The sequence below is a fragment of the Mytilus californianus genome, unplaced genomic scaffold, assembly GCF_021869535.1.
Source record: "Mytilus californianus isolate M0D057914Y unplaced genomic scaffold, xbMytCali1.0.p SCAF_19, whole genome shotgun sequence".
Lineage (NCBI taxonomy): Eukaryota > Metazoa > Mollusca > Bivalvia > Mytilida > Mytilidae > Mytilus > Mytilus californianus.
The window spans coordinates 4252115-4313062 of record NW_026262667.1 but is presented as its reverse complement, the minus strand read 5'-3'; the positions used below and the strand labels follow the sequence as shown (position 1 = coordinate 4313062).

Sequence of the window (60948 nt, the reverse complement as noted above, 5' to 3'; positions counted from 1 at the left end):
ATGAAACGTAACACTTAAAATCTGTATGTTTTTCACCATTTGTTTTGCATTAAAAGTTGCATGTATGTATATGTATATATTATATTATTATATTTTGAGTTATTCAGAGGGCATCAGGGGAGAATAATACTAAAATTGTATTATATGTCTCTGATTTAACCCTCTTTAAATACAGTATTTATTTATTATTATTATTATAAATAAGAATGTTGATGGCAACCCCCAGCTGTATGATATTTTTGGTAATGACCCCTCCCCCTAATATGTACCGAAGCCCTCAGCTGATAAAGAATGATTATATAAAGTACTTTTATTCGCATCCGTATTGCTAAGTTTTTAAAAATTCCCGCGTTAATTTTTCGTTACATCTCTAGAATTATTCATCAAGGCGTTTCCTCTCGGGTGTGATCCTGGTACCGGAAGCTGAAGTCCGGCGTGCTCCTAGTTTGTAACTCTGGGACCTTCATCTCACCTGAAACTGTCTGCTGTAGGTAAATTGACGAAAGCTCATGAGTAGTATCTCAAACGTTTAAATTAACATTATCATAAAAGAGTTAAGTTCTTCTGTTGTGAATTAGACTACACTAACGTTAGATACGCTGCACGGTATCCAAAATAAACAAAATGAAAATGATAAAAATAGGTTAAGCCTACATTGTAAACAGTTCATAATTTAAAACAGTGTATTAGTAATCAAAACATTCATTAAGGTACGTTATCTCATCGGCAGTCATACCAGATCTCCTTGTTTTAAAATGACAAAGCAAGAATGAACAAACAATGCATAAGTCTGAAATAAGAGAAAAGATACAACAATGAATATCTAAATACTTTGGTTAAAATTGTGTTGTGAAAAATGCCTGTACCAACATGACCAAGCGAGGATTATATTTATAAAGTTTTAACATTTTATTTTGTCAGTTTTCATGGGCTTCCTCTTTTTGAATTTACCTTGTAGTCATGGTAGTTCTGTATTTTTGTTGAAACTTTTTTGTATAAAATAGTTCTGATAAGTCTTATTCAGCTATATTAATAAAAAAGCACAAGAACAGATAGTACAGGGATTGCACCTTTAAAAAAGGACGGTATACTAATCACTGAAACAGAAGAAACAGCAAACATCCTAAACCATCAATTTCAATCGGTCTTCGCAAATGAATCTAACACAAATATCCCAGACAAAGGTACTAGCCCACATCTTGAAATGCCACAAATATCTATTAGCAAAATAGGAGTCAAAAAGTTACAATCAAATCTTAACCCACACAAAGCATGTGGACCTGACAATATAAACGGTAGAGTACTAAAAGAATTAAAAGAGCAAGTGTCACCAATACTTACATTAATATTCAGTAAGTCATTAGAGTCAGGTGAAACACCAAAAGATTGGAAGCATGCCAACATTGCTCCCGCATTTAAAAAAGGGGACAAATATAAACATACATATAATCCTTTGTTAATTTATATACAATGTATCATTGTCATTTTGCTTAGTTTCTTCTGTTACCTATTCTGAAGTCAGACTCAAGACTTCTTTTAAGCTGTCAGTTTTACTGTAGGTATTGCCGTGTGTTTTTGTATTCTACATTGGCCAGAGGTATAGGGGGAGGGTTGAGATCTCACAAAACATGTTTAACCCCGCCTCATTTTTGCGCCTGCCCCAAGTCAGGAGCCTCTTGGCCTTTGTTAGTCTTGTATGTTTTTTCAATTTTAGTTCATTTATATGTTTCGGAGTTTAGTGTGAGGTCCATTTTCACTGAACTAGTACACATTTTTGTTTAGGGATCAGCTGAAGCCTGCCTCCGGGTGTGGGATTTTCTCGCTGTGTTGAAGACCTATTGGTGGCCTTGGGCTGTTTTCTGCTTGGAAGTGGAGGGTTAGATGAATGTTTGAATTATCTTTTTAGATTGTAAATTTATGTATTAACATGATATACATGTATATCTTAGTCTTGTATGAATAAATACATATTATTGTTATATCATGGAAGTATTATATTGACATGAAATACTACGACCCGACTTCAAACATTTTATTTGCGATGCCGCGCGCAATTTAATGACATGTTAATTAATTTGAAACATGGTACGTTATTTACACATCAGCATGTGGCACCCTACAATATTCTCATTCTTGGTTGCTTTCGTGATTACAGAAATAAACAAAGAAATCAAAAGTTGTCATAAATTCTAAGGAAACAGCAATCGGCAAACCTCCGTTACCCTACATCTGCCTATGTGTGCTGATTGATATGTGCAAGACATTATTAAAAATTCTTGAAAAAACGCATTGACGATGGAAACTTGTACCATATTAATTGAATAATTAAAACCATGTTTATTGATTTTTTTTTTCTGTAGAAATTACACTATGTATATATCGCAAGTTGTGATTAGTTACTGTTTGTTTAACGTCCAGTGGCATACATTTCATGCATATTTTAAGACAATTGAAAACTGATTGTTCTGATTACAATAAACAAAATATCATAGAGATTTCAAATATGTTAGAATTATAAGGCTTCGCTTTACATCCAGGGTAAGATCATAATTCATTGGTTGGTATAAGAATGTTTCCGCTGAGCCCCAGTGTGTTGAATTATGGTAATATTTACTAGTATCATTTGGACAGAAAGTGATAAAGTATTTTATAAGATAGAGATAGTTTAGCCATTCCATAACATTTTATATGTCTTCGTTTTTTCTCAAATTGATAAATAAAGGTCAAATCACAAGTAATGATTGGCATATTCATAAATGTACAAATAGAAATACTGACCCCGGCTGTATATTATCGGACAAAATTATTTCATATACGAATATTTTAGCTGTTTTGAATCAAATGTCAAAAAATTAAAAAGCACATATATATAAATAACGAGGTGCGTCATTTTTTACTATATTTGTTATATATAAATCCTATGTTTTTCAGCCCTTGTTTGATTAATTTTCGCATATAAAACTGAAAATTTCTACTTTCCAGGCTAATCCAGGCTCTTTACTATATATATATTAATCGATTTGTCACAGTGTATATTTATATCAGGATCATTTTCGTGACATGGCAGAAACCGGAACATGCATTATGACGGTTTTAACTTAACCCTGAAGAAATAAAATAATGTCACTTACTGCTTTAAAAGGTTGTAGTATAAATAATTCTGGGCCGATTTTCATATTTTATGCATCAGTCGATTTGTTTAAATAATTTGTTTATGATTAAAGATCAAACGTCGTGATTGAAATAAGCAAAGGTGTTTTCTGACAGGTATTGGTGTTAACGTTTCTGGATAAAAACCAAGTGATTGATAAGAAGTATCTCTGGTCAATTTATGACAGTGGCATCGCAGATAGTCACAAAAGGAAATTAATGATAGCGTACTAATTAGACAGTTTCCATATCTTTTCTACAGCACTCCCCGGGTTATAAATAAGTGCTAATAAATCATTGTAGTTCCTGTCAATATAATACTTCCATGGTTATATGTAGGATTCCTCAAAATGAAGCAGTTATATACATGTAGTTTGGTATTTTTTTGTGAATGCATTTTTTATGACACTTTTTCTTTTTGGTCTAATCAGACAGTTCATCATTTAAAGGAGATCGTTTTGTTTCATAAGAATATAAAAAAAAGTCCTCTAAAAGATTCTAGTACAACAAAGTAAACTAATGGCATTTAAACAAATCCCTATGGATACTTTAATTGACAAGTTGAACAATTAAAGGGGAATTGAAAGATATGTAGATTTTCAAAATTGAGGAGAAGGTTATCAACAGGGTTAGGTGTGATCGTCATTACAATAGCCACATTTTTGTACTGTAAAGAACAACATGAACAAGGAAGATTTAACAATATAAAAGACTAAGAAAAAAGTAGAACATGGGATTCCACCAGACTTCCCCCTCCTTGGGTAGGAGAGGACAATTCCTTACCACCAGAATTCGTACACGTAAACATTGAATCTATATACAATAACTGACCAGTGTGAAATTTGTGAAATTTGAACTTTTGTACATCCTTAAATTTGTAATAACCTAATACATTATTATTATCAAAGACTTCGTTTCAAAGCCTGTCAACTCTAGGGTTGTGAATTCAAACCCCATTCCATCTTCCTCCACCAATAGAAGCTGACTGCCAGGATATAGCCAATATGACTAAAAGTTGTGTTAAACACCAACAACCATTAAACCAATCAAATCAGTTAAAAAATCCATTGAACATGTTCAAAAAAGAACAAGATCTTTTATTGAATCATGCAATTACTTGACATGTCAACAAAGACATAAATCTTTCCACAAGTAGACATGTCAACAAAGACATAAGCTTTTCAACAAATAAACATGTAAACAAAGACATAAGCTTTTCCACAAATAAACATATCAGCAAAGACATAAACCTTTCCACAATTAGACATGTCAGCAAAGACATGAACCATTCCACAAATAGACATGTCAACAAAGACATAAACCTTTTCACAAATAGACTTGTCAGCAAAGACATAAACCATTCCACAAATTAACTTGTCAGCAAAGACATAAACATTTCCACAAATAGACTTGTCAGCAAAGACATGAACATTTCCACAAATAGACTTGTCAGCAAAGACATAAACCTTTTCACAAATAGACTTGTCAGCAAAGACATAAACCATTCCACAAATTAACTTGTCAGCAAAGACATAAACATTTCCACAAATAGACTTGTCAGCAAAGACATGAACATTTCCACAAATAGACTTGTCAGCAAAGACATAAACCTTTCCACAAATAGACTTGTCAGCAAAGACATAAACCTTTCCACAAATTGACTTGTCAGCAAAGACATAAACCTTTCCACAAATAGACTTGTCAGCAAAGACATGAACATTTCCACAAATTGACTTGTCAGCAAAGACATAAACCTTTCCACGAATAGACTTGTCAGCAAAGACATAAACCTTTCCACAAATTGACTTGTCAGCAAAGACATAAACCTTTCCACAAATAGACTTGTCATCAAAGACATAAACCTTTCCACAAATTGACTTGTCAGCAAAGACATAAACCTTTCCACAAATAGACTTGTCAGCAAAGACATAAACCTTTCCACAAATAGACTTGTCAGCAAAGACATGAACCATTCCACAAATTAACTTGTCAGCAAAGACATAAACCTTTCCACAAATAGACTTGTCAGCAAAGACATAAACATGATAAATCTTTCCACAAATAGAATTTTAAGCACTGACTTGTTAAACCTGACTGCACTTTACACAGACTTATTACCGTCTCCTTGGAGACGGTCTTAAGAGTAGAACGATGCACAGTCTGCGGGCTAAATGCTTCTTACTATCTGATTGGAAGATAATTACTGACTCTAACATAGTGAAGTTCGTTGATTGGTTGGGACAATCATAACCTAGTAAATGTCTGTTAATCCCATAGAGTTTCAGATTTTAACTCTTTATTTTAGCAATTAGATTTTGTCTGGTTACCAGTCATGCATATCGGTACACAGGTAACACTTATCTATAAATAGCCGATTCTCCTAAAATTTTGTAAACACGCACGTGATTATTTCACATTCAATCCAGTCGCTCACTGCCAAGTTACAAACATTTTATACATGAAAACATAGGAAAACACCGTGCATGCTTTTTTTTTTAAGTTATAGATATTAATTCTTAGTAAGATAATCAAAAGGCAGAAAAAACATAGAAATGGAATCTTTATATCTCATCTAAGGGGGCTGCGGCACTTCGACCTTTTTAACGGTAGGGGTGACTAGCTGAGACATCCAATACCCCGCCCTTTTCATATATCTTGAATAACAAAAGAACATACCCTAGCTATCATATTTTTTTACAATAATTATACCTACATATAGCTATCATTGTTACGCTATTTCAACGGGAGATGAATAGTTTTTGCAAGTGTCTTAAGCATTTTACGACAGGAATTTTAATTGCATCTGTAAAAAAATATCGACATCTGATTAGTTTCAGATTCACAATCATCAACCTTGTTATATATTTCACCTAAATTTCCCGACCAGCAGCTCATCCCTTCCACATACCCATTATAATAAGTGCCCTCCTCCCTTTCGACATACCCCAAAATCTTTAGGGGATTGGGTGTGGGTTGGGTTGGACATTGTCCTTCTCTCCCTAGCTCTTTCTATCAAGATAGCAGACGTTGAAAAACAGAAGACAAAAAAAAATTCCAAAGGGAAATATAAGAAGAATAAAAAAAAACTACTCTCAGACAATAAAGCAATTTATACATGTATGCTAGCATATTTTAAGCAATATTTGATATTTATGCATGATTTAAAAGGAGATGTGAAGTATACATAATGTATTTAGAAAGCAACCCAATTAAACATCAAACAAAACAATTTACTTCTAAAGTTCAATATATACGGTCTTCAGGGGCGGATCCTGGATTTTAGGTTAGGGTGGGCGCAATCATAAATTTTTCGCCAAGCAGAGCAAGTCATAATTTTTTTTGAAGAAAAATTATCGAAATATTCTTTATTAAGCTGAGGACAACCCATGCTTTGCAAATTTTAGGGTATGTCATTACAATATTTTAAGTTCTTTATCCTCCCAAGTCAAGCTATAATATATAGCATAGTTGTGAATACATGTACAAAAATATCTTAATAACAAAAAAAATCATAAGGGGTTCTGCAGAACCCTGTGTCTCGCCTGCAATTGCTGCTATCAGTGTAAAGGTGTAATGTTGACGTAAAAAATGAGTCCATTTATGAGTATAAAGAATTTAAAAAAAAATTCAAATGTTTTCTTTAGATGCTTTTTCCTGGTCTTGAAGATTAGCTTATGTCCAAGTTTCATAACAATCCATGAAGGTTTAAAAATTTCAAAAAAGTTTAATACCAGACTGTCTGTAAATGTTAACTGTAAAAAACTAAGTCCATCTATCAGAAAAAACTGAAAATAAAAAAAAAATATTTTCAAAAGTTTGGTTCAAACGCAGATGATTAAGACATTACCCCTCCGTTTCCAGTATTAATACATTCCCCCAAAAAAGATATTGGTAAATCTAAAAAAATGTATAAGCCTTTTATAAGTTTTGTATAATCCACTACAATTTATATACAAGGCTATTCTGAATGAATTAAACTACAAAGCGAAAAAAAATTCCACTTTCATCAGCTAAAGACGGCTAGCTTTTTAGGAAAGCTATTACTTGTAGGTATCTTAGATTTGGCTTTGAAGTTCTGGAACCTTACTAAAACTTCCCTGTGGTTTTCTTGCATGGAAGGAATCATCTCAATTTTCTATAATTTAATCTTAATAAAGCTATGCCATACTTTTTTTTTTATAGGATTTAAGCACTGGAATACACTGATCTAGCATAGATTGAATTGTCCAAATACAAAGTGTTGTATCTAAGATGGCTCATTTATTGACAAGTGTACAGAATATGTATGGAGAGCTTATGTTGAAAGCAGGTAAGTTTTCAATGTTTTCAAAATTAAGTTTTCAACAATACTTCTCTTTGAACATGTGTAAGCCAAAGGGCCAAAATATTAGAAGTTTAAAACCATAAACTAGAAGCACAACCTGAAAGTGCTGGATTATGCTAGTACTATCTAAGTACCTCTTGCTAGTACTATCTAAGTACCTCTGCTAGTACTATCATACCTCTCCTTAGTACTATCTAAGTACCTCTCGCTAGTACTATCTAAGTACCTCTCGCTGGTACTATCTAAGTACCTCTCGCTAGTACTATCTTAGAATCTCTCGCTAGTACTATCTAAGTACCTCTCCCTAGTACTATCTAAGTAACTCTCGCTAGTACTATCTAAGTACCTCTCGCTAGAACTATCTACGTACCTCTCGCTAGTACTATCTAAGTACCTCTCGCTAGTACTATCTAAGTACCTTAAGTAATTAAGATTTTACACAAATTTCATGTAAGAAAATTAATATTATATGGTTAATTTGTATTAGTTAAATGAAACTGTTTCAGATCCTAGAGTAGATGGCTGGTTTATGATGTCAACACCATGGCCAAGCTTGGTTATATGTTTGTTATACCTGGCTATCGTAAAGCTGGGACCAACCATCATGGCCAATAGAAAACCAATAGATCTAAAGAAAGTTTTGTTAGTTTATAATCTTGGTATGGTGGGATTATCAACATATTGTTTTCTAGAGGTAAAGTTAATCTATTGTACACTGTAATGACTTGAATTCTTCCCCTGTGTATCTAGAGGTAAAGTTAATCTATTGGACACTGTAATGACTTGAATTCTTCCCCTGTGTATCTAGAGGTAAAGTTAATCTATTGTACACTGTAATGACTTGAATTCTTCCCCTGTGTATCTAGAGGTAAAGTTAATCTATTGTACACTGTAATGACTTGAATTCTTCCCCTGTGTATCTAGAGGTACAGTTAATCTATTGTACACTGTAATGACTTGAATTCTTCCCCTGTGTATCTAGAGGTAAAGTTAATCTATTGTACACTGTAATGACTTGAATTCTTCCCCTGTGTATCTAGAGCTAGAGGTAAAGTTAATCTATTGTACACTGTAATGACTTGAATTCTTCCCCTGTGTATCTAGAGGTAAAGTAAATCTATTGTACACTGTAATGACTTGAATTCTTCCCCTGTGTATCTAGAGGTAAAGTTAATCTATTGTACACTGTAATGACTTGAATTCTTCCCCTGTGTATCTAGAGGTAAAGTTAATCTATTGTACACTGTAATGACTTGAATTCTTCCCCTGTGTATCTAGAGGTAAAGTTAATCTATTGTACACTGTAATGACTTGAATTCTTCCCCTGTGTATCTAGAGGTAAAGTTAATCTATTGTACACTGTAATGACTTGAATTCTTCCCCTGTGTATCTAGAGGTAAAGTTAATCTATTGTACACTGTAATGACTTGAATTCTTCCCCTGTGTATCTAGAGGTAAAGTTAATCTATTGTACACTGTAATGACTTGAATTCTTCCCCTGTGTATCTAGAGCTAGAGGTAAAGTTACAAATGTAATCTATTGTACACTGTAATGACTTGAATTCCTCCCATGTGTATCTAGAGGTAAAGTTAATCTATTGTACACTGTAATGACTTGAATTCTTCCCCTGTGTATCTAGAGGTAAAGTTAATCTATTGTACACTGTAATGACTTGAATTCTTCCCCTGTGTATCTAGAGGTAAAGTTAATCTATTGTACACTGTAATGACTTGAATTCTTCCCCTGTGTATCTAGAGGTAAAGTTAATCTATTGTACACTTTAATGACTTGAATTCTTCCCCTGTGTATCTGACCTGAACCAACTTGTGAGAAATCAAGACCTCTTATTGTCTTTAATTGCTTATTAGATATTAGATTTAAAACTTCATCTTTTACACATATCAAGGCCATTCAATTATGTGTAAAATAACCAGTCCAACATTCAAGATGGATAACTACCCCCATTTCATGTACTAAATAGACAAATGTAAAATGATTATAATGCCATGTTGTCAACCTTGATGAGATCAGTGACATATTAAATTTGCATAGAAACAAAATATCACTTCTTTATAAAGAAAATAAAAACAGATTGATTAATAAGAAGACAAATTTATTGATCAAAATCTATTCACATATTCATGCTGAAGATAGATCAACACTGTCAAAAAGACTCCAATATGAGCATCAGTTAAAATAATAGCAGACACATAAGCATCCTATGATTTATAGTAAGTCTACATTATAGTATATTTACGGATTCAATGAGGTAGAATTATTTACTTGCAAGGGAATAATTCATCAGCAATGTTTCTTAGCTTATTTTGACCAATTTGAACCAAATTGGCTGTTAAAAGCGATTTATTATTTCACTATTTCACTTTAATTAAAGTCATATGAAACTAGTTTCTTGAAATTTGAATTTTGTCGAAATTATTGAACCAATGCATGCATATATACTAAACTAAGTCTTGCATGCACGTTTTTTATATTTATTACACATCTATAAAGTATTATCGACAAATAATATTTCATTCAGTGGTTGTTGATCGCAGGCTAATTTACTTTCGAGTTTGTTGCCAAAGTTTACCGGATCATTGATTTGATAATTAAAAAACAATAAAAACAGAGCACGTAGAAAACGTGACAGATAAGTTAATTGAAAGAGCTATGACATTTGTTTTTTTATATTTTCCATGCGTTCCCATTTGTTAATTAAACTATTCCTTAACAGTTGTTAAATGATTTTTTGTATTAGATTTGTTTGTTAAGAGTCTGCTATTACTATTTACCTTCAAGAGCACGTTTGTTTACATTCTTTCATCACGGTTTCCACCTCACGCTTGAGTTGTGCGGTGGCAGAAGTTATAACCAGAGGTCTCCTAGTAAGGTCAATGCATACGGGAAAATATCGGCAAATTAGTATCTTGGAAGTCAATAATTCAATATCTGTACATTTATGATGATTTTGATAATGTAAAGGATTTTTTTTTTTAAAGTTCACGTTTACGTCTTTTAGAGTAAAATGTAGCCATTCAAGTATATATAAACATAGTTAACTTTTATTTTAAATTTGAAGTTTCATATGATTTTAATGATTGAACCAAAAAAATCATATTTTTTTTTTTTTATATCTCGTAGCTAATGCCCCTTTATAATAAGGGTGGTTTGCCATCTTGGATCATAAATAAAAGCAAATTTAGAGTGCAAATCATTTGTTAGACTTTTCTTTAAAAATGAAGAAAATTATTCTAGTCTTATGATGGAAGATAACTCGGATAATAATTTTTTTTTTATAAAGGAATGTATAGTAATTTTTTCTTATTTTGTACTATAGCAACCAAAAAAGTATGGTGACCTTTTCTTTTAAGCATTATCTTCTCATATTTTATTTCAGACTTCTGTCATTAAGTTTTCATTTTATTCACATAGTAATGCTTTTTTTCTGTATAATCCTTTCAGAATGTTTAAAGTTTGCACCAGCAGTGAACAAGATCAGTGGCCTGAAATTTTTTTATTATATTTTTAGAAAATCACACAATACAAACTACGTTTTGGAAAAAGAATGAACAAATTCTGTCATTTTTGTTGAGCTTGCAACATTTTTATGTAGCAAAAGCGAGACATAGCGATCCTAGATTCTGTTGGTGGCGTCAACATTTAGGTTCAGTCTGTGGTTCAAGTTTTTAGCTCACCGGAGCCCAAAGGGCCCCATGTGAGCTTATGCCATCACTTGGCGTCCGTTGTCCATCGTCTGTCGTCATCGTTGTAAACTATTTCAAAAATCTTCTCCTCTGAAACTACTGGGCCAAATACCTTCAAACTTTAACTAAATGTTCATTAGGGTATCTAGTTTATAAATTGTATCCGAAGTTTTGATCCATCGACAAACATGGCCGCCATGGCTAAAAATAGAACATAGGGGTCAAATGCAGTTTTTTGCTTATATCTCAAAAACTAAAGCTTTTAGAGCAAATCTGACATGGGGTAAAATTGTTCAATTGGTCAAGATCTATCAGCTCTAAAATTTTCAGACGAATCGAACAACTCATTGTTGGGTTGCTGCCACTAAATTGGTAGTTTTAAGGAAATTTTGCAGTTTTTTGTTATTATCTTGAATATTATTATAGATAGATATAAACTGTAAACAGCAATAATGTTCAGCAAAGTAAGATCTACAAAAAAGTTAATATGACCAAAATTGTCAATTGACCCCTTAAGGAGTTATTGCCCTTTAAAGACAATTTTACACAATTTGTTCATCAAGTTTGCTAACATTTAAAAATCTTCTCCTCTGAAACTACTGGGCCAAATACCTTCAAACTTCATCTAAATGTTCCTTAGGATATCTAGTTTATAATTTGTATCCGAAGTTTTAATCCATCAACAAACATGGCCGCCATGGCTAAAAATAGAACATAGGGGTCAAATGCTGTTTTTGGCTTATATCTCCATAACTAAAGCGTTTAGAGCAAATCTGACATGGGTAAAATTGTTCAATGGTCAAGATCTATCAGCCCTGAAATTTTCAGACAAATCGAACAACCCATTGTTGGGTTGCTGCCACTAAATTGGTAGTTTTGAGGAAATTTTGCAGTTTTTTGTTATTATCTTGAATATTATTATAGATAGATATAAACTGTAAACAGCAATAATGTTCAGCAAAGTAAGATCTACAAAAAAGTTAATATGACCAAAATTGTCAATTGACCCCTTAAGGAGTTATTGCCCTTTAAAGACAATTTTACACAATTTGTTCATCAAGTTTGCTAACATTTAAAAATCTTCTCCTCTGAAACTACTGGGCCAAATACCTTCAAACTTCATCTAAATGTTCCTTAGGATATCTAGTTTATAATTTGTATCCGAAGTTTTAATCCATCAACAAACATGGCCGCCATGGCTAAAAATAGAACATAGGGGTCAAATGCTGTTTTTGGCTTATATCTCCATAACTAAAGCGTTTAGAGCAAATCTGACATGGGTAAAATTGTTCAATGGTCAAGATCTATCAGCCCTGAAATTTTCAGACAAATCGAACAACCCATTGTTGGGTTGCTGCCACTAAATTGGTAGTTTTGAGGAAATTTTGCAGTTTTTTGTTATTATCTTGAATATTATTATAGATAGATATAAACTGTAAACAGCAATAATGTTCAGCAAAGTAAGATCTACAGAAAAGTTTAATGACCAAATTTGTCAATTGACCCCTTAAGGAGTTATTGCCCTTTAAAGACAATTTTACGCAATGTGTTCATCAAGTTTGCTAACATTTAAAAATCTTCTCTTCTGAAACTATTAATTTGTGCCTAATACTTCTTATCTTTGAATGAATGTTCCTTTAGGAATCTAGTTTATGAATTGTATCCGAAATTTTGATCCATCAACAAACATGGCCGCCATGGCTAGAAATAGAACATAGGGGTGAAATGCAGTTTTTGGCTTATATCTCAGAAACTAAAGCATTTAAAGCAAATCTGACATTGGGTAAAATTGTTCAAAAGGTCAATTTCTATCAGCCCTGAAATTTTCAGATACACCGAACAACCCATTGTTGGGTTGCTGCCACTAAATTGGTTGTTTTAAGGAAATTTGGCAGTTTTTGGTTATTATCTTGAATATTATTGAATATAAAGATAAACTGTAAACAGCAAAAATGTTCAGCAAAGTAAGATCTACAAAAAAGTTTATATGACCAAAATTGTCAATTGACCCCTTAAGGAGTTATTGCCCTTTAAGGACAATTTTACACAAGTTGTTTTATGTTTTTTAACTTTAAATATCTTCTCAAATGAATCTAGTATAAATTTTGTATTTCATTTCCTTGTATGTCAAGAAACATAGACACTATGGCTAAAATGGAACATATGGGTAAAAAGCAAAAATAATCATTGATGAAAGATTTAAGCAAAAAAAATAACAGGTGAGCGATTCAGGCTCTTGAGAGCCTCTTGTTTTAGACATCAATAACTTTCTTAAACCTCCATTGAAATTTAGGAAATTTGGACAAGCTTATTTATGACCAAAATACAGTATTAAGAGCAAAATTTTGAAAATATTTATTTTCATTTTTCCGTATTCAGCCTTCACGCTTAACTTTTGAGTCCACAAGCCAGACGCTCAATATTTTGAAAATTTTAGTTGGATTCTGTTGGCTTGTAGAGGAGAATTTTACAAGCCATGGCCGTAGGACTTGTGGTTAAGCGTGAAGACTGCGTATTTATCTGATAAATGGACTACCGGTAATTGGCTTTGAGCTAGCTGTCAGTAACTGAGAGTATTCTCAGAAATGTACTTAATAGTGTCTTTTTGTTTTTGGAACGTATAAGTACCCGTCCACGTCCACTTTGTGTTTTTGTTAGATGTATTTCTAATTGTATCCATCTGTTGAGTTAAGCCTTTTTCAACTGATTTTTATATTTTGTTCTTATGTTGTACTGCTACACCACTGTCCCAGGTTAGGGGAGGGTTGAGCGCTCACAAACATGTTTAACCCTGCCACATTCTTTATGTGCCTGTCCCAAGTCAGGAGCCTGTAGTTCTGTGGTTGTCATTGGTTTATGTCTTTCATACTTGTTTTTCAAAAACTGTTTTGTTATAAAGTAGGCTGTAAGTTTTCTCAATTGAATTGTTTCATATTTCTCATGTCGGGGCCTTTTATAGCCGACCATACGGTATGGGTTTTTCTCATTGTTGAAGGCCGAACAGCTACCTATAATTGCTTACATCCACTTCATTTGAACTTTGGTGGATAGTTGTCTCATTGGCAATTATACCACATCTCCTTATTTTTATATTAGAATTTTTTACGGTTAACCTTCAGATTTAGTCTGAGGTTAATGTTTTTCAGTCATCAATAACTTTGTCAAACCTTCATGAAATTTTAGGAAATTTGGACAGAAGCTTGTTTATGACCAAATATATATAATATCCAGAGCATAATTTTGAAAATATTTATTTCATTTTTCAGTATTTTACTGATGGACTTAGCTTTTTTCACAGTTAACAAATAGATACAGTCTGGGGTTAAAGTTTTGTTACACATCAATTACTTTATCAAACCTTCATAGAATTTTATGAAACTTTGGCAGAAGCTTTTTTATGAATAAGAGATAATGTCTGAATCAAACTTTGGAAAATATATTTTTTTCATTTTCAATATTTTTCTGATAGATGGACTTAGTTTTATACAGTTAACATTTAGACAGTCTGGGATTAAACTTTTTTGACATGATGAATTTGTAAACCTTCATGGACTGTTATGAAACTTGGACAGAAGCTAAACTTCAAGACCATGTAATAGCATCTAAAGAAAAATTTAGATTTTTTTTTTAAATTCTGTATTTTACTGATAAATGGACTAACTTTTTAAGTCAACATTACACTTTTACACTGACAGCAGCAATCGCAGGCGAGACACAGAGTTCTGCGGAACCCCTTACACATTTTTTGTTTAAAACTCCCATACTACCTAAACACTCTTTTTATAAGGATTTAGTATGTGATTGGTGGATCAGATTTATAACATTTTTCAGTAAACTATTGAAGTTGTACCAGTTTGTAATTATTTAATTAAAAAGATCCTTTGAAAATGAGAATGTTTTTATTTATTTTACAGTTTAACTTTGCTGGGTGGTTAGCAGGATATAGTTTGGGATGCCAGCCTGTGGATTACTCAAGGTCACCACAAGCATTAAGGGTAAGTAGTTAGGGATGTCAGGCTGTGGATTATTCAAGGTCACCACAAGCATTAAGTGTAAGTTGTTTGGGATACCAGCCTGTGGATTACTCAAGGTCACCACAAGCATTAAGAGTAAGAAGTTAAGGATGTCAGCCTGTGGATTATTCAAGGTCACCACAAGCATTAATGGTAAGTAGTTTGGGATGCCAGGATGCCAGCCTGTAGATTATTCAAGGTCACAACAAGTATTAAGGGTAAGTAGTTTGGTATCAGACTGTAGATTATTCAAGGTCACCACAAGTATTAAGGGTAAGAAGTTTGGGATGTCAGCCTGTGGATTATTCAAGGTCACCACAAGTATTAAGGGTAAGTAGTTTGGGATGTCAGCCTGTGGATTATTCAAGGTCACCACAAGTATTAAGGGTAAGTAGTTTGGGATGTCAGCCTGTAGATTATTCAAGGTCACCACAAGTATTAAGGGTAAGTAGTTTGGGATGTCAGCCTGTGGATTATTCAAGGTCACCACAAGTATTAAGGGTAAGTAGATTGGGATGTCAGCCTGTGGATTATTCAAGGTCACCACAAGTATTAAGGGTAAGTAGATTGGGGTGTCAGCCTGTGGATTATTCAAGGTCACCACAAGCATTAAGAGAAAGTAGTTTAGGATATCAGCCTGTAGATTATTATACATTTTTTAATTATTTAAATTTATTTCTAATCTAGCTTTATGGTAATTAGTCTCTGTTTATGGTACCTTATTGTCAAGTTGCAGTAAATGTATGATGTCAAAGTCTTCCCAGAGTTATGCAATTATCTTTTTCATTTTCTGAAAAGTCATTGAAGGAGTATGGAGAAAATGGATGAACATTTGTATTGAATGTACATAAAATTGGTGTCAAATAGTATCCAAAACCTCTTGGTTATCATCGATTTATCTTGAATTTGTCGTGACTAGGGTTCAAACTCCCTCCTTAAAGTTTATTATGTGTCACTGTTCATGAACAGATTGACAAAACCTCCTGGCTACCAATCAGATGATAATTGATTTTACATATACGTCAATATCATACGGTACAATACAGACATATTGGTTGAACCGTTATATATTTAAAAATGATGTTTGTACAGTGTAAGTGGGTAGCTGCTAAGTTAGGATGTGTAGAAGAGTTAACTTTGAGAGTAACACTTGTAAACGTAGTTCAAACATCTGTTTCAGCTTTTCCTTTTTTTTTCTTTTTTTTTGTGTTATTAATGATATTTAAGTAATAAGAAAAGATCATGATTTGTTTTTAATTGATTAATCATGTTAATACTCGTATTGAACATTTCATGTAATTCATAAGCAAATTAGATCATTGCTATTTTGAAGTTGAGGGCAATATCGTCTGTTTCACTGCATATTTTCATAAAATATAGAAAGTGTATATCGATATTATCCATTATATATCAAACACAGAAACATTATTGATGTCAGATTAAATATAGCCTCTTGTTAAATGGTTGTATGATTTATTTTCTTTTTGCAGATGCTTAATGTTTGCTGGTGGTTTTATATTTCAAAGTTCATTGAACTCCTGGATACAGTAAGTGATTTTATGATATTTCTAATAGTATATGAAAATAAGAAGATGTGGTATGATTACCAATGAGACAACTCTCCACGAGAGACCAAATGACGTAGAAGTAATCAACTACAGGTTACCGTACGACCTTCAACAACGAGCAAAACCCATACTGCATAGCAAGCTATAAAAGGCCCCAAAATGACAAATGTAAAACAATTCAAACCAGATAACTAAATGCTTGATTTATGTACAAAACAATAAATAAAAAAAATATAATTTACAGCAACAAACAACAACCTCTGAATTACAGGCTCCCGACTTTGGACAGACACGTACAGAATGTGGCCTGGTTAAACATGTATGGTTACTTAAACTTCACTTTGCAATATTGCTAAATCTATCTGAATACTTTACTGTATTTATTTTGACTTAAAAGAGTTGAGGGAGACTATTTGAAGATTCTAGCACTTAGTACAGCAATTTCTCAGACACTAATCCCCAACATAATTTAGTATGCAGATGCATCTTAGCGAGACTGATCATTTGCCATAACTCATGGTTAAGTGGCTTTTATAAAATTTGTAAACTTCATTAAATTATACTTCCAAGCTTAGATAAAAAATACTAAGTAACCTACAATCATATAATTTAGTGTAAAGATGCATTCCTGGGTTGTTTTAGAGTATAGATGCATCTCTGGGTTGTTTTAGAGTATAGATGCATCTCTGGGTTATTTTAGAGTATAGATGCCTATCTGGGTTGTTTTAGAGTATAGATGCCTCTCTGGGTTGTTTTACAGTATAGATGCCTCTCTGGGTTGTTTAAGAGTATAGATGCCTCTCTGGGTTGTTTTAGAGTATAGATGCCTCTCTGGGTTGTTTTACAGTATAGGTGCCTCTCTGGGTTGTTTTACAGTATAGATGACTCTCTGGGTTGTTTTAGAGTATAGATGCCTCTCTGGATTGTTTAGAGTATAGATGCCTCTCTGGTTTGTTTTAGAGTATAGATGCCTCTCTGGGTTGTTTTAAAGTATAGATGCATCTCTGGGTTGTTTTAGAGTATAGATGCCTCTCTGGGTTGTTTTAGAGTATAGATGCCTCTCTGGGTTGTTTTAGAGTATAAATGCCTCTTTGGGCTGTTTTAGAGTATAGATGCCTCTCTGGGTTGTTTTAGAGTATAGATGCTTCCTTGAAAAATAAGGTAGAAACAGGAAATATGTGACTTTTACTATTTTTGGACTTTTTATTTTTATTCTATTCTAATTACAGCAATAAATACAAAAGCTCAAAATACACTTAATAATGTAATTTATGTTTCTGTTGTTCAACACTAAACTGTACTTACAATTTTATTTCTCATGTACACAATAGCGCAGGTATTTCACCTCAGTGCAGCAATCATGTACATTTAGATGTATACATGTTTTCATAAACTCTATTAAAGTTTATAAGATCTACTTTACTGGATCATTTGAACCTAATGTTGTTTTTTTTTCCAAAACATAACAATATAATGTGTAATTATTATTTTGACAGATATTTTTTATAATGAGGAAGAAATTCAACCAAGTATCTTTCCTCCATGTCCTTCATCATAGTATAATGCCTTTTTCATGGTGGTTTGGAGTTAAATTTGTTGCAGGTTAGTCAAATATTAAATTACTTGTCTATAACTTATATATTCTTTTAAGAAGAATTTCTGCTTTTATGTAGTCTTGAAACGCAAAATTAAAGTAGGGTTCCTTATATAATATTATAATCCTCTCATTAAAATTTTAAAGTCATCAAAATTGCTTATACAGTATAGACAACAAAACTTAACAAGTAAGTAAATATAAAGTATTGTGGAAATGGTCATGACCATACACTTATGGTTATTTACTAGCCAGACCATATGAGTTAGACCACAAAGGTATTTTTAGTATAAATTCTAACTTCCTTCACAGGAAGGCACAGTTTGTTATCCAAACCAAAATCGGCATCATTTAGTAAATAAAATCCTTCATCTTTGACAAATTGTCTAAATCTTGGTGGATCTGTTGGTTCGGCTCCGCTGATTTTTGATTCAGCCATGCTGGATCTATGCGATCACTCTGGTTTTGGAGATGGTGCAGAATACTAAGTTGAAGACATATCATGAAACTAATTATGTGTTTTTATGACTTGCAGAAACTTTCTACACCATTTTAATCATCAACTGCAAACTTTTGACATGTTATTTGCACTTAAATTAAGAAAAGATTGGTTGAACAACCCATTTATTTTAGATGTACACTTGCATATAGTTCCTTTGTAAATCAAAATTTATAATGATTTACTATTTATGAATTAATTTGAAAAAGTATTTGTACATCAATTGAATCAGTTGATAAGAATTTTGAAAGTATTATATTAGTATCTTATGCTTGTGTAAGTTGTTGTTCAATGAAATGTAGGTCAACATGTGTATTAATATATCTATTAGTAAGTTGATTCCCACACTTTTTTGAAATGGTATTACTCCAACTCTTTCCATAGGCAAGTAAGAGTCAGTATGATTATAAACTGTCATGATTATCAAATAATTACACTCAAAGGTGTAGGTATTAATTGGAAACAACCCCAGTCTTAATTCACCACAGTTAATATCTCATGACCTGTTACATAATTAAATAGACCTCAATAGTAAACATACAAATGTATTATTATTTATTTTGATCTACACTACATTAAATTATTCTGTTAATTTTGCTAGCTAGCTTAATAATTAATCAGATGTGTTTTTTTTCTCAAAGAAAAGACAAAAAACGAATAAAAATATGTATAAAAAATGCAAGCAAATTTTATTTCACTTGTAAAATCAGTGTCATTATCATCTGACATAGGTTAATAATCAAGTTCTAATTAATTAGTTACAATTATCAAAAATTTGGTTGAAACAATAAACAAAATTGCAGAACTCCTACCTGAGCATTTTCTGCAATAAAATTTATTTGTTTGATCTCCATTTATATCCCATTATATTGCTATTATATCTCAGCATTTTTGTTGTTCAGAAAGTACATTTCCAAGGCCTCTTTCTGGAAATTATTAAGCCAGTTATTATAAATGGCATATAAAAAAATATATTGTTTGACGATTTCCCTTTCCATTCTTGTCAATACCATTAAATTGCAAATATTAATAAAAAAAAAGTCTGACAGAGTCTAAAATTGAAATATCAATATATATATATATCAATATTTACATCAATATTGTGAAATTCCCTACCTTTGGACAATAACATAGAAATTTTACAGTAAGATTAGAAATGAAAAGAGTGAAAAATATTGAAAAAAGTATTGTCAGAAAGAATATCAGACTAGCTATGAATATGGCTGGATCACAACATCTAGGGATGCTTTGATTTCCAAAAATTACACGCTTATATCTGAAAGTTTCTTGAAAATAACAGTTATAAGGACTTTTTTTTCAAAACGCTTTTACATATTGAGCTGATTTTTAGTATGTGAGTCTACTGTGATGAGTTACAGATCGAGTTTACATTTGGTTTGGCTCTGCTGATTTTTGCCAAAAATTGCAGGCTTTATACTTTGAAAATTTCTTGAAATAACAGTTATAAGGACTTTTTCTAAACGCCTCCACATATTGAGCTAATTTTTAGCATGTGAGACTACTATGATGACTTACTTATCCAGTTTATGTTTCGTCCCGCTCCGCTGATTTTTGCTGAGATTACTTCAAGCTTTTTTTGCGAGGAGGGCCTTTTGTGGTGTTCTGACTAATATAGTTTTGTCTCATCTGCGACACATTGGTAATACTATTTGGCGGCAATGTAAACTACTTGTATAAAGCTTTATATTTCAGAAGGTAGACGACCTGGATGCTTCATACCTTGTATGCAGATACCTTATGTTAAGAAGTTTCTGTCTGTCATATGTCCATTGTCCTTGACCTCATTTTCGTGGTTCAGCAACTGTTTTTTTTTGTCATGTGAATTTCTCCCTTATTATGAGTATTAGGATAACTTATTATATGGGTTCCTTGCAAGGCCTACATGTCCATCAGACAGGGTTCACCTGACCTCGACGTCATTGCGTGGATCAGTGATCAAGGTGAAAGTTATGTGATTAGTTATAGAATAACTAATCGAAGAATTCAAATAGAGAAAAATATTCAACGAGTGACCGAACAACACATTAATTCACGAATGCGCGTAGCGCATGAGTTAATTATCAGTGTTGTTCGGTCACGAGTTGAATATTTTTCGATATTTGAATTCTTTGATTAGTTATCTTTTTATTACATTGGGAAATGGCTTTTTTTAATGAAATTAATGTAGAAAATGTAAGGAACTATATCTTTTTTCTACGCATTCACAATTTGTTTTGATCCGACGTTATCGACGTCTTGACAACGCCTATTGTTGTATGACGTCAGAGGAGTGAAATAACCACGTTTATTTCACATGTGAAATTATCGGTTTTTATTACAATGGGAAATCAATGTAATTCATTGCAACCAATGTAATAATTCTGTTTCTCAGATAATATAAGCAGTAGGTCAACTATATGCAGTGTATGGAATGATTGTAAGGGGTACACGTCAGTCTGGTAGGTTTCATCTCACCGTGTCCTCATATTCATTGGTCAATGTTAAATTTTTGTGTTTTGGTCTGTTTTTCAAGTGCTATAAGCAATAGGTCAACTATATTTGGTGTATGGAATGATTGTAAGGTGTACATGTCGGTCTAGCTAGTATTATCTGACCTTGACCTCATTTTCATGGTTCATTGGTCAATGTTAGGTTTTTGTGTTTTGGCCTGTTTTTCAAATACTAATACCTAGTAATGGGTCATCTATATTTGGTGTAAGGAATAATGGTAAAGTGTACATGTCGGTCTTACAGATGTTATCTGATCTTGACCTCATTTTCATGGTTCATTGGTCAATGATATGTTTTCGTAATTTTGCCAGTTTATCAGTTTATCAGGTCATCTATATTTGGTGTATGGAATGATGTCTGGATTTGGTTCATCTGACCATGACCTCATTATCATAGAACATTGATAATGTTAAGTTTATGTGATGCTTGAACCTTCATGTAACAGACTTTCAACAGAATTCAGTGATAAGTATAACAGGCGAGACATTTCAGCGTGTGCACTCTTGTTTATAAATTTCTTGTAATTTCTACTTATTTTTACTAAGTTGATGTGTTTTTTTATCCTATTCATACGACCATACAATAACAGCTGTTTATACCTGTTGCCCCTCTTTTTTTAATTTTCTACATAAGAATAGAAAGACAGCATGTTTAAACTACTGTTAATGTAAAACAGACGAACATTATACAACTACATATAATTTGATATTTTTAGGAAATTGGAATTAACTAAAGACAAATTTAAACACCAAAAAATTATTTAGAAAAAGAAAAAGAGGGTTCAATGCCCCAAGTGCCTGTGAGTAAAACAGTTGACGTCTAGACATATCTGTTATTTTCAAAAGTCTAAGACAACAAATTATGTTTCGTAAGGAAAAAATCAATAATGACCATGTAAAAATGTGTTTACTATATTTTAACTTGTGAGTAAAATTCACTTCATTTCATAAATCATGTAACAATGATGTATATGATTAAATATATTGAATTTAGAGTCAAAATTTCATTTTAGTTAGAAATTCTAATTTTTGTAAACTCTGAAGGGTCATACCTTATGCAACTTACAGTAAAAGTAATTTTCAATGTACCCGAACCATAAGCATACGGTCGGACCATATGAGTATATACGCATATGGTCATGACAATAAATGTATGGTCTAAATTGTTAGTTAGGAGTATTCGCTATCTAACATTTGTCCTATTGACTTTGCCTAAATTTAACACTCCTGTCAATCCAGTAGTCGGGTAAAGTTTCCAGGTTGAGGTCTGTTCCTAAGTAACTTTACACTGAAGGTTAACAATATTTGGTAGGTGGAATGGTTGTGAGGAGTATATATATTTCTTTCTGACATATTCCATTAAACCTTGAACCCAATCTCATGTTCAGTTTTCAAGATAAGGTGTGTTCTTCAGTAACTATAAATGACAGATCACTGTGTGACAGATCAACATATATTTATATTGTACATTAGTTGTTTTGTTTGATTTGCTAGGAATATATGTCCATCTGACATTTGTCATTTGGCCTTGACCTCAATTTTATGATTCAGAGATTAGGTTTAGTTTTCAGAATGAGATTGTTATTCAGTTACTATATTTGATAGATCAACAATATTTAAAAGGATAAAATATGGTTGGGAGAGGAAACGGGATGGTACACAAATTGCACCTATTTTGACAGTGTTTTCACCTACGTTTATTTGTGATCCAGACAAAAGTTTCCATTATGTGTCTATTTTGTAAATGTATCCTTATTTACTATATAGTTTCACCAATTTAATTTTGAATCCATCTTGAATCATAGAAAAATGATCCATGATTCTGTAATGAGGAGTACCCAAATTGCATCCACGCTTAAATTCACATCCTTAAAAATCGAATAACTGATGTTTTGATTTATTTCTCCAACTATTTAGAATAATTTGACAATAGTCCATGCTTACTATTCTTGTTTAAGAAATGGAGGACTGAAACATTTTTTAATTGCTTATTTTAAAATATTGACTTTTTGTGGACGTCGCATGATGACGTTTCTGTAGATTTAATTTTTTCCAGTGATTACTTCGTCTGTTGATATATACTGTGAACGTTTTGGGTATATCTAAATATATCTAGTTATGTTGAAGGATGTGCATAATTATGTCAAATCATAAAAATACAAATTGTTTAGTCTCTAAGAAAACAGGTATGATTTCCGCTGCTATTTTTATATGCCCTTTTACAGGACGTGTCATGGTATACCATATGTGCGTCTGTTGTCAACATGTCAGACAATCATTCAAAAATGCTTTAACCAATTTACATGAAACTTTTGTGAATTGTTTATATCTTTTGACGTAAGCTCCCTTTCGATTTTTATAAATTTTAGATTTTATATTTCCGAGTTATGGGTTTTATTCATAAAAAAAGGGGGGATTTTCCAGTTTTCTGACAATAACTCAAAAGTGCTTTGAGCAGTTTTCATGAAACTTTAGTGACTGGTTTATATCTAATAAAAAAACCTCCCTTTAGTTTTTTTTATAAATTTCTGACATGAAATTTAGGACTTATGGTACTTTATTCATTGAAAAAGCGACGGCCGTATCATGCGCTCATGGCACAGCTCTTTATTGCTAAATGGTGCAATTTGGGTTCTTGGTGCGATTTTGGTACTGTGACGTTATATGTCTATCCCACATCTGTCATATGGCCTTTATCTCACTTTCCAGTGGTAATTTTAGTTTGTGGATATGTATGTAGCTAAAAATTAAACATGAAAGGTGTCAAATATGCTGCAGGTGAATTTCATGTACAAAACAGTGCATCCACATTTTTACATTACAGATTTTATTGACAAATGTGTTGACCTCATTTGAAAAGTCCATTATTGTGGAAGGCTAGACATTTAGTGTGTAAACTGTTTTTATCCTAATGGCCAAAAGGGCTTTAGTATGTCAGGTATTTCCTGTAGAATTTTTCATTGTTACTTTTCCATTCCCCTATCTGGGAGGGTACGGTAAATATTTTTGACCGTCTAATAGACAGTCAGTCAGTCCTTCAAATATTTTCATTTCCAAAATGCTAGCTCTATACTTTATTTCTCATTGCAACCTTACTTGGATACATGGTCATATTTAATGAGAGCAAGATAACCACCTCAAAGGTCAAAGTCAAAATTCATTAAGGCCCCTATTTTGGCCCAAGAAAATAAAGTTTTTGATAACTATTTCAAATTTGCACATAATATTTGGAAATGCATAAATTAAAGAAATATAAGATTACATAAGATTTTTGATATTATGACATCACAATTACATCATAAAATGCACCAATTTCACAAAAATAAAGAAAATTGTAAGGTTGTGCACACATACTTTTCCAATCTAATATATACCTAAAGGTTGACGAAAAACAAGGAAAATCTTGAAATTTTACAAAAATATACACATTTTGTCATAGTTTGTTGCCATAGTAACTTGTTAAAATGTGAAATTTGTTTTTATTTTCTGAACACCTTGAACCTTAGTGTAGTTTGGACAAAGTTATGAATGTGTATGGTTACTTTTCAATTTGCACTAATATTTGGGCCAAATAAGGGCCTTATTGCCCCTACTCCCTTGTCCAAAAAATGTGATTTTCAGATGCTAACTCAGATACTTTATATCAGACTGAAATATTTCTTGGAATATTGTTTATATTATGAGAGAGTAATCCCTATTGATTTTGAGGTTACTTTGTTGTAGGTCAAGGTCATAGTTACTAAAGATAGACTGAAATTTGTGCAGAACAGTGGTTTGTTTGTAGATGCTTAATCATCTAGTGCATATGGAATTACAAACTCACTTAATATATGGTCACATATAGTGAGACATATATCCCTATTGATTCTGGTTTATTATGTCTAAGGTCAAGATAAAAATTTCTAAAAATAGACAATTTGTGCCAAAAAGAGTTTCCCCAATTCTAAATCAAATACTACATATGTGATTTCATCTCTACTGGGATATATCATCAAATTTCATGAGAGTAAGATCCATATTGATTTTGAGGTCTCTATGTCTAAGGTCAAGGTCAATAGATTTTAAATACTACAATTTGAAAAATGGTTTCACGATGTATTACATAGGACTGCAATCTTATATGGATATGTGTTTGATATATTAAGATGACGAATAGAAAGATCCCTATTGATTTTTAGGTCATATGGTCTAAGGTCAAGGTCATACTTAGAATAGATTGGCATTAGACAATTTTAATGTTAAAAATCATAATTTATTTGGGGACAGGGTCAGCTTGCTCACTTTAAGTTCTTGTATAATTGTTTTCTATTGAAATGTCGAAGATTAACCTGTGAGATTCAAAGACACAGATGGCTATTAATACCCACAGGTCATTAGCTTACTATCCAGGGGATGCTGCCTCAGACGGCTATTAATACACACAGGTCATTTCATTAGATTACTATCAAGGGGATGCTGCATCAGATGGCTATTAATACACACAGGTCATTTCATTAGATTACTATCCAGGGGATGCTGCATCAGATGACATATGTTAGAAATAATGTAATGCCTCTATCAGTGTGTGTTCCTGTATACAGATACAGATGGCTATTAATACACACAGGTCATTTCATAAGATTACTATCCAGGGGATGCTGCATCAGATGACATGTGTTAGAAATAATGTAATGTCTCTATCAGTGTGTGTTCCTGTATACAGATACAGATGGCTATTGATACACACATATGTTAGAAATAATGTAATGTCAGTGTGTGTTCTTGTGTGCATGTTCCTGTATACAGATACATGTATCTCAATATAACATGAATACTGGCTGCAACATTATCACGAATTAACATTGATGTGCCTTAATAAGATGAAACATTGAGAAAAAATGCATTTCTTTTGAATATAGTTTTGTGGCACAACCATCTTGTATAAAACTCTTTGCATTTGTTATTTTTTGTATTTCTCTCCAGGAGGATTTGGTACCTTTCATAGTATGTTGAATTCCTTTATACATCTAGTTATGTATACATACTACGGTTTAGCAGCACTTGGTCCACAGTATCAAAAATATCTATGGTGGAAAAAATATATGACAAGTATGCAAATTGTAAGTATATAGTTTACTGATACACATGTACTTATATATGTACACCACAAAGTAAAGGATTACCTGTAAATTGTAAGTATATAGTTTACTGATACACATGTACTTAAATATGTACACCACAAAGTAAAAGATTACCTGTAAATTGTAAGTATATAGTTTACTGATACACATGTACTTAAATGTGTACACCACAAAGTAAAGGATTACCTGTAAATTGTAAGTATATAGTTTACTGATACACATGTACTTATATATGTCCACCACAAAGTAAAAGATTACCTGTAAGTTGTAAGTATATAGTTTACTGATACACATGTACTTATATATGTACACCACAAAGTAAAGGATTACCTGTAAATTGTAAGTTTATAGTTTACTGATACACATGTACTTGTATATGTACACCACAAAGTAAAGGATTACCTGTAAGTTGTAAGTATATAGTTTACTGATACACATGTACTTAAATATGTACACCACAAAGTAAAGGGTTTTCTGTAAATCTGATGTATTTTGTTCAGCTGTGTTATGCAGTGTAATGACTTAGCTAACCACAGAGGTGGAAATTTCTATAAGCAGTGACCTTAAAACTCTTGGTCTTCATCTTCTCATTCAGTTATGTAAGCTTATTCAAACTAGTACCAACAAAATCATTTAGTCCATATCATGTTGACAAAATTTTAATTTGGACCTTTGTTATCAATTTATTTTTTTACTCCAACATTGAAAGATTCTGTTCTTGTGATAAAGCTTTCCAATGGTGAGAAAACTGGACTGGGGCTTGAAGTTTAACCCTGAAAATTTAAAAGAATTTTTTCCTCATGTTATGAACTGCCTCATTGGTAACATCCTCGCCACAAGTGTGTGAGGTTGTAGGTTCCAAGCCCAGCAGGGTTAAGCCAAAGCAAACAGGTATTTGTTCCCTTTCCGCTTTGCACACAGCATTTAAAAGTATGAGCAAAGACTGATTGGTGCAGAATCTGAATAATGTATCATGGTAAGGTGACGTGTTTTCCTGCAGATTGTTACCTTGTGAACTAGCAGGTTTAAAATTTGGCATAACATGTCGGTCTAGAACAAAGCATATAACTTTATCATGTTTTTCTCATGTGTTTGCATTTAATTTGCATGATTGAAATGAAACTTAAACAGATGGATATAGGGAAGGGCTATTGATTTTTGGGTCAATATGTCAATAGATTTGGGGGAAAAGGGATTTAAGATAGTTGTTTGAGTTTCACTTGCTTGATTAGAATGAAACAGAAGGAAGATAAAGGGGAGAGGCAGGATAAATAAGTTTCTTTCATGTACATCTAACTGTAGTGGAAAAATACTGTTGGGTACATACATAATTTGTTATTATCATTCTTTGACATGCGTATAAGTGAGTCTGTCTTGGTAATATTATAAGTAAATGCACTTTCTGTACTTTAAATACAATAGAGGACGAATTTCATTTCATTTTACAGTATGATTGTTATAATGCAATAAATGAGACAGTACATTAAATTAAGCCATATTATTATATGTGTCCATTGTCATTTCAGCTTGTACTGTTATTGAGCTCAGAAAATGTAAAAGACATAAATGTAAATTTCTTTTCCATGCATTTAAACATAGAACAGACTTGTTAGTATCCAATACTTAATATAGATCATTATTCTTCTCGGATGTATTCATTTATCAGTTATGTATTATGTATTTATTTATCAGTAATTTTATCTGCATATATATTGTACATGTCATTGTGCTGATGAGCATTATTTGATTAAAGTATTAAAAGAATTGAATTGAAAAGTAATATATGTTAACTTTATTTTGCAGACACAGTTTATATTGGTGACTATACATTCAGTACAACTTCTATTTATTGACTGTGATTATCCTAAGTTTTTTGTTTACTTGATTGGACTGTATGCTGTTGTCTTCATGGTTATGTTTGCTAACTTCTATGTACAGACTTACAAGAAATCTAAACCAAAGTCAAACGGAACAGTCACTAATGGAACAGTCACTTATGGAAATGTTGCTAATGGAATTAAACATAAACAGTCTTAACTACTAAAGAACAGCACCATAATTTATGTACCTTTTTTATGTTGTTTATACATTTTTATTTATCAGTAACCGTATGCAAATTTATTTTTGTTGCAAGTATTACATTTTGGCACGAAAGCAAGACATAGTGATCCTTCAATATATAGATGGCGTCAACATTTAAGTGCAGTCTATGATTTATGTATTTCAAACATCAATTACTTTGTCAAGCCTCCTTGGAATTTATTGAAACTTGGACAGAAGCTTTTTTATGATAAAAAGACGGTTTCATTTTTTTTTCATTTTTCTGTGTTCAACTGATAAATGGACTCAGTTATTTCGCAGTTAACAGAAAGATATAGTCTAAGGTGAAAGTTTTTCAAACATCAATAACTTTGTCAAACTTTCTTAGAAAATAATGAAACTTGGACAAAAGATTTTTTAATAACCAAAAGATAGCATCCAGAATAAAATTGTCTTTCATTTTTCCTTGTTTTTCTGATAAACGGACTTAGTATTTTTCACAGTTCAGATTTTTTTTTTAGACATCAAATAACTTTTTCAAACCTTCATAGATTTTTAAGAAACTTGGGCAAAAGCTTTTTAATGATAAAAAGATAATGTCTGAATCATTTTTTTTTTAATTTTTCAATATTTTACTATTACATACAGTCTAGGATTACATTTTTTAGACATGGCTAACTTCGTAAAACCATCATGGAATGTTTCAAAACTTGGAAATAAGCTTCTCTTCAAGATAAAGAAATGGCATCTGTGGAAAAAGGTTTTATTTTTTTTTCTGTATTTTATTGAAAAATGGACTTAGTTTTTGTCAATCAAAATTACATTTTTACACTGACAGCAGCAATCGAAAGGCAACACATAGCATTCACGAAACCCTCTACTAATTTTCTATACCTTTAATCACAGCACTAGAATTTTTAATGAATAGTATTTTCAACTGAAAAGGAGGTTCTTTTTTTGACCTATGTTTATAAATGAGTGATTTTGATTAGACTAGAAGTAAGGTTAAAATCTCTTATATTTTATACTTCACCACACTTTCATTAGGTCATACCTTTCCTAGGTATAATACAACACAATTCATTTATCATAACATATGTTTTATCACCTAAGCGATATTGTTTAAGTTCTTTATATGCGTCCATTTCTCAGGGGGTCGCTGTGTTATATCAATGACATTTTACTATTATATCCTATTTAGTAAATCATTTTTTATATTTATGGTTTAAATAAGCTGTAAAATTTATGTGAAATTCTAACCAAATTGGCTAGACAGAATTTATAATTAGTCAGCATGTTTTTATGGTGCCATTTGAAATCCCCAGCTTGTAAAGAAACAGGCCAGAAAAATTATTAAAAAAACACAATCATGCCCTATTGCCTACCTGCTCAACTACCTACCGAGTGACTAAAAACCATAGTACAAGCTTCATTGCATACCCGCTGATTACCTGATTATAATTTAATCATACATGATTAATTATCTATTTGCTGATTGATCTACCTGACAACCTGTATATCAGGCAACTTAATTAAAATACAAGACTCCAGACTAAATTACCATCCTACAATCCAAATTATGTACTTGTAGGCATGCCATTCTAATAAACCTTAGTGTCTTCATACCAACCTGCCAACCATTATACTGAAATACACAGAATGTACCATTCTAATAACCTTAGTGTCTAAATACCAACCTACCAACCATTATACTGAAATACACAGAATGTACCATTCTAATAACCTTAGTGTTTACATACCAACCTACCAACCATTATACTGAAATACACAGAATGTACCATTCTAATAACCTTAGTGTTTACATACCAACCTACCAACCATTATACTGAAATACACAGAATGTACCATTCTAATAACCTTAGTGTCTAAATACCAACCTACCAACCATTATACTGAAATACACAGAATGTACCATTCTAATAACCTTAGTGTTTACATACCTACCTACCAACCATTAAAACATGGAGGTATTATTACAATATGACTGTCCATTCAAAACTTTATTGAACTTATTGCTCTTATACTTACATTGAGATGTACTATTTAACCAATTCTTTTCAAACATGTTGCTAATGACAAAATTCAGGTCAATTTTGATTTTGACAATTTTCCATTTATGCTGTTCAAGAGTAATTGCTTGAACAATAACGCTTATAAATGTAACCAAAATCCAGATTGCTGTTCGTTTTGACATTAGGAAAACAAAATCTCTCAGGGTTTCCTTTTTGTAGCATTATATATTTTTTTAAAGGTGGCCAATCTACATGATTCAGTGGAGACATTTTTAATTTTCATATGATGCATGTGCATATATGAAAAATATATTTTTACAGTAAATGTTATGATTTTGTTTTTCATAGGATTTAAAACTTTAAATGTTTCATCAACCCTCTATGTTGAAGCAATATTTTATGTGCAATGGCATCTATAACTCTTATACATTTGTAAAGATTAACCTAATTGGAGAAAAAGCCATCAACCATTCTTCTAGGTTGAGGGGATGGGTTTTTTTTTTTTTTTTTTGATAAACTGTTTGATTCTTAATTCTTTAAAACAGATATTTGTTTCAGAAGGAAAGTGAAAAAAAGGTTTGTTTCTATTGAAAATTAGCACAATAAAAACCATTTATATTGATTTTTTTTAATTTTGTTACTGTATGCTATTACGGTATTTTTTTTGGTTAAAGTAGGGAAAAAATATTTTTCCCTATTTATTCCCGAGGGAAAACAAATGGCTTAGTACAGAACATCATATATGGTTTGCCTGTTATCACCTCTCTATTGGTTAAAATTCAATAAAGATGACAAATATCATTGTAATTCTTGAGTTTTGTTATCTTGACCGCTAAAAATGCTGCACGTTGTCATAAAAAAGGTCCACTTTTTGCAGATACTAGAATAATAAGTGATTTTGACTATACATCTTTATTTTTTTTTTTTTTTTTTTTTTTTACAGATATAAAATTGAGAATGAACATTTAAATCTTCAAAAACTCATTTATGTTTGACAATCTATGTTGCCTCAAGTGAAAAAATAAGAGATAGAATATTTATTTTTAAGTAAATATTATTTTAAGCTAAATATTATCTAACAGAGTCCAACATACCTGTAATACATGTACTACCAACTCTTAAGCACTTTAGGGTAATATTTTTTTAATTTTGTTCTTCGAAAGATAAAAATATCTAGTATGCCTTTCTTTTATATTGTCATAATTTTAATTCTTTGGCATTTTTTGCACTTCTTTTAAAATGAAAATCTTAGGTGGTTTTAGAGCTCTTTCATAATTTGGCTACAGTCATCTGTAAAATATGTTTTTTTTTTCTTAAAAATAAAAAAACTTCTTATTTAAGGAAATCTTTAGTTCAAGGATATACTTAGTTTAAGGGGATGCTTACAATGTATAACTTCTTCTTAAATTAATGCGAGTTTTCTTGCATTTTTGTGTTATTTCAAATTGATCAAAGTGACGGCAAAGATAAATTTTGTGTAACTTAACAAGATGCTCATGTATGAAGTATGGCTGATTTGTTTTTTTAAGTAGCCAAAAATGATAATTGTTTTGATATTCATTTGCATTAGTAACAGTAACCTACCCATTTCAACAGCTTTGCTATCTGTATATTGTTTGTTTTTTGTTAAGTTTTTTTTACATTTCATGTGATGAATTATCAGATATTTTGTTGTTCATGTTTCCCTGCATATCCTTGTTATTTTGCTTTGTATTAATTATATGAATTTGTTAATTTACATGATATTAATGGAAAATATGCTTGTTTGATTTAAATCAAAAGTGAATAATTTGTTTTTATTTTTCAGATGTTTTGAAGAATATTTCAAATAATACTTCTTTCATAATAGAATGTACAACATAATATCAGAAAAATCATGAAAATATTTATATATTTTTCAAAGTTTTTGAAAGTAAATGTTTATATACTGAACAGTAGGAAATTTTCGAGATTTTCATTTGGCTAATTTAATGGTTAAGAAAAGATCCGATAATTATCCCCTCAAATAAGTTTGATCTTGAAGGAACAACAGCATAAGGGACAAGAAAAACACAACTAAAACTCACCAACAGGATTGGCTCAAGAAATCCCCAATTTTCATTCTCAGGAAAAATAATAAACTACTATACAGTAATCAGTGTATTTTCACTGTTATTATGTAAAACATAATATTAAAAAATGTAGATATCTATATGAATTGAACAACAAAATGTAAAAAGCCTCTTTCTAGCTTTCCTAAAACTTTGATAATACAGATCTTTGATAGCTTCTGCTTAATGTATTCACAAATTCACAACTTTTTTCTAAATTCAAGTTGATTTACATTTTGTATGTGCTCTTGTCTATTGATTAACATAACATGTAAAAAATAGATAGGCAAGAGTGTTGAAAGTAGCGTCAAACACCAACCATCAATCAATTTCTGTTCTCTATATTGTATCTAGCATATACTGTAAACCAACTTATTTCACGGATACTTTATTTCACGTTCGGCCCATTTCGCAGCGATTTAATTTCGCGATTCTCAAATTTACTTGATGTAGATAAATTAGGAAAAGTCCCAAGTTTTACATTTTCGCAACGATTTATATTCGCGTTATTTTTCTACTCGCGAAAATTAATCGCTCGCGAAAATTAGTTGGTTTACAGTAGTTTATTGTCTTGCCTGGACAAGATCATGAAGGCAAGACTTAAGGCATGATGTTTCCTGTGGCAGCGGCGTCAACAAGTTGTTGAGATTTGTGATTAGGTCCGTTTGTGGGTAACCACTAATGGTATGTCAATGATATTTGGTAGCCAGTTGAAGTATCATTTGCACATCTTATTTCTTGGTAATTATTGGGCCTGCCCCTGCAGTCATTGTCTATTGACTTTGAAACTTTTCTTAGTTTAAATGTTAAAGTTTCTAGTTAAGTCAGTTTGAGGGGAACCACATGTGGTAAGTCAGTGCGTAGTTGTATCAGCATTAGCACATCTCCTATCCATGGAGATTATTTGGGCCAGCCCTTTCAGCCATGGTCTATTTATTTTGAAACTTAAGCATAAATTACAAATATGTATTTGTATTAGCACGTCTCATTTCCATGAAGATTTATATGGGCCTACATATCTCATCTGAATTTTCTTGCATTGATAGAGTAAAGCACACACATCAGTCCCCTTCAAAGGTATCACTGTTCGTTTACTGAACCCATGTAAATGTATGAGTTACTATTGGTAAGCAGAACAAACATCAACACTATTTATTATATGAAGCATCTGTTTTCAGGTGTTGTGACCAAATTTCTCACACTGACTCCCCTTTCATGGTTACCTTGATCGGCCCAAATGCCTTTAGATTAAATTGGAACCAGAGAAAAAATATCAGGCTGGCCCAAATGAAACCAGACCCTTCATTCATGATTCATTGACTTTGGCATTTTTGCATAGTTTGTGATAAGGTCAGTTTAAGGTGAACCTTATGAAAAGTGGATGATATTTGTCATGCAGTTGTATAAGCATTTGCATGTCTCATTTCCACAGATATTATTTGGTCCTTAACCTTTAGTCATGGTTCATTAAATTTGGATGTTATGCATAGTTTAGATGTTAAAGTATTGCCATATAAATGATATCAACATTTACATTTTACTATCAAACTTACATAAAGGCGAGATATATCTATGTGTCAACAGTGTAGTCATCTGTGTCATAATAGAGACAATATTGCAAATAAATACTTTTTTATGGTAACTACTTAATGATTTGTTGTATCAAATTTAGATTTTCTTCATTGTAGCCAAAGATTTTGATAGGTGCCATAAAATATAGATTTTGATATATTTTTCTTTTTAGCGCTGCATTTCTAGTTGTTGTAATATAGCTGTTATTGAAAGTTTTGCACAGGTTTTATGTATTGTGTGAATATTTTTTTATTGCAGTTTTAGATAATTCTTACCAATACTTGTTTAACAAAAAAAAATAATGTTAGAACTTTATATAATTCCAACCAAAACAAGATGTTGATGAAGGCCTATTTTTGACCAGAAATTTATGGATATCCTGCACTTATATAATATACATTTTTCAATAAAGAAATTAGTTTTTCTCTTGAATGTTTCTTTTACACAGTCAGCAGCATCAAAACTAAAATGTTTCTTTATATCTTAGACAAACTTATTGTTTTTCATTAAAGTATATATTACTTATATGTTGTAAAACATTTACCACACTAGATGACAAAATAAGAGTCATAGAAAGGTGCATATGTGTGATTTATATCCCTTATGTTAATTTGGAATGTCCATGCATATTGCTAATGCTTTATACAGTCCATGATTTAGTCCTAGATCAGTAAATATTAACATATCCATTATTATTAGAACAAAATTATCACAAGCTAAACTATCTGGGCTACTGTCTTGAATTATTTAATGGGTAACAAGATGGCATCATTTTTGTTCCCAGTCTGCGACAAAGGGCAGGGGTTGCATAAATTCTAAATATATGTTTTTGTAAGAGCTTACACCCTAACAATTCTTACTGGATTTTGATCAAATTCATATGAAGGGATTATATCAAAAATGTTTTTTATAATGTTTGAAAACCAGTGGCAATTAAAACAATTATGGAATTTATCCCCCTTGGTTAGAAAAATTATTTGAAGAAAATTGTCTTGTTGGTTCTCTCATCCTTGCAATTATTGACAGATTGTGTTAAAAATTTATAAATAAGGTTAATATTACAAAATGACAACTTGAAAAAATATTTCAATTGTGCATTTGGAAATATAAATTATTTCAAAAATTGCCTTACCTGTATAAGCTACATGTATCTCACCCTTTTTAATTCTTTATGATTTTTTATGCCCCACCTACGATAGTAGAGGGGCATTATGTTTTTCAGTCTGTGCGTCCGTTCGTCCATCTGTCCTGTTTCAGGTTAATGTTTTTGGTCAAGGTAGTTTTTGATGAAGTTGAAGTCCAATCAACTTGAAACTTAGTACACATGTTCCCTATGGTATGATCTTTCTAATTTTAATGCCAAATTAGAGTTTTGACCCCAATTTCACGGTCCACTGAACATAGAAAATGATAGTGCGAGTTGGGCATCCGTGTACTATGGACACATTCTTGTTATAGATAAAATAAGGTTATATATACAATTCTCGATGGAACTCGAAAATTAATGCTGATGAAAAATATGTTTAGGAGCCATGGCCCTTGGATATATAACAGAATTGAAAATTTCCTTTTAAGTCCTTGCAGTTTTTGACAGATTTTATTCAAAATTTTATGACAGGTTTGTATAAACAATAGGTCAATTGTGGTTTGATTGTCAATTGAGAGTCTGCAACCTGTATAAAACAAACAAAACCTTTTTATTACGACGATTTTCTTCAGGTGTCTGCTTTTTCCAGGACAAATTAAAGTCATGATACTTCAAATTTAACAAAAAAGTTCAAGATGTTTTATATACTTGAATGACTATGTTTAACTATAAAACACATGTGCATGGACTTTCTTTTAAAAGAAAATTCTTTATTTTATAAAAATCTTCAGAAATGTACTGAAATACTGAAATAGTGTACCGGTATTCTCGTACTCCATTGCTTTGGTATCCTTTCTGTATGCAGTGACTTTATCCATGACCTATCATTATAAATTTGGTAGCCACGCTGCGCAAGCACCACTGAAAAAAGAACATACTCATTACAGACACTTCTGAAAGAGCTGACATCTTAAAACAACAATTCCAATCAGTATTTACAAAGGAACCAACAAGAAAATATCCAGATAAAGGTTCACACACTAAAATGCCAGAAATTAAAATCAGATCAGCAAGTGTAGACAAATTATTCAATAAAAAAAATTCACACAAAGCCAGTGGACCAGATAACATCAGTGGTAGGGTTTTTAAAAGAACTAAGAACATAGATAGCACCAATCTTAACAAGCATTTTCACCAAACACCAAAAGACTGGAAACAAGCAAATATAGCACCAGCATATTAAAAGGGTGAACGTTACAAAGCTAAAAAATTATAAACCCATCTCTGTAACGTGTATCTGCTGCAAAATAATGGGACACATTGTGAAAAGTAACATCATGGACTATCTAGAAACAAACAACATCCTTTACGACCTCCAACATGGTATCCAAAAATCGACATCATGTGAGTCACAACTCATACAAGAACTACATAACAATAACAACAAAAATATCCAAACAGACCTTATCATAATGGATTTAGCCAAAGCCTTTGATAATGTTCCCCACCGCCGTCTTCTATATTTTTATTATTATTTACAGTGCTTATATAGCGCTTATCTAAATAAACATTTACTCTAAGTGCTTTACAGTGCATAAAAAAAATCAACGCTACAAGTACATATATATATAAACAAAATTTATGTGTCAATGTTGCGATAGAATCATAATAGAAACCGTAGAAAATACAACTCAATATAGGAAAATTAAAAATTATTCATCAAAAATATAAATAAATTTCAAAAAAAAAATAATATTAAAAGAAAATCAACAGAAGAGCTTCAATTTAGAAATTGGACTAATAGCTTTATGTCTAAATATAAAAAGAGAAAAGGAAATAAATATGTAATAAAAAAATAAGTAAGTATGAGAAATGTCTAAAAATAAAAAGTGCAAGGGAAATAAAAATGCAATAAAAAGTAAGTATGATACATTGAAATATATACTGAGATCGAATAAAAGTCTAATACCGTCCGATTATTAATTATGTGGAAAAGCCTGTCTGAATAAATAAGTTTTAATGTTTTTCTTGAAAGCATTTACAGATTCCGTGTTTCGCAGTTCTTTCGGCAAGTCATTCCATAAAACGGCGGCCGCTCTATCCAAGGAATTGTATATTTAAAATCTAAATATACAATTCCTTGCTCTATCAAACCGTCTCTCTCCGTATGTTTTTGTTCTAACTGTTGGTTTGACTAGAAGCATGTTGCTTTCTGACCGAAGAGTTCTTGTTGGCTTATAAATGTTAACAAGTTCTTGAAGGTACACGGGTGCTTCCTGTTTCAGAGCTTTAAACACATAAAGCAACACTTTGTATTTGCAACGAAATGTTATTGGCAGCCAATGAAGAGATTTTAAAATTGGACTAACATGTTCGTTTTTCTTTTTTCTGGTTATTTTTTTTGCGGCGGTGTTTTGTACACGCTGTTATCGTTGGATTGCATTTGCGGGAAGTCCAGATAACAATGCATTCCCGTAGTCCAAGCGAGACGTCACTAAAGAGCAAACAAATGTCTTTGCTGCGTTCTCTGTAATGAATGGACGAATTCGACCGATATTTCTGATCTGGTAGAAACAAGATTTCGAGGTCGCACTAATATCCGCCGATTTTTTGTTCAAGTAAACACCAAGGTTCTTGACGCATGCTGAATTACTAACGATGTTTTTGCCAAAAGTGAGGTGACAGTCTGAGAACTCTTTTACGCGGTGTTTCGGAGAGAAAATTATCAGCTCAGTTTTATCTTTGTTTAATTTAAGCTTATTTAAACACATCCAAGAGCTTATTTCCGCCATACAGGTTTCAAGTGTAGCAGATATATTGTTCCAATTGTCAAGCGGTTTAATTACGAGATACACCTGAGTATCATCAGCATAGCAGTGGTAACACATATTATGACGTTTACATATTTCACTTGTGGGTTTCGAGAAAATGCAGTAAAGTTTCGGTCCGAGGACGGATCCCTGCGGAACACCATACTTCAGATGAATATCGTCCGACTGAACAGAGCCGATTGCGATACGCTGAGTTCTATCAGTAAAATATGATAACAACCATTTTAGCGCGGCTCCAGATATTCCGAAAGAGTATTCAAGTCGCTGTCGTAAAATGGAATGGTCGAGCACGTCGAATGCTGCCGAAAGATCTAACATTAATAAAACTACACAACAGTTATTATCAAGTGCAACAGCCGTATGTCATGATGAACCCGTAGCAATGCTGTCTCGGTGGAATGGTAAGCACGGTAAGCCGATTGAACACTATCAAAAAGATTGTTCGACTGAAGATGGTTCTCTAATCGACATTCTACAACCTTTTCGAGGACCTTCGATATAAATGGAAGATTAGAAACTGGATGGTAGTTCTTTAAAACTTCTTTGTCTAGTCCCGGTTTCTTCAGTGAGGGTCGTACAACTGCTTCCTTATTTTTTTTTGGAACATACGACTCGTGTTATGACTTGTTCACTATTTTCGTTATGATTGGTGCTAAGCTGTTCAAACACGGTTTTAATAACGAAGTAGGCAGCGGGTCGAGTTCGCACTATTTCGACGGAGCCTTTGAAATGATCTTCCGAACTTCATCCTCGGACGCAGATGCTAAGACAGTAAGTGCCTGACCGTCGAACATCACATCTGCGCAGAAGGCGTCATTTCCATTTAGAGAGGATTCATCTTCACTTGATAGATATCACATGATGGTTTCAATCTTATCGAGGAAGAAGTCGCCGAACCTATTCGATAGATCTTTATCGCACTCACGTGATGGCAAAACTACGGTCTTCGTATTACCCATTAGCTTGTTTGTTAAATTGAACAGTTTCTTTTGATCACACCCTATTTCCAAAATTTTATCTGAATAGTAGTCAGTCTTACACTTCAAAAGTAGCTTGTGTGTTTTGATACATTGCTCTTTATACAACTGTTTATGAACCTCAAGCTTTGTCTTCCGCTTTTTACGCTCAGCTTTACAGCGTTCTGTCTTAGCGATACGGAGCTCGGGTGAGTGCCATTCTGTATTCGGGCGCAATGTTATAGTGTTGGATTGAATTGGAGCATGTTTCTCAATGATAGAACTGAGCACTGAGTCATATGTTGAAACTAATTCGTCAAGCGATGCTGTCTGACTTGGCATGAAATTTGAACAATTGATGTCGGTATTAAAATCGTCAATAACAATTTCTTCGAGCTTACGGAATTTCATGGACTCCCGTTTTTTAGGTGGTTTGTTAACGTTCAGACTACAGTGAACCGCGAAATGGTCGAGTATTTATATAAACTAAAATACTATGGCATAGAAATTTAACAGAAATAAAATCACGTGCATACGATTCATCATAAGACCCAAACTTGAATATAGCTGCAGAACACATAAACAAGCTTGAAATGGAACAGAGGCGTGCTGTCTGCTATACATGCAACAACTACGATATCACAAATAGTCTTAACAACTATGTTAAACAAAGTTGAATGGCCAACGCTTGTAGAGCACCACTCTAAAGACCAGACATATCATGTTTACAAAATTGTACATACTACTACTAGGGGTGTGTCTAACTACCTTGACTACCAATTAGGGTCTTGCATGGTCGGTAGTACCATCAATAGCACCAATTCAAACAGACACTACAAGTGGTCGGTAGTACCATCAATTGCACCAATTCCAACATACACTACAAGAAGAAAAACACACAACCAAACCTTTCGGCAAATCTCAACTATAAATAAAAGAAGAAAATGCCTATAAACACCTGGTATTCCAAGGCGGTAACCAATCCAAGTAATAACCGAGCTCGGCGTTGCTTAACTTCGGTGATCGGTCAAGAACCAGTGTTTTCGACATGATATGGTCGTAGACAATAAAGTGGTACAATGTTTGGTATATATAAAGTCCGGAGTCACCGAAAGTCGTGTATGTAGCATTTTTTAATAGAATTTGTATAAAATAAGAAAATTTCCAGGTATAAAAATGTATATTATGTCTACAACACCCGGTATTCCCAGGCGGTCATCCATCCAAGTACTAACCGAGCTCGACGTTGCTTAACTTCGGTGATCGGATGAGAACCGGTGTTTTCAACGTGATATGGTCGTAGACACTAAAGTGCTAAAAAATTTGATATATAAAGTTAGGAACCGCCGAAAGTCGTGTATTTAGCATTTCTTGACAGAATTTGTATAAAATAAGAAAATTATCAGGTATAAAAATATATATAAACTACATGATCCAGAGTGGAAGATAGTAAAACTTAACAAGTTCACATGCACTTTAGAGAAGACAAAAAATGCAAGAATAGAAAGACAGATATGGAATATGGGAACGAGCTTGATTTTATTTGTAACCAAGTTATATACCAAACAACAATTTCAGACTCTTTTTGAGAAATTTTGGTAGCCCTGAAAAGGGCTGTTTAAGCTTTAAAAGCATCATATGCTTCCTCCATTTACTTCTTCTTTGAGGTCTTTGCCTTCTTTGGTTTAGCTGCAGCCTTGGTCTTTTTTAGTGATTTTGTGGCTTTCTTTGCAGATTTGGCAGCGGGTTTTGCAGCAGGTTTCTTGGTAGCTGGTTTCTTTGCTTTTGGTTTAGCTGCTTTCTTTTCACCAGCTGGTTTCTTTGCTGCAGGTTTCTTTGTGGCAGTCTTTTTAGGTGTCTTTGCCTTCTTTGGTTTAGCGGCTTTAGGCGTAACTGCTTTCTTTGCTGGCTTCTTAGCTGGTTTAGCCACTTCACCTATCTTAAAACTTCCAGAAGCGCCGGATCCCTTCGACTGTTTCAAGCTATTGCTCTTCACTCCTGATTTCAAAGCTAACTTCAAGTGAGTGTTGACTGTTTTTGCATCGCTACCAACATTGAAGTTTGCTATGATGTACTTAAGGATGGCTTGACGGCCAGAGCCCCCGCGCTCTTTCAATGCAGAGATAGCTTTCCCTAACATCTCGCTGTATTTTGGAAGAGTAGCTACTTTCTTTGGTTAAGCTGCAGCTTTCTTCTTTGGTGACTTAGCTGGAGTCTTGACTACTACTGGTGCATCAGACATTTTGCGACTTTGGTTGTTGAAAGATGTGTGCGAGTTGAACGACAAATAACAATGATGTGCAACTACTGGAAGTGTTTTACGACCTTGACTGGATATACATCCCTCGCACGGTCGGCTTGGTGCCCGAAGGCGTTTGGGGGCGTTTAAATAATTTTGTGCCATCGGTCAGGAACAGGTGGAGGACGCCATTTTGGTAGGCCGCCATCTTGGTTTTGTGAGTTGTTTTGGTTTTTCTTTTGTTGACTATTTTGATGTTATGTCTTCACAACGGCTGCTTTCAGGGCCAGATTGGTCAGCTTGGCAGCCCGCTAACCTCGATGATGGAGTACTGGTAGATGAGTCTCGGACGTAGTATTAACGATGACAGGAAGCATTATCAGGACCAAAGTCGTGAGAAGTGAAATGGTGGTCCATCATCTAACACCTAGGATACAGCCCTCGGACGTCACTCGGCATACCACTCCCCCATCCATAATGGGTTTTGGAGTGTATGTTGACACGGGAATTAGCCCTACGCGGATTATAGCCTAACGTAGTCTGTACAGCGTTGGATTGGTTTCTGTCATCGAAAGTAGTAAGTCGTTGATCCATCTAACAGTAAACCCTCATCGAAGATAGCGGGTAAAGGAGAGCTGACCCAGCACGTCCGTTCAGTTGTAATGACTGAGACGTGACTGAATGATTGAATGGATTGATGATGTGCAAAATTGCGGTTTGCAGGTAGTTAATCTCATAACGCGGACCTCGACGAGAGCACCCTTAAACTTTCATGACAATCTATTTCAAACAAATCGACAAGAATTTCTGTGTGCTTGTTCGACAAGTTTTAACCATTTGTTTCAAATGAATTGTACTTTTTGATATATAAATCATATAGGAAAATGTTCAGCAGGAATTTTTCTTTCAGAATATGTGATTAAATTTAAACAAAATATCACAAATGAAGAAATATTTACGATTAATGTGCAACTTGTCAATTTCACTCGTGCGATTCTTCATCAGAAAACGTGTTGTATTATTTCACAAAAACTAGATTGTGCTATAAAAATGGTATGTATTTAAAGTAAAATCATTTCTAAAAATGTTTTTGTTTTCAGATATACGTAGAAATTAAGAGACTTCACAGAAATTTAAATTTTGCCTTGGATATGAAAGCACACCAAGATGACAAAATTCGAAACCGGGACTTCCTTGACTGAGTTGGAAAAAGTTTCAAATAGTTGACTTTTTTGCTTGAGTTTTACAACCTTTAGTTAGTATTAATTGTTTTTATGTGTTTTTGCTGTAATGAATATTTGATAATCACAATCCTTTCAGAAATGTTGTGAATCATATAAGCCCTGGTCAAAAAGGAAGAGACGAGTTCAAAGGACAAAAATGGCGGATAACAGTATTTTTAAGATTTTCGTTTTAAGTTTTTGAGCCACATGCATGTGAAAAGAGTGAAATTCTCAAGTTTATATATGGCCCGACGTGTGCATTACTGGACTTGCATTTATTTTTAAAAATAGTTTAAAAGATTTCACCAGGTTGGTAATGAAAAAAATAAAATTATGAATGATATATTTTCTGTTTCCTTCAAAAGTTAGATATATTATATTAAATGTTACATCCCCAGACATCCATATAAAGAAAAAAAAAGATAGAACGTATGTTTGGGAGAAGTGAAAAATTAAAAGTAAAAAAATAAAAGAAGAAAATGTCTACAACACCCGGTATTCCCAGGCGGTCACCCATCCAAGTACTAACCGAGCTCGACGTTGCTTGACTTCGGTGATCGGACGAGAACCGGTGTTTTCAACGTGATATGGTCGTAGACACTAAAGTGCCAAAAAATTTGATATATAAAGTTAGGAACCGCCGAAAGTCGTGTATTTAACATTTCTTGACAGAATTTGTATAAAATAAGAAAATTATCAGGTATAAAAATATATATAAACTACACGATCCAGAGTGGAAGATAGTAAAACTTAACAAGTTCACATGCACTTTAGAGAAGACAAAAAAATGCAAGAATAGAAAGACAGATATGGAATATGGGGACGAGCTTGATTTTATTTGTAACCAAGTTATATACCATGCAACAATTTCAGACTCTTTTTGAGAAATTTTGGTAGCCCTTAAAAGGGTTGTTTAAGCTTTAAAAGCATCATATGCTTCCTCCATTTACTTCTTCTTTGGGGTCTTTGTCTTCTTTGGTTTAGCTGCAGCCTTGGTCTTTTTTTGGTGATTTTGTGGCTTTCTTTGCAGATTTGGCAGCGGGTTTTGCAGCAGGTTTCTTGGTAGCTGGTTTCTTTGCTTTTGGTTTAGCTGCTTTCTTTTCACCAGCTGGTTTCTTTGCTGCAGGTTTCTTTGTGGCAGTCTTTTTAGGTGTCTTTGCCTTCTTTGGTTTAGCGGCTTTAGGCTTAACTGCTTTCTTTGCTGGCTTCTTAGCTGGTTTAGCCACTTCACCTATCTTAAAACTTCCAGAAGCGCCGGTACCCTTCGACTGTTTCAAGCTATTGCTCTTCACTCCTGATTTCAAAGCTAACTTCAAGTGAGTGTTGACTGTTTTTGCATCGCTACCAACATTGAAGTTTGCTATGATGTACTTAAGGATGGCTTGACGGCTAGAGCTCCCGCGCTCTATCAATGCAGAGATAGCTTTCCCTACCATCTCGCTGTATTTTGGATGAGTAGCTTCTTTCTTTGGTTTAGCTGCAGCTTTCTTCTTTGGTGACTGAGCTGGAGTCTTGACTACTACTGGTGCATCAGACATTTTGCGACTTTGGTTGTTGAAAGATGTGTGCGAGTTGAACGACAAATAACAATGATGTGCAAAATTGCGGTTTGCGGGTAGTTAATCGCATAACGCGGACCTCGACGAGAGCACCCTTAAACTTTCATGACAATCTATTTCAAACAAATCGACAAGAATTTCTGTGTGCTTGTTCGACAAGTTTTAACCATTTGTTTCAAATAAATTGTACTTTTTGATATAAAAATCATATAGGAAAATGTTCAGCAGGAATTGTTTTTTGAGAATATGTGATTAAATTTAAACAAAATATCACAAGTGAAGAAATATTTACGATTAATGTGCAACTTGGCAATTTCACTCGTGCGATTCTTCATCAGAAAACGTGTTGTATTATTTCACAAAAACTAGAATGTGCTATAAAAATGGTATGTATTTGAAGTAAAATCATTTCTAAATATGTTTTTGTTTTCAGATATACGTAGAAATAAAGAGACTTCACAGAAATTTAAATTTTGCCTTGGATATGAAAGCACACCAAGATGACAAAATTCGAAACCGGGACTTCCTTGACTGAGTTGGAAAAAGTTTCAAATAGTTGACTTTTTTGCTTGAGTTTTACAAGCTTTAGTTAGTATTTATTGTTTTTTTATGTGTTTTTGCTGTAATGAATATTTGATAATCACAATCCTTTCAGAAATGTTGTGAATCATATAAGCCCTGGTCAAAAAGAAAGAGACGAGTTCAAAGGACAAAAAAGGCGGATAACAGTATTTTTAAGATTTTCGTTTTAAGTTTTTAAGCCACATGCATGTGAAAAGAGTGAAATTCTCAAGTTTATATATGGCCCGACGTGTGCATTACTGGACTTGCATTCATTTTTAAAAATAGTTTAAAAGATTTCACCAGGTTGGTAATGAAAAAAATATATTTTCTTTGCTGCAGGTTTCTTTGTGGCATCTTTTTAGGTGTCTTTGCCTTCTTTGGTTTAGCGGCTTTAGGCTTAACTGCTTTCTTTGCTGGCTTCTTAGCTGGTTTAGCCACTTCACCTATCTTAAAACTTCCAGAAGCGCCGGTACCCTTCGACTGTTTCAAGCTATTGCTCTTCACTCCTGATTTCAAAGCTAACTTCAAGTGAGTGTTGACTGTTTTTGCATCGCTACCAACATTGAAGTTTGCTATGATGTACTTAAGGATGGCTTGACGGCTAGAGCCCCCGCGCTCTTTCAATGCAGAGATAGCTTTCCCTACCATCTCGCTGTATTTTGGATGAGTAGCTACTTTCTTTGGTTTAGCTGCAGCTTTCTTCTTTGGTGACTTAGCTGGAGTCTTGACTACTACTGGTGCATCAGACATTTTGCGACTTTGGTTGTTGAAAGATGTGTGCGAGTTGAACGACAAATAAATATGATGTGCAACTACTGGAAGTGTTTTACGACCTTGACTGGATATACATCCCTCGAACGGTCGGCTCGGTGACCGAAGGCGTTTGGTGAGTGTTTAAATAATTTTGTGCCATCGGTCAGGAACAGGTGGTGGACGCCATTTTGGTAGGCCGCCATCTTGGTTTTGTATATTGTTTTGGTTTTCTTTTGTTGACTATTTTGATGTTATGTCTTCACAACGGCTGCTTTCAGGGCCAGATTGGTCAGCTTGGCAGCCCGCTAACCTCGATGATGGAGTACTGGTAGATGAGTCTCGGACGTTGTATTAACGATGACAGGAAGCATGATCAGGAACAAAGTCGTGAGACAGTGAAACGGTGGTCCATCATCTAACACCTAGGATACAGCCCTCGGACGTCACTCGGCATACCACTCCCCCATCCATAATGGGTTTTGGAGTGTATGTTGACGCGGGAATTAGCCCTTCGCGGATTATAGCCTAACGTAGTCTGTACAGCGTTGGATTTGGTTTTTGTCATCGAAAGTAGTAAGTCGTTGATCCATCTAACAGTAAACCCTCATCGAAGATAGCGGGTAAAGGAGAGCTGACCCAGCACGTCCGTTCAGTTGTAATGACTGAGACGTGACTGTGGATTGATTGTGATAATGGATTGATGATGATGTGCAAAATTGCGGTTTGCGGGTACTTAATCTCATAACGCGGACCTCGACGAGAGCACCCTTAAACTTTCATGACATTCAATTTCAAACAAATCGACAAGAATTTCTGTGTGCTTGTTCGACAAGTTTTAACCATTTGTTTCAAATAAATTGTACTTTTTGATATATAAATCATATAGGAAAATGTTCAGCAGGAATTTTCTTTCAGAATATGTGATTAAATTTAAACAAAATATCACAAGTGAAGAAATATTTACGATTAATGTGCAACTTGTCAATTTCACTCGTGCGATTCTTCATCAGAAAACGTGTTGTATTATTTCACAAAAACTAGATTGTGCTATAAAAATGGTATGTATTTGAAGTAAAATCATTTCTAAATATGTTTTTGTTTTCAGATATACGTAGAAATAAAGAGACTTCACAGAAATTTAAATTTTACCTTGGATATGAAAGCACACCAAGATGACAAAATTCGAAACCGGGACTTCCTTGACTGAGTTGGAAAAAGTTTCAAATAGTTGACTTTTTTGCTTGAGTTTTACAAGCTTTAATTAGTGTTTATTGTTTTTTATTTGTTTTTGCTGTAATGAATATTTGATAATCACAATCCTTTCAGAAATGTTGTGAATCATATAAGCCCTGGTCAAAAAGGAAGAGACGACATCAAAGGACAAAAATGGCGGATAACAGTATTTTTAAGATTTTCGTTTTAAGTTTTTGAGCCACATGCATGTGAAAAGAGTGAAATTCTCAAGTTTATATATGGCCCGACGTGTGCATTACTGGACTTGCATTTATTTTTAAAAATAGTTTAAAAGATTGCACCAGGTTGGTAATGAAAAAATAAAATTATGAATGATATATTTTCTGTTTCCTTCAAAAGTTAGATATATTATATTAAATGTTACATCCCCAGACATCCATATAAAGAAATAAAAAAGATAGAACGTATGTTTGGGAGAAGTGAAAAATTAAAAGTAAAAAAATAAAAGAAGAAAATGTCTACAACACCCGGTATTCCCAGGCGGTCACCCATCCAAGTACTAACCGAGCTCGACGTTGCTTACCTTCGGTGATCGGACGAGAACCGGTGTTTTCAACGTGATATGGTCGTAGACACTAAAGTGCCAAAAAATTTAATATATAAAGTTAGGAACCGCCGAAAGTCGTGTATTTAGCATTTCTTGACAGAATTGGTATAAAAATAAGAAAAATTATCAGGTATAAAAATATATATAAACTACACGATCCAGAGTGGAAGATAGTAAAACTTAACAAGTTCACATGCACTTTAGAGAAGACAAAAAAATGCAAGAATAGAAAGACAGATATGGAATATGGGGACGAGCTTGATTTTATTTGTAACCAAGTTATATACCATGCAACAATTTCAGACTCTTTTTGAGAAATTTTGGTAGCACTTAAAAGGGCTGTTTAAGCTTAAAAAGCATCATATGCTTCCTCCATTTACTTCTTCTTTGGGGTCTTTGCCTTCTTTGGTTTAGCTGCAGCCTTGGTCTTTTTTGGTGATTTTGTGGCTTTCTTTGCAGATTTGGCAGCGGGTTTTGCAGCAGGTTTCTTGGTAGCTGGTTTCTTTGCTTTTGGTTTAGCTGCTTTCAATGCAGAGATAGCTTTCCCTACCATCTCGGTGTATTTTGGATGAGTAGCTACTTTCTTTGGTTTAGCTGCAGCTTTCTTCTTTGGTGACTTAGCTGGAGTCCTGACTACTACTGGTGCATCAGACATTTTGCGACTTTGGTTGTTGAAAGATGTGTGCGAGTTGAACGACAAATAAGAATGATGTGCAACTACTGGAAGTGTTTTACGACCTTGACTGGATATACATCCCTCGCACGGTCGGCTCGGTGCCCGAAGGCGTTTGGTGAGCGTTTAAATAATTTTGTGCCATCTGTCAAGAACAGGTGGTTGACGACATTTTGGTAGGCCGCCATCTTGGTTTTGTGAGTTGTTTTGGTTTTCTTTTGTTGACTATTTTGATGTTATGTCTTCACAACGGCTGCTTTCAGGGCCAGATTGGTCAGCTTTGCAGCCCGCTAACGTCGATGATGGAGTACTGGTAGATGAGTCTCGGACGTAGTATTAACGATGACAGGAAGCATTATCAGGACCAAAGTCGTGAGACAGTGAAATGGTGGTCCATCATCTAACACCTAGGATACAGCCCTCGGACGTCACTCGGCATACCACTCCCCATCCATAATGGGTTTTGGAGTGTATGTTGACGCGGGAATTAGCCCTACGCGGATTATAGCCTAACGCAGTCTGTACAGCGTTGGATTGGTTTCTGTCATCGAAAGTAGTAAGTCGTTGATCCATCTAACAGTAAACCCTCATCGAAGATAGCGGGTAAAGGAGAGCTGACCCAGCACGTCCGTTCAGTTGTAATGACTGAGACGTGACTGTGGATTGATTGTGATAATGGATTGATGATGATGTGCAAAATTGCGGTTTGCGGGTACTTAATCTCATAACGCGGACCTCGACGAGGGCACCCTTAAACTTACATGACAATCAATTTCAAACAAATCGACAAGAATTTCTGTGTGCTTGTTCGACAAGTTTTAACCATTTGTTTCAAATAAATTGTACGTTTTGATATATAAATCATATACGAAAATGTTCAGCAGGAATTTTTCTTTCAGAATATGTGATTAAATTTAAACAAAATATCACAAGTGAAGAAATATTTACGATTAATGTGCAACTTGTCAATTTCACTCGTGCGATTCTTCATCAGAAAACGTGTTGTATTATTTCACAAAAACTAGATTGTGCTATAAAAATGGTATGTATTTGAAGTAAAATCATTTCTAAATATGTTTTTGTTTTCAGATATACGTAGAAACAAGAAATGATTGTAACAGGATGCTGTTACGAAGTCTCCCAAAACGAAGCTCCCATAATTCGTAATTCCCAGTGTCGCCTGACATTGGACAAAGTCCAGTGAAAATTGGTTTGGTCCAGTAAAGTATATGCATTAGTGATGCTTGGGGACTAACCCTGTATATCATTCAAATCATCTTGGCATGACAAACCAGGATATATATGGTTAAGGGGTGGGGATCTCGACCATTTACAAGATACTAGAACATTGGGGGTGGGGGGAACCCCTGGGGACTGACCCTATACATCATTCAAATGTTCGAGACACGACGAACAGGAATATATATGGTTAAGGGGTGGGGATCTCGACCATTTACAAGATATTAGAACATTGGGGGTGGGGGGAACCCCTGGGGACTGACCGTATATGTCATTCAAATGTTCGAGACATGATGAACAGGAATATATATGGTTTAGGGGTGGGGATCTCAACCATTTACAAGATATTAGAACTTTCTCAAATGGCAGGGGTGGGGGTGACCCCTGGGGACTAACCCTGTATATCATTCAAACCATCTTGGTATGACAAACAAGAATAAATATGGTTAAGCGGTGGGGATCTTGACCACTTTCAAGATATTAGAACTTTCTTAAATAGCAGGGGGTGGGGGTGACCCCTGGGGACTAACCCTGTACATCATTCAAACCATCTTTGAATGACAAACCAGAATATATATGGTTTAGGGGTGGGGATCTTGACCACTTACAAGATATTAGAACTTTCTTAAATGGCAGGGGGTGGGGGTGACCCCTGGGGACTAACCCTGTATTTCATTTGATGTGCTTTATCATGACAAACCAGAATATATATGGTTTAGGGGTGGGGATCTCGACCACTTACAAGATATTAGAACTTTCTCAAATGGCAGGGGGTCGGGATGACCCCTGGGGACTAACCCTGTATATCATTCAAACCATCATAGCATGACAAACCAGAATATATATGGTTTAGGGGTGGGGATCTTGACCACTTACAAGATATTAGAACTTTCTTAAATGGCAGGGGCAGGGGGTGACCCCTGGGGACTAACCCTGTATTTCTTTTGATGTGCTTTATCATGACAAACCAGAATATATATGGTTTAGGGGTGGGGATCTCAACCATTTACAAGATATTAGAACTTTCTCAAATAGCAGGGGGTGGGGGTGACCCCTGGGGACTAACCCTGTATATCATTCAAACCATCATAGCATGACAAACCAGAATATATATGGTTTAGGGGTGGGGATCTTGACCACTTACAAGATATTAGAACTTTCTTAAATGGCAGGGGGTGGGGGTGACCCCTGTGGACTAACCCTGTATTTCATTTGATGTGCTTTATCATGACAAACCAGAATATATATGGTTTAGGGGTGGGGATCTCGACCATTTACAAGATATTAGAACTTTCTCAAATGGCAGGGGGTCGGGATGACCCCTGGGGACTAACCCTGTATATCATTCAAACCATCATAGTATGACAAACCAGAATATATATGGTTTAGGGGTCGGGATCTTGACCACTTACAAGATATTAGAAGTTTCTTAAATGGCAGGGGGTGGGGGTGACCCCTGGAGACTAACCCTGTATTTCATTTGATGTGCTTTATCATGACAAACCAGAATATATATGGTTTAGGGGTGGGGATCTCAACCATTTACAAGATATTAGAACTTTCTCAAATGGCAGGGGGTCGGGATGACCCCTGGGGACTAACCCTGTTTATCATTCAAACCATCTTAGCGTGACAAACCAGAATATATATGGTTTAGAGGTGGGGATCTCAACCATTTAAAAGATATTAGAACTTTCTTAAATGGCAGGGGGTGGGGTGACCCCTGGGGACTAACCCTGTATTTTATTTAATGTGCTTTATCATTTAGAACATTTTCAATTAAAAAGATTGTGTCTATCACAAACGGTTTTCAATTTATAATCATTTGAAAATTTAAAAAAATAAAATCCCATAGGGTTCTATAGTAAAACCCTCCTTTCTTTTTGCCCCTCAAAGTACCCCTTTATAAACCCCAATGCACAAACAAAACCCTGATTGCACCACTAGACATGTTAGTCTAGCATATTGTGAAACCCTAAGTTAATCTGACAAGCGGTTTTGGAGAACGGGTGCGGACAAGTTCAAATTTAAAAGCGGCGGAAGAAGAATAATAATAATAATAAGAACTGAGCAAAACCAATAAGTCTTCCCAAACTTCGTTTGGGAGACTTAATAAAGAGCCTTCACAGAAATTTAAATTTTACCTTGGATATGAAAGCACACCAAGATGACAAAATTCGAAACCGGGACTTCCTTGACTGAGTTGGAAAAAGTTTCAAATAGTTGACTTTTTTGCTTGAGTTTTACAAGCTTTAATTAGCATTTATTGTTTTTTATTTGTTTTTGCTGTAATGAATATTTGATAATCACAATCCTTTCAGAAATGTTGTGAATCATATAAGCCCTGGTCAAAAAGGAAGAGACGACATCAAAGGACAAAAATGGCGGATAACAGTATTTTTAAGATTTTCGTTTTAAGTTTTTGAGCCACATGCATGTGAAAAGAGTGAAATTCACAAGTTTATATATGGCCCGACGTGTGCATTACTGGACTTGCATTTATTTTTAAAAATAGTTTAAAAGATTTCACCAGGTTGGTAATGAAAAAAATAAAATTATGAATGATATATTTTCTGTTTCCTTCAAAAGTTAGATATATTATATTAAATGTTACATCCCAAGACATCCATATAAAGAAATAGGTCCAAGGACACAGTTATCGTCCTTTGGTTTTCGTTGTCTTCGAATATAGTCCCTAGTGTGAACAGTGTATAACTTGCATTTTTTTGGATACACTTTACCAATTTATTTCTTGATATTTTATGCATGAAATATTAAGTAAGGGGATGAAATTACATGTAAAAAAAAATTTGGGTGCTGAATCTTTATGTTAAGTAGTGATTTGGTCCAGTTAAAAAAGGTCAAAAATTAGAATGTCTGAAGATGTCAAACTGAATTTTAGCCCCCTTAACACAGAATAGTCAATATTTTGAGTTAGAGCTGATAGAAGTTTCTATAATTTTGATATTATTTGTATCAATAGTAGTAAACTACACTGTAAAAATCTTTTTGCGATAGAGCAGGTGCGATTTTTTTAATTTGAATTTATTGTCTAAAAGAAATGCACTACGAAATAACTGTGTTCTCGGGCCAAAAAGATAGAACGTATGTTTGGGAGAAGTGAAAAATTAAAATTAAAAATATAAAAGAAGAAAATGTCTACAACACCCGGTATTCCCAGGCGGTCACCCATCCAAGTACTAACCGAGCTCGACGTTGCTTACCTTCGGTGATCGGACGAGAACCGGTGTTTTCAACGTGATATGGTCGTAGACACTAAAGTGCCAAAAAATTTAATATATAAAGTTAGGAACCGCCGAAAGTCGTGTATTTAGCATTTCTTGACAGAATTGGTATAAAAATAAGAAAATTATCAGGTATAAAAATATATATAAACTACACTATCCAGAGTGGAAGATAGTAAAACTTAACAAGTTCACATGCACTTTAGAGAAGACAAAAAAATGCAAGAATAGAAAGACAGATATGGAATATGGGGACGAGCTTGATTTTATTTGTAACCAAGTTATATACCATGCAACAATTTCAGACTCTTTTTGAGAAATTTTGGTAGCACTTAAAAGGGCTGTTTAAGCTTAAAAAGCATCATATGCTTCCTCCATTTACTTCTTCTTTGGGGTCTTTGCCTTCTTTGGTTTAGCTGCAGCCTTGGTCTTTTTTGGTGATTTTGTGGCTTTCTTTGCAGATTTGGCAGCGGGTTTTGCAGCAGGTTTCTTGGTAGCTGGTTTCTTTGCTTTTGGTTTAGCTGCTTTCTTTTCACCAGCTGGTTTCTTTGCTGCAGGTTTCTTTGTGGCAGTCTTTTTAGGTGTCTTTGCCTTCTTTGGTTTAGCGGCTTTAGGCTTAACTGCTTTCTTTGCTGGCTTCTTAGCTGGTTTAGCCACTTCACCTATCTTAAAACTTCCAGAAGCGCCGGTACCCTTCGACTGTTTCAAGCTATTGCTCTTCACTCCTGATTTCAAAGCTAACTTCAAGTGAGTGTTGACTGTTTTTGCATCGCTACCAACATTGAAGTTTGCTATGATGTACTTAAGGATGGCTTGACGGCTAGAGCTCCCGCGCTCTATCAATGCAGAGATAGCTTTCCCTACCATCTCGCTGTATTTTGGATGAGTAGCTACTTTCTTTGGTTTATCTGCAGCTTTCTTCTTTGGTGACTGAGCTGGAGTCTTGACTACTACTGGTGCATCAGACATTTTGCGACTTTGGTTGTTGAAAGATGTGTGCGAGTTGAACGACAAATAACAATGATGTGCAAAATTGCGGTTTGCGGGTAGTTAATCGCATAACGCGGACCTCGACGAGAGCACCCTTAAACTTTCATGACAATCTATTTCAAACAAATCGACAAGAATTTCTGTGTGCTTGTTCGACAAGTTTTAACCATTTGTTTCAAATAAATTGTACTTTTTGATATAAAAATCATATAGGAAAATGTTCAGCAGGAATTGTTTTTTGAGAATATGTGATTAAATTTAAACAAAATATCACAAGTGAAGAAATATTTACGATTAATGTGCAACTTGGCAATTTCACTCGTGCGATTCTTCATCAGAAAACGTGTTGTATTATTTCACAAAAACTAGAATGTGCTATAAAAATGGTATGTATTTGAATTAAAATCATTTCTAAATATGTTTTTGTTTTCAGATATACGTAGAAATAAAGAGACTTCACAGAAATTTAAATTTTGCCTTGGATATGAAAGCACACCAAGATGACAAAATTCGAAACCGGGACTTCCTTGACTGAGTTGGAAAAAGTTTCAAATAGTTGACTTTTTTGCTTGAGTTTTACAAGCTTTAGTTAGTATTTATTGTTTTTTATGTGTTTTTGCTGTAATGAATATTTGATAATCACAATCCTTTCAGAAATGTTGTGAATCATATAAGCCCTGGTCAAAAAGAAAGAGACGAGTTCAAAGGACAAAAAAGGCGGATAACAGTATTTTTAAGATTTTCGTTTTAAGTTTTTAAGCCACATGCATGTGAAAAGAGTGAAATTCTCAAGTTTATATATGGCCCGACGTGTGCATTACTGGACTTGCATTTATTTTTAAAAATAGTTTAAAAGATTTCACCCGGTTGGTTATGAAAAAAATATATTTTCTTTGCTGCAGGTTTCTTTGTGGCATCTTTTTAGGTGTCTTTGCCTTCTTTGGTTTAGCGGCTTTAGGCTTAACTGCTTTCTTTGCTGGCTTCTTAGCTGGTTTAGCCACTTCACCTATCTTAAAACTTCCAGAAGCGCCGGTACCCTTCGACTGTTTCAAGCTATTGCTCTTCACTCCTGATTTCAAAGCTAACTTCAAGTGAGTGTTGACTGTTTTTGCATCGCTACCAACATTGAAGTTTGCTATGATGTACTTAAGGATGGCTTGACGGCTAGAGCCCCCGCGCTCTTTCAATGCAGAGATAGCTTTCCCTACCATCTCGCTGTATTTTGGATGAGTAGCTACTTTCTTTGGTTTAGCTGCAGCTTTCTTCTTTGGTGACTTAGCTGGAGTCTTGACTACTACTGGTGCATCAGACATTTTGCGACTTTGGTTGTTGAAAGATGTGTGCGAGTTGAACGACAAATAAATATGATGTGCAACTACTGGAAGTGTTTTACGACCTTGACTGGATATACATCCCTCGAACGGTCGGCTCGGTGACCGAAGGCGTTTGGTGAGTGTTTAAATAATTTTGTGCCATCGGTCAGGAACAGGTGGTGGACGCCATTTTGGTAGGCCGCCATCTTGGTTTTGTAAGTTGTTTTGGTTTTCTTTTGTTGACTATTTTGATGTTATGTCTTCACAACGGCTGCTTTCAGGGCCAGAATGGTCAGCTTGGCAGCCCGCTAACCTCGATGATGGAGTACTGGTAGATGAGTCTCGGACGTTGTATTAACGATGACAGGAAGCATGATCAGGACCAAAGTCGTGAGACAGTGAAACGGTGGTCCATCATCTAACACCTAGGATACAGCCCTCGGACGTCACTCGGCATACCACTCCCCCATCCATAATGGGTTTTGGAGTGTATGTTGACGCGGGAATTAGCCCTTCGCGGATTATAGCCTAACGTAGTCTGTACAGCGTTGGATTTGGTTTTTGTCATCGAAAGTAGTAAGTCGTTGATCCATCTAACAGTAAACCCTCATCGAAGATAGCGGGTAAAGGAGAGCTGACCCAGCACGTCCGTTCAGTTGTAATGACTGAGACGTGACTGTGGATTGATTGTGATAATGGATTGATGATGATGTGCAAAATTGCGGTTTGCGGGTACTTAATCTCATAACGCGGACCTCGACGAGAGCACCCTTAAACTTTCATGACATTCAATTTCAAACAAATCGACAAGAATTTCTGTGTGCTTGTTCGACAATTTTTAACCATTTGTTTCAAATAAATTGTACTTTTTGATATATAAATCATATACGAAAATGTTCAGCAGGAATTTTCTTTCAGAATATGTGATTAAATTTAAACAAAATATCACAAGTGAAGAAATATTTACGATTAATTTGCAACTTGTCAATTTCACTCGTGCGATTCTTCATCAGAAAACGTGTTGTATTATTTCACAAAAACTAGATTGTGCTATAAAAATGGTATGTATTTGAAGTTAAATCATTTCTAAATATGTTTTTGTTTTCAGATATACGTAGAAATAAAGAGACTTCACAGAAATTTAAATTTTGCCTTGGATATGAAAGCACACCAAGATGACAAAATTCGAAACCGGGACTTCCTTGACTGAGTTGGAAAAAGTTTCAAATAGTTGACTTTTTTGCTTGAGTTTTACAAGCTTTAATTAGTGTTTATTGTTTTTTATTTGTTTTTGCTGTAATGAATATTTGATAATCACAATCCTTTCAGAAATGTTGTGAATCATATAAGCCCTGGTCAAAAAGGAAGAGACGACATCAAAGGACAAAAATGGCGGATAACAGTATTTTTAAGATTTTCGTTTTAAGTTTTTGAGCCACATGCATGTGAAAAGAGTGAAATTCTCAAGTTTATATATGGCCCGACGTGTGCATTACTGGACTTGCATTTATTTTTAAAAATAGTTTAAAAGATTGCACCAGGTTGGTAATGAAAAAATAAAATTATGAATGATATATTTTCTGTTTCCTTCAAAAGTTAGATATATTATATTAAATGTTACAACCCCAGACATCCATATAAAGAAATAAAAAAGATAGAACGTATGTTTGGGAGAAGTGAAAAATTAAAAGTAAAAAAATAAAAGAAGAAAATGTCTACAACACCCGGTATTCCCAGGCGGTCACCCATCCAAGTACTAACCGAGATCGACGTTGCCTACCTTCGGTGATCGGACGAGAACCGGTGTTTTCAACGTGATATGGTCGTAGACACTAAAGTGCCAAAAAATTTAATATATAAAGTTAGGAACCGCCGAAAGTCGTGTATTTAGCATTTCTTGACAGAATTGGTATAAAAATAAGAAAATTATCAGGTATAAAAATATATATAAACTACACGATCCAGAGTGGAAGATAGTAAAACTTAACAAGTTCACATGCACTTTAGAGAAGACAAAAAAATGCAAGAATAGAAAGACAGATATGGAATATGGGGACGAGCTTGATTTTATTTGTAACCAAGTTATATACCATGCAACAATTTCAGACTCTTTTTGAGAAATTTTGGTAGCCCTTAAAAGGGCTGTTTAAGCTTAAAAAGCATCATATGCTTCCTCCATTTACTTCTTCTTTGGGGTCTTTGCCTTCTTTGGTTTAGCTGCAGCCTTGGTCTTTTTTGGTGATTTTGTGGCTTTCTTTGCAGATTTGGCAGCGGGTTTTGCAGCAGGTTTCTTGGTAGCTGGTTTCTTTGCTTTTGGTTTAGCTGCTTTCAATGCAGAGATAGCTTTCCCTACCATCTCGGTGTATTTTGGATGAGTAGCTACTTTCTTTGGTTAAGCTGCAGCTTTCTTCTTTGGTGACTTAGCTGGAGTCCTGACTACTACTGGTGCATCAGACATTTTGCGACTTTGGTTGTTGAAAGATGTGTGCGAGTTGAACGACAAATAAGAATGATGTGCAACTACTGGAAGTGTTTTACGACCTTGACTGGATATACATCCCTCGCACGGTCGGCTCGGTGCCCGAAGGCGTTTGGTGAGCGTTTAAATAATTTTGTGCCATCGGTCAAGAACAGGTGGTGGACGACATTTTGGTAGGCCGCCATCTTGGTTTTGTGAGTTGTTTTGGTTTTCTTTTGTTGACTATTTTGATGTTATGTCTTCACAACGGCTGCTTTCAGGGCCAGATTGGTCAGCTTTGCAGCCCGCTAACGTCGATGATGGAGTACTGGTAGATGAGTCTCGGACGTAGTATTAACGATGACAGGAAGCATTATCAGGACCAAAGTCGTGAGACAGTGAAATGGTGGTCCATCATCTAACACCTAGGATACAGCCCTCGGACGTCACTCGACATACCACTCCCCCATCCATAATGGGTTTTGGAGTGTATGTTGACGCGGGAATTAGCCCTACGCGGATTATAGCCTAACGCAGTCTGTACAGCGTTGGATTGGTTTCTGTCATCGAAAGTAGTAAGTCGTTGATCCATCTAACAGTAAACCCTCATCGAAGATAGCGGGTAAAGGAGAGCTGACCCAGCACGTCCGTTCAGTTGTAATGACTGAGACGTGACTGTGGATTGATTGTGATAATGGATTGATGATGATGTGCAAAATTGCGGTTTGCGGGTACTTAATCTCATAACGCGGACCTCGACGAGGGCACCCTTAAACTTACATGACAATCAATTTCAAACAAATCGACAAGAATTTCTGTGTGCTTGTTCGACAAGTTTTAACCATTTGTTTCAAATAAATTGTACGTTTTGATATATAAATCATATACGAAAATGTTCAGCAGGAATTTTTCTTTCAGAATATGTGATTAAATTTAAACAAAATATCACAAGTGAAGAAATATTTACGATTAATGTGCAACTTGTCAATTTCACTCGTGCGATTCTTCATCAGAAAACGTGTTGTATTATTTCACAAAAACTAGATTGTGCTATAAAAATGGTATGTATTTGAAGTAAAATCATTTCTAAATATGTTTTTGTTTTCAGATATACGTAGAAACAAGAAATGATTGTAACAGGATGCTGTTACGAAGTCTCCCAAACGAAGCTCCCATAATTCGTAATTCCCAGTGTCGCCTGACATTGGACAAAGTCCAGTGAAAATTGGTTTGGTCCAGTAAAGTATATGCATTAGTGATGCTTGGGGACTAACCCTGTATATCATTCAAATCATCTTGGCATGACAAACCAGGATATATATGGTTAAGGGGTGGGGATCTCGACCATTTACAAGATACTAGAACATTGGGGTGGGGGGAACCCCTGGGGACTGACCCTATACATCATTCAAATGTTCGAGACACGACGAACAGGAATATATATGGTTAAGGGGTGGGGATCTCGACCATTTACAAGATATTAGAACATTGGGGGTGGGGGGAACCCCTGGGGACTGACCGTATATGTCATTCAAATGTTCGAGACATGATGAACAGGAATATATATGGTTTAGGGGTGGGGATCTCAACCATTTACAAGATATTAGAACTTTCTCAAATGGCAGGGGTGGGGGTGACCCCTGGGGACTAACCCTGTATATCATTCAAACCATCTTGGTATGACAAACAAGAATATATATGGTTAAGCGGTGGTGATCTTGACCACTTTCAAGATATTAGAACTTTCTTAAATAGCAGGGGGTGGGGGTGACCCCTGGGGACTAACCCTGTACATCATTCAAACCATCTTTGAATGACAAACCAGAATATATATGGTTTAGGGGTGGGGATCTTGACCACTTACAAGATATTAGAACTTTCTTAAATGGCAGGGGGTGGGGGTGACCCCTGGGGACTAACCCTGTATTTTATTTAATGTGATTTATCATTTAGAACATTTTCAATTAAAAAGATTGTGTCTATCACAAACGGTTTTCAATTTATAATCATTTGAAAATTTAAAAAAATAAAATCCCATAGGGTTCTATAGTAAAACCCTCCTTTCTTTTTGCCCCTCAAAGTACCCCTTTATAAACCCCAATGCACAAACAAAACCCTGATTGCACCACTAGACATGTTAGTCTAGCATATTGTGAAACCCTAAGTTAATCTGACAAGCGGTTTTGGAGAACGGGTGCGGACAAGTTCAAATTTAAAAGCGGCGGAAGAATAATAATAATAATAATAAGAACTGAGCAAAACCAATAAGTCTTCCCAAACTTCGTTTGGGAGACTTAATAAAGAGCCTTCACAGAAATTTAAATTTTACCTTGGATATGAAAGCACACCAAGATGACAAAATTCGAAACCGGGACTTCCTTGACTGAGTTGGAAAAAGTTTCAAATAGTTGACTTTTTTGCTTGAGTTTTACAAGCTTTAATTAGTATTTATTGTTTTTTATTTGTTTTTGCTGTAATGAATATTTGATAATCACAATCCTTTCAGAAATGTTGTGAATCATATAAGCCCTGGTCAAAAAGGAAGAGACGACATCAAAGGACAAAAATGGCGGATAACAGTATTTTTAAGATTTTCGTTTTAAGTTTTTGAGCCACATGCATGTGAAAAGAGTGAAATTCTCAAGTTTATATATGGCCCGACGTGTGCATTACTGGACTTGCATTTATTTTTAAAAATAGTTTAAAAGATTTCACCAGGTTGGTAATGAAAAAAATAAAATTATGAATGATATATTTTCTGTTTCCTTCAAAAGTTAGATATATTATATTAAATGTTACATCCCAAGACATCCATATAAAGAAATAGGTCCAAGGACACAGTTATCGTCCTTTGGTTTTCGTTGTCTACGAATATAGTCCCTAGTGTGAACAGTGTATAACTTGCATTTTTTTGGATACACTTTACCAATTTATTTCTTGATATTTTATGCATGAAATATTAAGTAAGGGGATGAAATTACATGTAAAAAAAAATTTGGGTGCTGAATCTTTATGTTAAGTAGTGATTTGGTCCAGTTAAAAAAGGTCAAAAATTAGAATGTCTGAAGATGTCAAACTGAATTTTAGCCCCCTTAACACAGAATAGTCAATATTTTGAGTTAGAGCTGATAGAAGTTTCTATAATTTTGATATTATTTGTATCAATAGTAGTAAACTACACTGTAAAAATCTTTTTGCGATAGAGCAGGTGCGATTTTTTTAATTTGAATTTATTGTCTAAAAGAAATGCACTACGAAATAACTGTGTTCTCGGGCCTAAGAGATGAATTCCGTAAATGTAGATTTTGTACTTTGGCAACTTTCCTGAATAGTTTGCTGGTTTCAATTTGTCAAACTCAATAAAAGTAAAGGATTTACATCTTTGTTTGACGGAAATTCTGTTAAAATGTCCCATTTTGTCATTATACGGCTAAAATAAGCATTTTAAAGCAGTTTCCATTTTATGCCTAAGAGCCATGCTGACTTTCTATCTGACAGCTTTTTATGTTCCTGATATTTGTGTTTCTATGCTTAAATCAAATTTAATTAACCATTTGTGAACTCTGAATCTAGAGAAAAGTAGATTATCACAGAAAAAAATGTGCAGAATATTTGTATTTATGTCCCTGGTTAAACGGCCTGTTTGATGTATGTGAAATGTGAAGAGCTTTGTACATAAAATCTGTAGTCCATCACAAATATTTCACTAAATCTGTAAAAAAAACACTTTACAATGATCAGTACACCCTATTCATTTCATATGCTACCATAATTTTCTTCTTTAGGATAATAAGTGGTT

The 60948-nt window shown here is 34.1% G+C and overlaps 1 protein-coding gene and 5 non-coding genes across 7 annotated transcripts; 1 reads left to right on the top strand and 5 right to left on the bottom strand.

Moving 5' to 3' along the window:
- Positions 1-406: 406 nt before the first annotated feature.
- Positions 407-29079, top strand: LOC127727092 (elongation of very long chain fatty acids protein AAEL008004-like). 2 transcript variants are annotated; one of them, XM_052234503.1, is made up of 8 exons: positions 407-487; positions 7333-7459; positions 7981-8168; positions 15094-15174; positions 16683-16739; positions 18257-18362; positions 26326-26462; positions 28287-29079. In XM_052234503.1, exons 2-8 carry the CDS (start codon positions 7402-7404, stop codon positions 28518-28520), a joined length of 861 nt encoding a protein of 286 aa, XP_052090463.1. In that variant the 5' UTR covers positions 407-487; positions 7333-7401; the 3' UTR covers positions 28521-29079. The 2 variants fall into 2 exon arrangements, with proteins under 2 accessions (XP_052090463.1, XP_052090460.1); XM_052234500.1 differs by having other exon boundaries at positions 413-491.
- Positions 29080-40278: 11199 nt separating this feature from the next.
- LOC127727274 (5S ribosomal RNA) lies at positions 40279-40397 on the bottom strand. Its single transcript, XR_007993846.1, has one exon. It is a non-coding gene; the product is annotated as a 5S ribosomal RNA (ribosomal RNA).
- Positions 40398-43034: 2637 nt separating this feature from the next.
- Positions 43035-43153, bottom strand: LOC127727275 (5S ribosomal RNA). The gene has a single exon (XR_007993847.1). It is a non-coding gene; the product is annotated as a 5S ribosomal RNA (ribosomal RNA).
- A 3986-nt stretch (positions 43154-47139) lies between these two features.
- Positions 47140-47258, bottom strand: LOC127727277 (5S ribosomal RNA). Its single transcript, XR_007993849.1, has one exon. It is a non-coding gene; the product is annotated as a 5S ribosomal RNA (ribosomal RNA).
- Positions 47259-52299: 5041 nt separating this feature from the next.
- On the bottom strand, positions 52300-52418 carry LOC127727276 (5S ribosomal RNA). The gene has a single exon (XR_007993848.1). It is a non-coding gene; the product is annotated as a 5S ribosomal RNA (ribosomal RNA).
- A 3985-nt stretch (positions 52419-56403) lies between these two features.
- LOC127727281 (5S ribosomal RNA) lies at positions 56404-56522 on the bottom strand. Its single transcript, XR_007993852.1, has one exon. It is a non-coding gene; the product is annotated as a 5S ribosomal RNA (ribosomal RNA).
- Between the last annotated feature and the right edge of the window lie 4426 nt (positions 56523-60948).

What these genes read in the sequence shown, in the direction of transcription:
- LOC127727092 (XM_052234503.1), top strand. Translation starts at nt 7,402, where the DNA reads ATGGCTCATTTATTGACAAGTGTACAGAATATGTATGGAGAGCTTATG. An exon ending in AGAGCTTATGTTGAAAGCAG is followed by an intron (nt 7,460 to 7,980) that starts GTAAGTTTTCAA and finishes AAACTGTTTCAG; the next exon opens with ATCCTAGAGTAGATGGCTGG. An exon ending in GGTCACCACAAGCATTAAGG is followed by an intron (nt 15,175 to 16,682) that starts GTAAGTAGTTAG and finishes TTCTTTTTGCAG; the next exon opens with ATGCTTAATGTTTGCTGGTG.